The sequence below is a fragment of the Rhinichthys klamathensis genome, unplaced genomic scaffold (assembly GCF_029890125.1).
Source record: "Rhinichthys klamathensis goyatoka isolate OS25496 unplaced genomic scaffold, OSU_Roscu_1.1 h1tg000009l_1, whole genome shotgun sequence".
NCBI lineage: Eukaryota > Metazoa > Chordata > Actinopteri > Cypriniformes > Leuciscidae > Rhinichthys > Rhinichthys klamathensis.
The window spans coordinates 4,648,779-4,720,867 of NW_026606562.1; the positions used below are offsets into that span (position 1 = coordinate 4,648,779).

At 40.5% G+C, this 72,089-nt stretch overlaps 3 protein-coding genes across 6 annotated transcripts; 2 read left to right on the forward strand and 1 right to left on the reverse strand.

Annotated features, from left to right (window-relative positions):
• Positions 1-5,302: 5,302 nt before the first annotated feature.
• Positions 5,303-36,074, forward strand: LOC130094020 (CD276 antigen homolog). 3 transcript variants are annotated; one of them, XM_056260607.1, is made up of 4 exons: positions 5,303-5,374; positions 34,959-34,999; positions 35,106-35,438; positions 35,648-36,074. In XM_056260607.1, the coding sequence occupies exons 1-4, from the start codon at positions 5,319-5,321 to the stop codon at positions 35,779-35,781; spliced, it is 564 nt and encodes a 187-aa protein (XP_056116582.1). In that variant the 5' UTR covers positions 5,303-5,318; the 3' UTR covers positions 35,782-36,074. The 3 variants fall into 3 exon arrangements, with proteins under 3 accessions (XP_056116582.1, XP_056116583.1, XP_056116584.1); XM_056260608.1 differs by lacking the exon at positions 5,303-5,374 and adding an exon at positions 13,249-13,295; XM_056260609.1 differs by lacking the exon at positions 5,303-5,374 and adding an exon at positions 18,784-18,827.
• Positions 36,075-37,252: 1,178 nt separating this feature from the next.
• Positions 37,253-39,556, forward strand: LOC130093936 (uncharacterized). 2 transcript variants are annotated; one of them, XM_056260601.1, is made up of 5 exons: positions 37,253-37,389; positions 37,467-37,799; positions 37,933-38,067; positions 38,202-38,296; positions 38,822-39,556. In XM_056260601.1, exons 1-5 carry the CDS (start codon positions 37,326-37,328, stop codon positions 38,906-38,908), a joined length of 714 nt encoding a protein of 237 aa, XP_056116576.1. In that variant the 5' UTR covers positions 37,253-37,325; the 3' UTR covers positions 38,909-39,556. The 2 variants fall into 2 exon arrangements, with proteins under 2 accessions (XP_056116576.1, XP_056116577.1); XM_056260602.1 differs by having other exon boundaries at positions 37,957-38,067.
• A 3,102-nt stretch (positions 39,557-42,658) lies between these two features.
• LOC130094573 (tripartite motif-containing protein 16-like) lies at positions 42,659-56,035 on the reverse strand. The gene is made up of 6 exons (XM_056260911.1): positions 55,442-56,035; positions 52,120-52,215; positions 51,781-52,014; positions 44,735-44,885; positions 43,428-43,475; positions 42,659-43,200 (listed from the first exon to the last, which is right to left on the reverse strand). The coding sequence occupies exons 1-6, from the start codon at positions 56,012-56,014 to the stop codon at positions 42,659-42,661; spliced, it is 1,644 nt and encodes a 547-aa protein (XP_056116886.1). The 5' UTR covers positions 56,015-56,035.
• Positions 56,036-72,089: the final 16,054 nt, after the last annotated feature.

A 72,089-nucleotide genomic window follows, 5' to 3' on the forward strand; every position in this document is an offset into this window, starting at 1 on the left:
GAATTGTAAAGAAGATTGCCGTCCATTCTGGGGTAAAACTCTTGTCTAAATTCAACTGAGGGTCTAAATTTAAATAGACAACTAGGTGGGATCATAAGGATAAACGTAGGGAAAAAATATATATATATATAGACTTGACGGCAGAGAGACAAAGTGACACATTGGCTAAGTCACTATCCAAATTATCCAGAGTGAGCTCCCTCATTTTTATTGAAAGGCCGGAGGGCGAACAAAGAAGGAGTGAATATAACTTCTAAAAAGAAAAGGTTTTATTTCTCAATCCCTTGAATGTATGTATGACATTAGATGTCTAAGAAAACTACAATTTAATAAAGGTAAAAAGAGAAAGCAGCTATATGGCTGTGGGCTGGGATCTGAGTAACATAATATTTTGGTTTCTGTAAAACTGTAAAGATAAGTGGAACTGAGACAAATACTGTGAGAAGTAGTTATAATGAAAAATAAAGTTGAAGTTAATGATAAGAAAACAAGAGTATTGAAGAATTAATAAAATACCATGATTCCCCTAACGAGGGAACTTTAAGTGTCACTAGGCTGACAGTGGTGAGAGACTCGGATGCAGAAGGAACTGGCATGTAGGGCAAGATGGAAGAAATATAGTAGAAGAAAATGTATGTTATGAAAATACAATTTCTGATAGGATTTATGGAAGTCAAATTAAGTTTAAATGGTATGAAAAAGGTTAGGGTTAGACATTGTATGATTGACAGGGATTCAAGTGATATAAGGATAAGGAATGAACAAAAGCTTTATTAAGCAGAATGGGGAACGATCCTATATTTTAGTGGTAAAATAATGACTGAAATGATGATGTGAATTTGTTTTATTTTATTTCTATTTTTTGAAACAAACAAAAAAGGGTATAAGATGTTATACAATTAAAATGGTACATGCTATGTGACTGTAAACTGAAGGATGATTTCAGTAAAGACTTAAAGTGCTTACATCGATTATTATGGGTCTTAATTATTAATATTTTATTGTTTGTTGTTTATTTTTAGTTAGACAACCATTGTGTTTTAAACCTAAAGGGTCTATAAAAGGGGTAGTGAAAATAATGGATTAACCATCCAACTTTGTTTATAATAAAAGGATTTGGAAATCATAATATTTTTTTTTTTTTAAAAACTAGTGCATATATTCTGGTATTCATGATTATAGACAATGTCTTTATTTAGGATCTGAGTAGTGACTGTGGATCTAGCCCATGCTAGTAGGAATACAGCAATAGTGCTTGCTTATTTAGCCTGGCTTCCAAAGAAAAAATATGTACTTGTTTCGTAATCAGTTATGTGTTTTATAAAATTTTAACCTGACTGATAAACTGAGGAAGAATGACATTGATGTCCTGTTGTGAGTGGAAGGTGGGAGAGCCTCTTAATGGGGACTGGAATTTTTAGTATCCAGCATGTCCGTGACGAGGTGAAGAGACAAGTGTGACCCGTCAGGGGAGCATGCGTCACCACTCCTCCCTTCCGTAGTGACCTCACTGGTTAGACCAGACGTGGCGGTATTGGACCCCACATTGGTCTAAAACGGGGGACTGAAGGGTTGGTCAAAATCCCTTGCCTCTTCAAATACATATATAATCATATATCATTTTGAATGGTTATATACTTCCTTTATAAAAATCAATAATCAAATATATTCATTATCACATAATAATTTTTATATTCTTGTGCCTGTGAAATTATATTTTCTTAAATGCATGGATGCAAGTAACCAGTTTCTTTTAGGTGCCTCCCAATCTTACTTTGAGATTGCACGTAGTACACGCAGGACACGAAGGCCACGTAACCCACAAGGCCGTTTGTCTCTTTCTCTGGGATCAGTAGAAAGGTTAGAGGGTCCTAAAGGCAGCGTGGGCACATATGATTCTTCGCTGGACATATAGTCAAGCTATATTGAGCGTTACTATCAAACTTTAATTGTTGTATTAAAATGTATTCTTTCCAGTATATTTCCTTCCTTGGGAGTAAATGCCAGTGATCTGTTTTTCTCCCAAACGAGTGAATGTTTTAGCAGTATGTTTTGGTATACTTAACTGATAATAAGGAGCTCAGACTCTCTTCAGCCTTGATGGGAGCTGTTATTTGCTAGTGTCTGTTATTTGTGTGTGTGTGCGTATGACATTCTATGTAGGTTCTGGACGGTCGGACCAGACACCCCGGCGCCCTTCTCTAACCTGCGAGGCCACCACAGACCTAAATCCAATGAGTGGACGACAACTATCTTTACTAATGGCGATAGGCACCCCTATCTCCTCACATGTGTTAAATTGTTTAGGCTCTTAATGTTTCTTAGCCAATGAGAATCATTCAACCTGTAAGCAATGACGTAGCTTAGACCTTGGAAATGGTATAACTGCTGTGATCTTTGTAACTGTAAGCGGGGCGGCCTACGAACTCCTGTGTGAGTCTTGAAGCTGACTTCTGCTGATGAAAATGCAAACTATCTTCAGTAAAACTTTTCTTTAATTTTTTATAATTCTGACTCCGGGTCTTCATTCTTCATATCTGGTTCTGGGTCTTTGACTGTATACCCCTTACAATAACGTCACGCACGTGGTGGAGCAAATAACTTCTTTTAATTAAACTGTTTGAGATAGAATTAATGTTAGATGTTTTGAAATAAATTACAGACATAGCATGAGGACTATTTCTCATTTTTTTCAGTTATTTCGCTTTATTTCCAGATTCTTTCATAAGCTCCTTCTTACATAGTAGGGCACATTCGCACATGCGCACTCTTCAAAAACAGATGTAAATGACATTTGTATGTATTCTAAATAAAAGACACAGGTTGTACTGAATGTCAGCTTGCTTATTTTGCTCAAGATACGGATTTATTGAGTCCACATGTCACTTCACATGTCACTCGAGAGCTGTCGTTTCAACCACACAACTTTGCGATGCTGTTTGCGAATGTTCGTTGGAACGATGGTTTCGGGAAACACCAACTCGTTGAACTATGCTTATAATGACTGAAGTTGCGACCATAGTTGGCTAACGATGCTTTCGGGAAATGCACCCCTGGATATCCCTGCTTTCAATGTTGTTACGAAAAGGGTGAAGCTGAATGGTTAGTTCTTGTCACATGACCTGCAGTGTGCTTGTGGCGTTCTAAAAAGAAATTTTAAATTTGTAAAAGAAGTAACATTTTTTCATCATGCTGCTCCTGGAAAAAACAAGCTTGTCGTGACCGCGCCAGTTCTATTATGAGCGCGCTTGCCTATTTGAAATAAAGAACTTGAGCGAGCAAAAGATGCAGAATACTCTTACAGAATAACTGAAAGAAAAGCAATGGATTTTCCAGCAGTCCAAATCCTTCTCTCCGAACTAAGGGAACAATTCCTTGAGGACCACACATGTGAATTCCTGAATCTATCTCACATTTTACACTACCCAGATCGATCGCTGTGTATTCTACCATGCAGGACTCAGCATGCAGGTAAAGAATCATCTACAAGGTGATGGTCTTTAAGGGATCCTCTATAAATAAATCCAGTGGGTTCTTTCCACCTGTGGTTCTGCCTTCATGGTAGTAGAGAAGGAGGATCACGAGTCAGTGCCCATGACCGCCAAGGACCCAGAGCCAGTGCCTACGCTTTCCACGGACCCTCAACCAGAGGTCTAGTCTGTCCTAGAGCTATAACCTGCCCCCACGTCCTTCCAGAAGCTAGAGCCTGTTGCCAAGTCTGTCCTGTATACCCCAGACTGGGCTCCAACCCACTCTCCCACCTTGCCTAACTTATTGAACACCCTGGTTTTGATCTGTTCCCTGGCCCTTCCTCCTTCGTTTGTTCCGCCCAGTCATCTGGCTGCGTCCTCTACACTTGCTCCTTCTGGGTTCCTGGCTCTGGATCCACCGGCGCAACCACAGTCTCTGAACCAGCTTCATCAATTATGGTCGAAGGACCATCTCCCCCATCGCCCCCCTGGCTCTACTGCGGACTTCCAGGCCTGCCGCTGTCCCTCGACTCCACTGGATTCCTCGATCCCTCCAGCTCCACCAGCTCTGTAATTGTAATTAGGTTTGGGTATCTTCACCCATTTTAGAACCGGTTCCAAATTTAAAAAAAACGGGGATTCGATAAGATATATGCATTCCGCATGTGCATTGATATAGACAATCTTGCAAATTCATAAGCAATAAATAAGCATCTAATTTTGATGGTTTAATGCTGCCTGTAGCCAATAATTCTGTATTAATAATAATTACTAATTATTATAACCAATAATAATATTATTAATTAAATTATGTTATATCTGTCAGGTATGGGTGTGATGAAAGCAGCGAGGACTCAGGTGCAGAGTTGATGGGCTTTTATTTAATAAAAAACAAGAACAAAACACAAACAAAAACTACCTAGAGGGAAAAAACAAGAAGCTTGGCTTGGGTTGGCTTGGCTTTGACTTTGACATAAGAGGTAACATTCAACAAAGATCCAGCACATGACTTCTTCTTCTTCTTCTTCTTCTTCTTTTATTGGCGGTTGGCATACCAATTTAGTGCATTACCGCCACCAACTGTTTGGGGTGTGGAGCTTCAATGCGGATTTCTACTAAAAAAAAAACTATATATATATTCTTGGTTATTCTTAAATTCGATCAAATAAATCTGTTTCTTAAGGTATCTCATGATAGCTGGCCATGCTGATGGTTTTCAGCACATGACTGCCAACACAAGGAGAATAAATAGGGAGAGCAACAAAGCAGGTAATGAGGGAGGACAGGTGGGGCAAATTAACCAATAATCAGGTCACAACAAAATAAAAACAGGCGGAGTATATGCCTGAATCCAGACACCGAACGGAAGCCAAACTAGACCGAAGCTGAACTAGACCGAATTCAAACACCACGCCCGCACATGAAACAAGGCACATAGACAAGTGAGTGCACGGCTCGAGCCCATGCAGGTGATCAGTTATAATCAATGTCACTGTCATCAAGGGGGTGCTTCTCATTTCTTTAAAAGTCCATCCTCATCTGCCGTAACTCATCCCACTATAAGGGAAAGAATGAGACTGATGTCTCTAACCTAACGAACCAAAATGGGCATTTCCCAATCAGTTGGCATTTCAAACCATGATGGGCATTTTTAAACTGCTTTTACCCGAAATGCTAAATTCATGAATTATTTCCCATCCCTAACCGCTCACCTAAACCAATGTATGTAACGGAACTCTCTTCTCTAAAAAATTGGGGAACCTGTTAGCACCTGTTCCTCTGCATATATTTCTGTAGGATCTAAAGTCCATTATTTCAGATCCTTTTCATTTCGTCTGTTATTAAAGTATGTGGAGAGCTACATTGAGGGAACTACACTGGACACAAAAGAGAACCCACAGCTTGTAAGTAGACAAATATATTATTTCAAAGAGGGTGTTTTAATACAAATCTGAAAGACACTGTAGTAGACACAACTGTTTAATTCAATATGCTTTCTTGTCTGTACTTGTGTTCTTGTGAAAGAGAGCAGTAGACCAGAATATCAGTAATTTAATAGGCCTATATTTACAATTATATCAAACAGAAACAAAGCACAAACATTTGCAAGACCAGCAGCAACAGCAGGACATTTGCTAAATTATTTATTTACCCCCAACTCTCTTTGCAAAACACAGTCCTTGCTCCCCTCGTCTTCCCAACCATTTCCTGCATAAACTGTTTTTGTTTTTTTCCCATTTTCGCTACAAATCAGTGCACAGACAATTTGTAGGCTATCATTTTTAATAACAAATTCAGTGTCGCGCGAGAACTTCCGTTATTTCCTATCACTTCTCGCGTTTGCTTGGTTGTGAAACGTAGTTTGCGGACCAGGCAGAAGTTGTCGGCGATTCTTTCTTTTGTAAAGTCATACAGTGTGAAACCTCCTGTCGCCGATCCATCGTGCAGTGTGAACACAGCAGCAACTGAATGTTACCCCAAATAGTCATGCAGTGTGAAAACAACAGTGACCCGATTATTTTGAAAATCGTGCAGTCTGAACTCGGCATTATGTGAACTTGAGACAGACAAGTATCCTGAGCCAGAATAATAATTTTTCACAAATCTGGTCCCCTAACCATGAATCTATTATTTTTTCCTGCCAAATTGTTTAGGCTGTGGGCAAAGTTTCATAACTTTATTTCCCTTTCACAGTCAGTCATGTTCAACGTTACGTCGGAGCTGTCCGACGAATTGGTGATCTCTTTGATAGACCAATCTACTTTGAGTCTAAAATGCACCTGAGACCCGCAGTGACAGCTGCTGTCAGACTCTAAAATGGAGAGTGGCTGGAGTGACGCAAGTAGCTTTGCAACAGAGCGGTCATTTGAAGTCGAGGACTTTTCTCCCCCACCTTCACCTGAAGTGGAGGAGGGTGAATTGTCTGTGGACACAGGGCCATATCAATTCGAGCATGCGATCGGCATCTGATGAGTTTTGTCGAGTTGATGTCAATAGCGCGCTCTCTGTAGGCATAGCCTATATTCATATTCATATTTTGCCGCTATGTGAAAAAAAACAGCAAAATGCGCCGCGCGTTTGTCGACCCCAGAGGATTAACTTTAGCCTAACCATAAATTGTGATTAAAATATACATGATCACTCACATCAAGACGCCGCTGCGGTGGTGGAGTCCATGCAGGAGGAGCAGTGTTTGGCACTGTTTGGCACTGTGTCGCTTTTCAGCGCGAGCTGTGTGGAGAAGCCCATTTCCACCTCTATTCTGTTACCATCCTGACCACTGCACTAAATACAGATAAATCTATGCTAACTTGAAGCTATCCTAACTGTACTATGCTACTAACTAACTAACTAGGCTACACAAAATAATCTAAATAACTATATAAATGCTATGCTAAATAGTACTAAAATACTCTATCCTGATCGTTTTAAATACTCGTAATTCGAACTCTTGACTCGCAGTGGTTTTGACGAAACAAGGTGGTTTTTATACTGCCAAGGGCGTGGTAGCTCGTACCAAGGGCGTGGTGAGCTGGAACCTGCTTACGTCAGCTCTCACTGCTTACGTCACGAAGCACCGCAAACATCCAATAGGAAAATTCAACTGCAGTAGCCACCGTTCAAACTGAAGAGGGTAGCACTCAGACATTTTTACACCATGTATTGTAGAATTAAAACACTTTATACCCAAATGTCAAAAAAGTTACTTGAATCAATGATCAGCACTAATAAAGCCCCATTCTTACAGATCATTAACTAAAAAAAGTTGGTTTAGGGTTTAGTTACCCTTTAAACTGAGGTAGGTTTAAACTGTAGGTTCACACACACCAGAATGAGTTTACAGTAACGTTCATCAGGCAGTAATACAGTACGTTCAGTTCACGTTCAACCCAAAATATGGGTTGAACGCGTTCAGGCACAACACTGGGAAGCGGATTCATCGCATATTAGCCTTTCGCTTCGGAGCCGAGCAGTTCAGGAAAGAAACCTCTTTGTTGGTGTGACGGCGCTTTCAGCGATGGTCGCGATCTTCTAAAGAGCTTTCAAAACAGCTGTTTTCACAGCTCTTCAGAGCGTTGCCTTCAATGAGTCTGCTGTTCATTTAGCCCTTAAGAGGTTGCATCTTCAATTAATGTGTGAAAGCACACAGCAGGCTGCACTGAAATCCATTTCCCCTGTGCGCTTCAGCACCAGACAGAGATACATGTCCCTAAAACAGCTTGTACAAGTGTGCAAGTGTGTTTCTCGTTGCGGTCATTACCTGGTGCTGGCTGGCGGTCACGATCGTTGCCTTGCTTGTGTATGCGTCAAGCACGCTGAGGTTGCGTTCATGGATTCGTCATGGATTCGTCATGTTCTCACTGCGAGAACATGACCATCGCGGTGTTGTGGTCAAGACTCGAGTACCTCACACGAGGTGGAGTCCTTTTGCCTATTCCCTGATCCAGTTCCTTTTCTGGTGGCCACTAGAAAATGGCTACTTTGGCTAATAGCCTTGGTGACCTGAGGATTACAGTGAGAGCTTTCCTGCTGAGTCAATTTCCAATGGCCCCCCACTCCTTTAGTACAACGCAAGCCGTAGATCTTCTGAAGGAGCGCGCTGGTCCTTCTCATAGGGTACCCTATGAATGCATTCGACTAAGGTGTCGCCCAGCCCCCAACTGTAGAATATCTGTCAGCGAAGCACTCCGTGTCAACGCCTAGGCGGGAGCACACACTCACTTAAAAGGAGCTCACCACCTAAGTGGACATGTGCATCTCGAGATTTTCACCAAGATGAAGGCAGCCACCATTCAGTGGGCAAACCTCGCTTGGAAACAGCCTTCCCTCTTAGCTTATTTCCTTAACAGACAAGAGCTGGTCTGAGGTTATGCGTTATGTGCACGTATAACCGCAATGAAGCAGATGGACAGAGAAAGCCAGGGCTGGGTCTGCCTCCGCCGGGGCAGCGCTTGCAGGCTCATCACCTGGTCCCAGTTTAAGAGAGAGGAAGGAACCTTGGCCACATATCCAGGCCGGGGTCTCATCTCGTGAGAGATAGCCGGCCCGAATTCCAGGCTCAACTAGTTGACCGAAAGTGAGCAAGTCCTTACCCTCTAGTAGAGACCATGTGAGCAGGAGAACTGTTTCTTTAAAAACAGAATTTTTAACCCACTGCCTGCATTTGGCTCAGCGGCGGTCTCTGCAGTGCAGTCGCACCAGAGATAAGGCCCAAGAGGATAAAGAGGGGCGCAAGGCTTTTTAAGATTCCCTTGTTGCCTGACGATCAGAATGTGCTCCCCATGCTTCTGCATCATGATGTGTGTCAAGAAAAATAGAGGCAACATCCTTTTGAGGGTGGAGGAAAACATCCTACTCCATCCCATCTTGCAGGAAAGAGAGCACTGAAATGACAGAACGCTCTCAGGATCTCCTCACGGAGAGAAGACTCACTCAACGAATAGGTTCCACTTCTATTTGGTGTAAGCACAACTTCCTCTTTTTAGGGGGTGCTCGCAGAAGTGATGGTAACTACCACATATTCCTGCGGTAGCCACCTGAACCTCCGCGCCCACCTTTTAGGACCGGCCTGGAATCTCTCCAGGGGTCTGAACGCGGGTGCCATCATGCCCCGTCCCTGAAATGTATTCAGGGGAAGTCAGGAAGGCTGTCGAGGGGAGCTAGGTCTGGTTGAGCCAATAAGGGGTAACTATCAAGACCTGCTCCACTCCTGACTTAGCACAGTAGGTGCAAGCGACATGCGCACACAAGATAGGAGCACTGCTCAACACTACATGTGAAGATCACTGAGCTTCAGAAGCATCTCTGCTCAACACCTGAGTGTGATGAATTTCAATGAGGTTCAGGAGCATCTCTGCTCAACACGTGAGTGTGAAGAAAATCACTGAATTTGAGCAGGCGCACAGCGACAATGAATCGCATAGCTGCTTTTTAAGAAGGCTCACTGGGGAACGCATTTCTGCGGCGTCCCGGGGCCAGCTGGGACCCAGTGTCTGTCCAAGGGTTTGTCCGCTCAGACACATAACACAACTGGCAGAGGGACGAATCCAGAGAGGCAAACAGATGTAACTGTGCGGCCCCGAAGTGGTCCCTGCCCAGCTGGACCGCAAGGGGATGGAGTCTCTACTCTCCCTGGCCATTGCTGTTGTGAGGCTCGTTGGCAGCACAAATGAGCAGGCCAGAAGAAATAGTGGAATGAAGGGACCTCAGAAGCTTCTGACTTCAAGGAGGACGTGATTTGAGCGGAGCCGAACGATAGCCGAGTCTGATGGTCACAGTCTAGTCTGGACCGGTTGGAAGCTCTTTCTGCTTCTACGAACCAGGCCCAGAAGACCACAGACGTACCCGAGGTGGGGCACCAAGGTGGAGAACAGTGGTGTTAGTGTGCAGTGCAACACTTACCTTTCTCCACTGGCGACAGGGGATGCGTGAGAAGGCGGATGACCGGGTCCTCGAACCGTACCAAGCTGCCTGCTGGCGACCAAGAGGGGGCTGAGGGGTGTAAGGCTATACAGGGTCACACACCGCCAGACTGGCCCTCTTGGGACCCAGAAATAGAGAAGTTTGCTCTTTTTCTGAAAATGTGCGTACCACTGACCCCACTTTTACTGGAGTCAGCGGCAGAACAGACACACACATAATTTTTTTTTTTTTTTTTTAAATGGATCGGTGGCCACTCCAAGAGCAACTTCTCCGTCCCGGGGGTGCCCGTCCAGTATTTGAAAATCAAAAAGTTTAATTAAATGCTTTAATTAAGAAGTGGCCATGTATACAGATGAAGTAACTCCAGTGACCTCAGCTGATTTGGTCAGCTAGAAGATTAGATATCTGTTAACACACATTGGGTACTCTCTCAAAAACATGGAGAGAGCACATTCCATTAAACAGACATATAGTTCTATAACTACATAAACTACATATAACGCATAAGCTTAAACAAGTATTTAAAATATACTGTCTTTATGTTGTCTCTCATACATTAATTTAGAGATTAACTGTGAAATTATTACATTATAAAATGTATTAAAAACATAAGTTTTTTTATTGCGATTAATCGCAATGAATCACAGAAAAAATGGTGAGATTAGTTATTATTTTTAATCGATTGGCAGCACTAAAAACACATATTATGTATCTAATGAATAAAATCTAAAAAGGGGATGGTGTGTCATATTTCTGTTATTCTCCTGCGTGTCCCTTGGAACATTGACAATTAAAGACTGTTTTTGTTATACTCTCCTGCATTGTGCGGTCAATACTGGTACAGTTCATGACGAGCCATATGAAAATAAATGTTGATTTGGTTAACTATGTGTCAATGTGTTGCATGGTCATAGTTGAATTGTACCAGTCTCATGTGGTGCACTTTCTTTTCCACTGGCAGCCACAATTTTTTTTTTTTTTTTTTTTAAATAGGCTAATATCCAAAAATGATAAAAGCCTCAGCTGCTTCTAACCACTTTTAGTTTGACTTACATATTCATTCTATATAATATGCAAATTTCACAGATGCCCTTTTATGGTTGTGAGGGAGGGGCTATTTCTACAGTAAGGGACTATAGTGCCTAGCCTAGTGCAGACTGTGTGGAACTAGTTTAGCTGTACATTTTTTCCTGTGAATGAGATGAAGCTTTTACGGTTGCCGTAGGATTCCAGTAGTAGGTACGCGATTTTATTTTTGATATAGTTTGATTATTATAGAGAAATGGTTTTATCAGAGTTGTACTATTGTTTTAATATTTATACTATTGTAGAGTTTTAAACACGTTTCTCATGTTTAATCACAGTTTGTGCATGTCATGCAGTTTATGGTAGTTTGTGTTGTTTACAATTTTTGTAAGTGTTGGGTCACTAAACATTGTTCAATGTAAAATCCAGGTTCTGAAGCGAAATAAATAAATAAAGTTAATTGCTGTATTTAAACTTATCACATTCAACAAAACTGTACCAGTCCACGTGAATATGGGTGTTGCTTCATAGTTTAAAAAAAAAATGGTACAAGTTTGTACATGCTTCTTTTCAACCCCTTTGGCAGCCTATGAATCAAAAGACCAACATTGAAGTACAGCTTTAAGAATAGCAGAGATTCCAAAACTTTTTTTCTCAGCTGAACCCCTTAACCTTAAACATTTTAAGTAAATATTTCAATAATATAACAACACATTTGAATGTTCACTGCCAGTTATTGGTCACATGACATGATTAGGATAAACAAATAAAAAATGCAATCTTTTTTAATTGACCTTACAATCTTGGTTTTATCAGTGGTGTAAAGTTTTTAAGTAAATTTATTTAGAAACTGCACTTAATTATCTTTTTGGATACTTTATAGTTTTACTGAGTGTCAAAGATATTAGCAACTTTTACTCTCTACTTGACTACATTATTGAATAAGTATATCTTTACTCCCATACATTTGTAATGCCTACTCCTTACATTTTGCATGGCACATTACTTTTTCTGCAGCCGTTTATTTCTTCTACAAAATAAGCAATAGCGCCATCTAGGGCATTGATTGTACTATATCTTGTGTGTTTTAACCATAGACTGTAAAAAAAAATATGGACGTAGTGTCCGTTACGTCACCCGTAGGTTTCTGAAGTCAGAGCATTTTTGATGCCCAAAGTGGGCAGAGCCGGACGTCGCCATCTTGGTAGCGGGTCACCGCGCGTCACTCCCAGATAAACGAAAATGAGCAAAATTGCAGTTTAAGTCACTTCCGCTTGGTTTTAACCCTAACTTGTCAAGAAGTCCTTGCTGCAGCCTGTAGCGCGATGACGTACTTGAGATCAAATACGTCGTTGACGTTTTAACACGTTTAACACGTTTGTCTAATAAAACACAACCATTTTTGTCTATTTATTCTATCTTTAGCTCGGCATTAGTTTTAAATATAAGATTAATACATGCATGTTAAAAACATCCCATTCCGTGCATGCGTCGAACATCAAGTACGTCATCACGTTTGTCATGATTCTGGTCTTGTGTTCCCCTTGTCTTGTGTGGACATTTAGTTGTTTCTTGTCTTGTGCCATGTTTTGTAGTTCTTTGTAGTTTGATGTTGATTAGTTTCCCCAGGTGTATTTTGTTTCCCCATTACCTTAAGCTTGTTTGCCCCTGTGTATTTATAGCCCTTCTGTTTCACTTGTTATTTTGTCAGTTGTTGTACAAGTAATGGCTGCTTCTGATTGTGATCCTCGTCGTTTTGTTCCTTTGTTCCTTGAGTTCTGGTATCTGTTTAATGCGTTACTTTATTAAAAACCCTGCGTTTAGATCCATGCATCAGCCTGCTTTCTCAGCATGACTTAATTTTACTTACCATTATTTATCGGTTATATTGAGTCGTTTTAGGGTTTTCTTATGCCCTTTTAGAGCACTTGGGCTTAACTGAGACTTGAGTGTCCGAGTGTCTATGGGAGTTTAAGAGTCTGTTGTGGCGACTTTGATTTATTGCAATCTTGAGGTGTTCAGTTTTTTTGTCAAGTCAACCTTTATTTATAAAGCACATTTAAAAACAACAGAGGTTAAAATATATATATTTTTTTAATCTGAGTTTTAAAAATGACCCTGAATTTCACCGGGAGCCAGTATAGAGATTCTAAGACCGGGGAAATTGGATCCTTGTTTCTTGACCCTGTGAACAGGCAAACTTTACAACTTTACAATTCTGGGTTTTATTTTCCCTTTCAGCTGACGTTACATATCAGATGCATTATCATGTTTTATATCGCACATTATCACTGTGAAAAAACGTCCTGCCTCGATGGCATGCAGTGAGGCTCAGATGGGAAAGCGTTTCGAGGTTGTGTACCAGAGAGAAAAGAGGTGGGTTTAAAATAAAGCACATACGCACTACTGCTACTTGTGTATGCATTATGCTACAATAAAAGCACAATGGATTTACATAGGAAATGTCTTTTAGCCATATAACCCATGTAAAAAAAAAAGGCATTGACTCATTGACAAACAGCTGTTACATTTACAGTCACATTTATCAAAAAGCGAATTACAAATGAGGAGAACAATAGGAGCAATCAAACCAACAATAGGGCAATGATATGTAAGTGCTGTGACTAGTCCCAGTTAGTCTAGCACAGTACATGTTGCAAGTTTTTTATTTTTTATTGAAAATGTTAGTATTAGTGGGTCAAGTGTTGATGAAAAGGATGCGTATTCAGCAGTTTCTTGAAAATGGCCAAAGACTCAGCAGCTCGGGTTGAGTTAGGGAGGTCATTCCATCAGCAGGGAGCAGTCAAAATGTCTGTGTAAGTGATTTTGTGCCTCATTGGGATGGTACCACAAGCACCATTCACTTGCAGAACGCAAGCTCATGGAGGAAACGTAGATCTAAAGTAGTGAGTTTACTGTAGGTATAGATGTGCAGAGAGAGTTGTTGTTCTGTAGGCAAACATTAGTGTCTTGAATTTGATGTGATCAGCACTTGGCAACCAGTGCAAAGTGAAGAAAGGTGGGACGTGTGCTCTGTTTGACTCATAAAGGCCACTCTCGCTGCTGCAGTGGACACATGTTCTTACTATGGATGTGTCTCAATCAGCTCCCTAGTTCAGTAGTCATCAGGGCACTGATTAGGGAGTCGGACATTTTAAGGGCGGTCTCAATTTCAAAATCCTTCCAGTGTACTGAAACGTTCGCTTACTAACGTCCATCAATTCACTGTGGAAAACATGGAGCATTGATGTTCACTATGTTCCCTTAATGGAAATTATACAATTATTAAGTGCAAATTCTTTAACGGAAACAAAGCCATCATGACGCCAAACCCTCTCATGGAAGAAGAAAGCCGTCATGTTTACAACTCTGACAATGAATGCTTATTGGGATCCCTGAAACGTTTGGTTTCAGAAGTATGTGTAGTTCATGGCATATAGGCTCTTTAAAAAACATCCAAGAGTTTTACGCACTGGTCGGGACATCAACTTTACATTTTCACGCCACTTAACATGACGCTGAACAAAACAAACAGGGATTGGTTGCTTTACATGTCAGTCAGATGTCCTCTTGGGTGGTCCTGGGCCAAAGCTGCGATGGATCAGACCTTCTGCCGTCAGTCTAAAGGTCTGGTGACACGAGACTAGGGGGGCCAAACTAAGCCAGTCGATTTATTCAGTTACATTTTAAACGCATTTGAGCTTTTCTATAGTAAACCTACAAATGTGCACTCTATGAATCATATTCAAGAGAAAATTACCATGACTACATAGATCAGCAGCAAGTGGTTGTCATGGCAACCAGATACATCGCACACAAATTAATAGCTGGGTTTCAGTCACGTGATTATGATGACGCGCGAAATTCAGATGGAGGGCAGGGAGTGAAGAGCGCAATGGACGAGATGGAGGAAAGTCCGTACTGTACTACTTTACACGCTATAACAAGAGAAAGATATAAACAAAAAATCAAACATATGTTTTACGTGATCCTTACGTTATGAAGAGGAGCGATTTTTCAACTGAATTGAAAGATTTTCCTGCCATCGAGGCGGTAGATATCAGCAACTACATTGTCTTACAGACATGCTTTGACTTTACAAAGTTCGGAAACGTTACACGTTACACAAACATAGCCACTTAAGTTGTATTAACTCACCTTTGACGAAGTGATCACTGCACACATGGGCATTTTCCCATTCGGCTCCTCCCGACCGCAGACGTAAGTTTGCAAGCCGTTTTCACTGAGTTTTTCAGTCAATTTTTTTTAATTCCCCCCCCCCTTATGAACAACAACTTTTGGTACACGATAAAAACTCCTCGTGGTTTGATCGATTTAAGGAACCATAAACGATGCAAAACATAGGCATTTTGAGTTTGTTATAGTGCTTTCTAAATACAGCAAATCACTTCCTGCCCTCCATTTGCATTTCGCGCCATGGCAACGCAGTGGCGTGACGTCATATGAAAACAAGCTATTGTAACAACAACAGTGTGAAGCGACAAAACAATAGAACCAATAATAATTAATGCTGTCTACACTGGTAAATTCTAGGTAAAGTCTTGACTTGGCTACTCCACGAGCAGACCCGGGGGGGTCGGGAGGGGCGGGTAGGAAGCCTGGCCTGGCCACTTGAGTCACTGTGCCCCCTTACTTTTTACTAATTATTTATTTATTTAAATAATAGTAATATCTTTTAGGCCCACCTGGAAGCAATGCCCATGTATACAAGATTATGAACTTCAGTATTTAAAATGGTGCTTTTTCCATGCACTAATAACAACAACTAGCCATGTGGCAACTGTTTAGGATCATCACACAAACCAAAATATCTCCAGGCTAATTGTTTCCTTTAATTATGCAGTTCTAAGCAATTGCTTTTCGCTTAAAAAATACACCCATCTGCATCGTCTGTCCTTTAAAATACATGTTAATATCATTGTTTTTAAGCCATAGTGGTTTTACATCAAAAGCCATTCATATGCTCCGACTCACTGAGCTCATGTTTCTCTGGTGCACGTATGGTAGGCTTGCAGAGTGGAAAACTCAGTCCTGTTTACATTCTCGAACAAAAGGGTTCATCAATGTTTCATCTTCTCTCCATTATTCAATTCGTCCACCCTTTGTAATGTGGTGAATGAGTGCTAAGTGCTAATATCTGCCTTGTCAAATGCAAACATGTTTTCAGACCAATCATTTACCACCACAGGTGTGACATATATGCTTTTTAGTCATAACATGGCTGCCGACCTTTATAGGTGATATGTTTTCAGCAATGTATTTTTGTAGTACACTACCATTACTCTGATGAATAGCCTAGCATGGTAGTCACCAGCATATGTTTTGTTTTGGATGCTATAGTGTCCCTCCAAACCATTTAGCTAGCTTAGCAAGTTTTATTCTTATAACATACAGTAAATGATCTCAGTAACAAGTATTCTTTTTTTTTTTTAAAGAACGCTAAAGTGTACTACGTTTTCACAAGATTATGCTGGTATGATGCTAGTCTTGCTAGTAGATTAGTGTTAATTGTAAACAAGTAGCTTTAGAGACTATTCATATTCTCAACATTCAGGCCCGGTTTCACAGACAAGGCTTAGACTAAACCAGGTTTAGGCCTTAGTTCAATTAGGCCAATTAGCTTTTTTAATCATGGGGTTGGAACAACATGAGGGTGAGTAATTACTGACAGAATTTTCATTTTTGGGTGAACTAACCCTTTAAAACATTTCCATTGTGGTCTGTTCTGTTTGCAGCGAGTTTCTCCATTGTGGTATTTGCAGCATGTGTTGTCAAACTAATGAAAATGTTTTCTTAATTTGCTGGTGTTTTTTTCTAGCCTGGGAAAGCCCAGACAACTTCCGGCAAATTTAGATTTGCTCTGAAAGTTAGTCTGGCAAAGAGCTCATTCAAGCCCATTTCCAATCCGTCGAAATCGCGGCACCAATCAGAAGCGTTGGGGCGGGCTTTACACGATGACGACAGCGCTGGGATTTTGAAGCAGATTTTGTAGCCTACATTACAAAGATGGATGCCGCCGTCGAACATCACTCGTTCGAATCAGCTATCGCGTCTGTTTTAAGCGATTTGAACGTTTCCTTTTTGTTAAAAACCGAGCAAAGAACAACACTCGGAGATGTTTCTCCGCCGCTCTGCATATGTCATCTCCTTCATCGCTCTGATTGGGTTTAGGTCTATCCGCGACGTCCGTTGGTGACGCCCCTCTGGAAATGATTTGTCTATGACGCTTTGCCAGACCATAACTCAGTTACAACTGAGAATGGTCTGGTTTTAACCAGGCTAGTTTTTTTTCTATTTGTATGCATTTTCTTTAATTGCAGCGTGTTGAGCTTTTTGCTTTTTGCTGCACGTCCCTGTATTTGACTTTTGCAGCACGTGTTGTCAAACTGATGGTGTTTTCTTAATTTGCTGGTGTTTCTATTCGCATTGATCTCTGTGAACTTTTGCAACGCGTTTGTGTATTTGGTTGTTGTGAGTATTTGTAGCACATGTTTTGTTGAAGGGTTGAAGGGTTGATGAAGGGTTCGGTTGCAGCGCGTTGAGCTCTCTCGGCCACCGTACATCTGGCATGATGCAAGTTAAACACAATGGCAGACACACACACTTTGTGACTTTATATTTAATAAGTCTTACTGAAAATAGACTATTAAGTAGTTTCTTTCGCTATAGACATTGTTTAGTTTTGGTTAAGTGTAAATCAAACATTTGGATGAAAATCGACCTCCTTCTGAGTTCTGACATAAATGTAGAACACCGAAACAACACAACCACCTGCAAATTACGTTTATGAAACTATCCTTATTTTTATTTATTTATTTTTGGTTAGGTCCAGATTTGCAGCTGGTGGATGTACACCTACAGTATAGCCTACACCAAAGATTTGTGAAGTGACATCTTAAATTAGATTAGGGAGAAGTTTGTAAATTATTTTTGGTTTATTCATTTACTTGCAAAATAACCTTAAATTGTATCGAAACAATACCTATGCATATTTACTTTTGAGTTGAAAATAATATATATAGAGATTATATATATATATATATATATATATATATATATTTAAGATATAATTTCTGCTGTTCACAAAAACCAGTAGTGGCATTGCACAAAGCGAGCCGAGGACGTTGTATGTCATCAGAAACGGTCATCAGTGAGCAAGGGTTAGTGATGGGCTGGGTGCTTTCGAAACGCTTTCTGAAGCTTTGAAGCTTTCATTTGCGAATCATTTGTTTCGAACAAGTGATTCGGAGCGTATCAAACTGCCAAGTCACGTGATTTCAGGAAACCATACGTCATTACTGTTTCGAATTTTCAACATTTCGCCGATGCTATTGAACCCGTGAACCAATGATTCTTTAACGTTACTTGATCTCGGATGAATTTCGAAAAGTAAAGACATTCAATAACACATTTGTATATTAAAAAGAAAACGTTGCCTAATCTCTTAGGCTATTGGTCTGAATAAGCAAACTCCATAAAACAAAACAAGCCCTACAATTTAATAAAATAATATTATAAAGACTCTAAATATTTAATGGTATTAGATGATTTGTTAATTGCATTAAATCGAGTACACCTTTAATAAAACATATGCAGTTCGTTTGTAAAGTTGTTTTTATGCATGTTTGGGCTGAGTTTTCGTTGCATTTACACTGTTCTAACCAGCAGACGTCACCAGCGTGTGGGGTTTCAAGCGCTTCGAAACAGTGAATCATGATTCAAAGTTTCCAAAGGCTTCGTTTTACCCGGAAGCAGCGGGTAAAACGATTTGTTTCTGATTTCGGATATTTTATTTAGCCGACCGCGGACCGCGGTTCGTTTCCCCTATATATCCACCGGGCCTAACAGTAGGACACGGACAGATAATACGCGAGTCATGTTTGTAAGGTAACTATGTACAAATTTCTAGTGTAGCTAAATATAAACGACAGGTTAATTCAATTGTCCTATCATACGCTTGGTCGGTGTACATTTTCGATTTTTAAATTAGAGACATTAGATATGAATGAATGGAGGATGGAGCAGGCTTCACTCAATAATTACACTTAAATTTATTTTAAGAGTGCTGGCCTAATAATTTAAACACATGTATCCCCAATGGAATGAATGAGGACCTGTCTTTAAGCTGTTTCCTGTAAACATATTACGAGTATTATGCTGTATCAAATATGTGTCTTTGTCTTTCATTAATGGACTCATTGAAACATTGGTAACGTGCATCATTTTAAAATTATTGGTTGATGTGATTATGGGTGTCAACTGGTGTGGGTATATAAGATTGGGTAAAGTATGATTCTTTGCACACTGAAGAAGGCACACGCCGAAACGCGTTTGTGTAAAATAAACTGTCTATGCAAAGTGCGGCCTCTTTTTTCTATATATGAGACATTAGATATGAAAAATGAAGGTTCACCTGTTACAATACAGAAAACAAGCATTCTACGAACAGTTTTGTAATGTTACTTCCGCCTATGATAGGTCAGTGTAGTCTATTATAACCTAACTGTTTTTGTTAGAAGCAATAGTTCTGTGGAATAAAAACAACTTTTAAGCTGGACGTAAGAAAGTCTTAGATGGTTTGGTGGCTGGTTAGGTTTTAATGCGGTTGCAAATGAATTATGTTAAAATTAGCAGAAGTACAGATGAATAGCATCACGAGGAGTATCGAGGCTAAACTGGAAACATTGTCATGTCAACACTGTCTCTTAAAGGGACAGGTCACCCAAAAATGAAAATTCTGTCATCTACTCTCCCTCAAGTTGTTCCAACCCTGTATGAGTTTCTTCAAAAGAAGTCAAAAGAAGATATTTTGAAGAATGCTGGTAACCAAAAAGCTTCTTGTCCCCATTGTCTTCCATAAAACAAATTTATACTATGGAAGTCAGTGGGTGCCGTCAACAGTTTGGTTACCAGCATTCTTCAAAATACATCTGGAATTTAAAGAACAATGTGTTTTTTTATGATCAGTTATTAATTTTCTGAATATGGCTCAATTTCATCATGCAATTTTGAGATTAATACAGAGATGCTAGGCTTGTTTGAGATTAGCAATAGAGCCCTGCACGGGCCTCAAATCTAGGCCCTAGCCCGGCCCTGGCCCGAGACGCTCAGGCCCTAGCCCGGCCCGTGTCCGACAGCTCATTAGAATGATCAGCCCGAGTCCGACCCGAGCCCGTAAAAAAAAAAAAAAAAAATTCACAGCCTGCCCTATGTTGCAGTCAGTAAAACAGATTTTTTTTCTTCTCAATGGCAAAGTATTTACCAGTAAGTTTATTTTCATTTCTTTATAAAGTTAATTTAGAAAAATGTTTTTTTTTTTTTTATGACGACCAAGCAGCCGACAGTGAGTTAAACATGTTTGATCCATTTATAGCCTCTCAAATCAACACTTTACTTGGCTACAATACAATCCATATATATAAAACAACTTAAGCATATCACACAGACAGTTAACGTTAGTTTAAACGTTTATTGTCATTTTTGAAAAGCTGAGGCAAACTGCTCTGCTGCTCAGTCGCAACAGCGCTCGCAAACTAAATGAGTTTACAATACAATACAGAGAATGCAATCTAAACAAATCAAATAAATTACATTAAAAACAAACATGCAGGTTATCTTACCTCAAAAATCAAGTCTTCACTACAGAACATGGCCATTCTTATTTCCAATAGTTTTCAACAGACTCATGAAAATAAAGTCCAATCAAACAAAAAACAACCTCCTAACATGGCTAAGAACAGTCTCAGAGCATCGTGAAGAAAAAGCACAGCATCCACAGTGGAAGGTTTTAATCCAGTCGTACTTTTTCCAGCTGCGCTGAAGTCACGCTCGCCACCGGGACACTAAACACAGAACGAGCCGGTCGCACGAATCTCAGATCGCGCCGCCGGGAAACCTGTGCGTGTGCGTGAGCAGACTGTCATGTGTCAGTCATGTCAGTGTGATAGGTTATAAAACGTCTTTCTATGTTTGCTTTTCAATCGTCATCTTCTCATATTTTATTTTAATTAATGTCTAAAATAGGCTATAAAAAAAGATAAGCCTAAAACAGGCCCGAGGCCCGGCCCGCGTGTGAACTATGACGTGAAAATTGGCCCGAAGCCCGGCCCTAGAAGCGTAAATAAGTCGGGGCCCGTCGGGCTCGGGCTGAAATGCAGGCCTCTAATTAGCAAAATCTGCGCAGAACCGATCACCAGTGATCACTGCGAGATGCATGCCGGTTGCTCTGATGTCACGCTGACAGTTGCTCTCCACCGACTATGCTGATTTAAAGGTGAACTAAGTAACTTTTTTACCTTTTACCTTAACCCCCTGGTGCCTGTGAGCCGCAAAACCACCCTTGCAACTTTGGGCCAGCGGGCCGCTGGCCTCAGTGTTAGGAAGTATCGTGTGATTTCAGGGCTCGCGAGGTAACTAATTGCTTTACGGCAAAAAACAGATCTGATAAAATGAGCATCAAACAGAAATAACCCGGCGCCGTATACATGTGGTGTTGGGCGCGCACATACAATACAGACTGCCGACAGTTAAACAGGGCGCACGCAGCTCTTAAAGGGGCCACACCTTATTTCCACTCGTTACAGCGTCCATCCTACTGAACAGGTACCGGTGTACAGGGGGAGGGGATCCGGCCGTGAGTGCGAGCCATCTCTGCGTGAGTGCTATTCACGACAGTACAAGTACTCCACAGCGACTCTAGGGGTCGCTGTTTGACAAAAACGGAATTCCTACTTAGTGCTGCTTTAAAGCACGATGCGAAACGACTTGCTGATAATTTACTCACCCCCATGTCATCCAAGATAGTTGTTTGTTTCTTCATTCAAAAATAAATTAAGGTTTTTGAGGAAAACATTCCTCCTTATAGTGGATTTCAACGAGGACCAACGGGATGAAGGTCCATATTGCAGTTTCAGTGCAGCTTCAAAGGCTCTACATGATCCTAGCCGAGGAATAAGGGTCTTATCTATCCAAACCATCGGTCATTTTCTAAAAGAAAAAAAATATATATACTTTTTAACCACAAATGCTCGACTTCACGCATTATGTAATCATGTTGAAAGGTCACGCATGGCGGACGTAGGCGGAAGGTGGGGTAGGCCAAACAACTCCATCTTATTTTCTCCTCCAACTTCAAAATCCTTCCGAAATCTTTTTTTTCCCTTTTTTGTAAAGGCTGTTTGACTTCGTCTTTGCACGTTCGCTTTGTAAACACTGCTTCCGTCTACGTCACGTGTGAAATTTCAACGTGATTACGTAATGTGTGGCAAAACACAGCTAGTGCAAGACAAGCATTTGTGGTTAAAAAGTATATGTGTGTGTGTATATATATATATATATATATATATATATATATATCTAATATATGTTTATTTTTTTTTAGAAAATGACTGATGGTTTCTCTAAATAAGACTCTTGTTCCTCGGCTGGCATCGGTCATGTAGCGCAATTTGAAGTTGCACTGAAACTGCAATTTGAACCTTTTTTTATGGAATGGACTATTGCAGCATTTATTCTAAATTATTCATCCATGCACATATTTATTTTTTGTGCACTCGTAATCTTTAATCACAATAACTTCCCCTCCCTCTTTCAGTGACATCTCTTCTCTGATGATGTGTACTGTAAGGACTGGGCCAGGGTGAATCTGAATAACTAAATGCATCCTGTCAAAGACCCAAAAAGACTGAATGTAACACACACACACACACACACGAGCCCTTCCCTCCCCCAACACACGAGTGAAGCTCCTGTTACAAGTTATAACCCATCGGAATGTCTCTGAACAAAGAGACGGACATTTCTGTTGGGTAAAGACATAAAAACCATTGAATATATTTTGTTAAATGTATGTGTTTTTCCCCATGTCACAGTGGAATATCTTTGTTTGGCCACGCCATAAATAGACATTAGAAATACCTTCTTTATGCATATTAAATACCTCTGTATTTTTCCTTTGACTTTCATATGATGTGTTTGACACCTCTAAAATGCTCATGGAACGGGCGATCTGAATATGCAAAGAGATATAAAGTAAAGTGTATTTTTAATAGGTTTTACCGCCATTGAAGATTCAAACTGTTAAACTATACACCCTCCTTGAACACACCCCTCTACCACCAGGGGCACGTTCTTCCGAACAAAGGACAATAAAACCCAAAGTCCCGCCTGTAAACTTCCAACCCTCTAATTGGCCAAGCCAACAGGAAGAGGCTGGATTCCTCCGAGGTGATAAATGTAGGAGCGCGGCTCCGCCCACTCGCTCTCTTGCAGTCTGACCGTCTCAGAGAAACATGTGATGCAAGCGATCTCCTCATGGAGATCTGATCCCACCATGGATCTTTTCTTTTGTTCGTCTAAAGTTCGTCTCTTCTTTAACTTACTCCCGAGTTCGTCTCCCAGGAAAGGAAATGGACTTTGCCGAACTATTTCCTCGGGTAACGTCACCTCAAAGACTTTAAGCCTTTCAAACACTCGCGCCGAATGCCAACGAACGCCACGTGATCCCCCATGGAGCAAAGGCGCCACGCGCAAGCGGCCAACCATGCACGCGCCGGGACGGGCCGTGCAAAAACGCTGCAGCCGCGCTCCACACGACGCGCGCAAGCAGGACAGGACCTTCGTTCAACATGCGGGCCGACCGGACCGCGCAAGGAGCCCGCGACATACACAGAACTCATATTCCTTGCAAGTATCATTCCCGTTACAGCTTCTAAGAAGCCTTACAATGGTGTTTTCGTGTTGTTTCAGAAGGGTTGATGTCGAGATGCTAAAGCTCTGTCTCTCTCTCTCACCAACTTTCCCCCTTTCTCTCTCTCTCTCCAACTCATGTTCACATGGGTATCCATTGTCTAAACGCCCTGCGTCGTCTTAGTTTGTGTTTAATGTTTGTAAATACATGTATCATTGTAGTAAATGCTTAAGTAGTTCAGCTTCATTAAATACATTATATCCTTTTGATTGACTCATTGCCTGTTGCTCATAACCCAAGTCACTGATATGCTTTCGATAACGTTACGTGCTCTTTACAGAAATACCTCAGACGGGTATGTGTAAACTTTATAGAGTAAGAAAGCTAATTCTTGTGGCCACAGAATTTGTTTTCACAACTCTATAAATTAATTGAGCTAATTAATTTTACCTGTCTTGTAAAACGTGGTCTGTATAATCAGTTACAATTCATTTGTGATTAATTGTGGGGATACACCTGTGCAGGTAAAATGACAAAGCCTCCCTTAATGGGAGATTTATTAACATGTAAGACTGGGCTGATCCAAATCTGTATGAATAATTATTAGTTATTAATTATTAATTATGACATGCAAATTCCCCATTGATCAGACCCAAGCAGAGTCTTTACAGTTTGGTGGAGAATGCTGGGGCATTTCAAACTTGTTTATGAGCAATTCAGATTCAATCTAATGTGTATATTGTTATTTAATATTGTTTATGTAATATTTAATATTACACGTGCGCATCGGAGTGAACGCTTGCGAACTCCCGATCTGATTTAACAAGCTGCTAAATGTTCAAACATCTTAGTCACTTTTAATCACTAAAAGTAAACTGCAGTTCATAGTATTAAATTTGTCCCACAAAAGACGAAGAAACCTCTCTTGAACGACGACATTTTTAATGTTAAACTCCCCTGTCCGAACGATGTTCTTCTGTCAGGGTGAAGACAAGATTTAGTGAAACGATGCTCTTTCACTATTCTTAAAAAGGCCTTATTTTATAATCGTTAGATTAACGATAAAAACTCCTGGTTAAAACATTGACTTAGCTACTCAATTGTAAAAAACCGAAAAGCATATTATCACAAGTGCTATTTGATATATGCTTGGAGTCGAAAACAGATGAATAATTCCTGTTTCCTTTTGCACGACGCGGCGAAGAAAACCTGCTAACGTGTTAAATAAATATAGCACCGATAAAAATCCAAAACTGAAAACATTTTTAATCAATGCCATTTGATAAATGTTATTTGGAGTTGAAAACAGATGAATAATTCCTGTTTCCTTTTGCACGACGCAGGGAAGAAAACCTGCTAACGTGTTCAATAAATATAGCACCGATAAAAATCCAAAACCTAAAAAACATTGTAAATCATAAAATGCTATTTGATAAATGTATTTGTATCCGAACGACAGACGTGTAATTCCTGTTGTCCCTATGTGTGTGTGTAGGAAAAATCCTGCCACGCCGTTTTGTGAAATATAGAACCGGAAAGAAATCCGTCGATATTTAAATTCCGCACTATTTCGGATTGATGCAGCAATTGAGGCGTGTAATTCTTTGCACGTCCTCTGAGACAGTCACTTGTGAAAGCAGGCGGGTTGCAATGCTACTGCCAAACGCTAGGGCGCGCCCTTGAGTTTCCCAGTATCAGACGGCCTCCACGTCCTGACTTTACCCTCCATGAGCGAGATGTCGCCATCGTGTGGACACTAGCGGTAAAGTGTCCTTTCTTCAATTTTCTCTTCCCACAACTTCAAAGTTTACCAGTGAGATTTTGAACTCGTGTTTCTAACTTTCAATGCATGGCAATTTACAGCCTCGTTTACTAACATGATTTTCCCTGCCTTGACTGTGTGCACTTGTTTTGGATTTTGGTTCAAACCACATTTGAACTTAAAAATTCAAAATTATGTCTTAGCAGTTTCTGATGACCGCTCTGTTTTGAAATGGCTTTCTCCCAGTTGATCTTATGTTGGCTACTACCACTGACACCTCACTGTGGTCGTGATCATCAAATATAAGGCCAACCCTTAATTTCCTACACTTATTCAAATTTGGTTTGAAACAAACAGATTTCAAGGTTAATTTGAATTAAGTCTCATTGCTCGTTGGGAATTGTTTTATGGCTTTTTCTATATTTCCCTTTTCAAATTATTTTTAATAAGTTTGATTTTATTACAACTGTCTCCTTGCTGTTCTAGAAGTTACTTAACATCTATGAATACGCTTGATTTGAATCGTATTTAAACCAGTTTGAATGCAATTTAAATCAAGTTCTCTGTCAGCCAGCTTGACCACTAAGAGGAAGTGGCCCAAACCCCTTTGTGGCCCAAACGCGCCACTACAGCCTGCTTCCTCCTGTGCTCTTCCTGCGGCTCTAAAACTCTCCTCCGAAGGGAGACTAGGTTATTCTGATAATTAACATTGTCATAATTCCCTTTGTTTTTACCATAATTTTAGTAAAGCCGTTGCCTTTGATTTTTAAAAAAAAAAAAAAAGAGACACTCAATTTGATTTAGATAAAAGAGCTTTAATTCACGCTGAGGTTCAATTGTTCTTCATCCTGTTTTGTGTTTGTAGGTAGAAATCTCTCTCGGGCTGTGGCGATTTGACAGTCAGCTCTGCTCGAGGTCCGGCGGGTGGTTCGTCTGATCTGCGTCACCAGCACTGACTGAGCACGGGTCTCGGACTTTCCTGTATCTTTCCCTTCGTGCGGCCCGCAACACGACATTACCAATTCGGCACCGCCGGTTGTGTTCCAGGTCAAGTTGCTTGAAAGGGCGCACCTAGGTACAGATGCACCGAATGGCCCGGGACACTGCTGCCAAGTGTTTGGGCCGACGGAAGGACCAACCACGATGCTGACTTCGAGCGGAATGACCTCATTTCACCCCAGGCAAACTAGAAAAAGGTATTAAACCCATCCACTTAGTATTGGCCACAGAATCTAGAGATTCCCCGGTCATGGGAGTGTTTGGCTCCCTCTCAAAGCCACAAACTGCAGGCTTAGGCCTCCTTTTTCCCCTTTTTAACACTTCTCGTGTACTATTAATGCCATTTCATTACAGACCTTTCCATCTCTGATGGTTGCATGTTACTTCGAACTTTGCTATCTTGCCACTGCTCTTTTCTGTTGTGCTCTGTTCCTTTCAGTTCACCTAGAAGACAGAACCTATCTGAGACCACAAGGAACGCTGAATTTACGCCCTGTTAAATTTTATTCAGGCCCATACCGACCCACCTAAATTGTCCCACTGAATGATTTAACTGTCTGCATCAGTTAACCAAAATTTTCATACACGGCATAGCCGGTATTATAGCTCGTTAGACATAGACGAACTTGCATTGGTCTCTCTGTGTGTGTTGTGTTCCTCTCGCCCACAGTGAAGCCAGTATGTTCCGGTCCTACAGTCCCACAACCCGCTGGGACAACATGGAGACATGGCTGCGATTCATGACACTTCCATTCCTGCCCAAGGTCGCCAGTGACAGAGCCCGAGCCAAGAGCAGCTGGACGCAGACGTGGACACGCTAATGTCGCACCAACCCAGCCAAAGCTCCCACGACAAAGACTGGGCCAAACACGTCAAAACCTCGCTTTCCAGCTCACCGCGCAAGCACGCCTCCACAAAGGAGCCGCATCGCCCTGGAGCACAAGGTTGCAACGCCGAGGATGACAACGACCCCGAGCTACAAAAGGAAGTGGAAAGACTTCAAACTGCCCTGGCTAACCTTCATCGACACAGACCGAAGTGAATAGTCAGAGAAAACAACCAGAGAGGAACTCGACGAGAAACTCCGACAAAGTGAAGCCTCTTGCAAAGAGCAGAGACCGAACTGAAAGAGACTCGAAAGCAACGGCCTGCGAAAAACTCAAAAGAGGCCCGTGCGACCATCCACGAGCCCATTCAACAGAGACAAGATCTCGAACACGAACTTGGCACCGATCACACAGAGTTGCCACACTCTTATAGACTGCAGCATGACCTGAAAAGGGGAAACACACACCACAAGTTTCCCCTGACCGGTCCGCACATTTCAGCCAACGCACAAGAGCTGAAAAGGGGGGGGTGAAAAAGCCCGCCTTCCACACATCTCTGACAATCTACAGGACATTGATTTTTCACCTGCAGTCTCCAACCGGTGAACACGCGTCACAGACACCCAGCAGCACAGACCTAGAAGAACCTGTGCTACCACCACCGGCTCCGAACGAGTTTGCTGTGGAACTTACAACGAACCTGTGACTGAGGACACAAGTTTCAAGAAACTTTCCCTCCAAAACCCGTCAGCCACCATAGTTCTTCTGCCCCCACGCAATGCCCACTCAACGATGCGTGAAGGTCCCCTCAGTAAGAATTCCTAAAACCCCAAATTCCTGAACTGCAAAACCAGAAGACACACTGCACGAACACCGTGCAAGACTCAGCTAAAAGGTCCTTGATCAACATCGGACATAAAACTTTTAAAAGTAGATGAAAGTGTGCTCAAAGAGTTGCAAGACTCTGCGTCTGTAAAATTAGAATTTTACTGATTTAAAGGAATCTTAGACGGACATGTAAGCCTCAACGGCCGACAGACTATGCACGACTCTTTTGAAACAAACGGTTTCTAGATGTTGAGTAAATCGGCACCGCTAAACATTAGGTTCCGTGACAGTGAAGAGTTACATAGAACACCAGCTCCAAATTGGGTATACGTTACCTTGACGCCAGAGTGTAGTAAAATCACCTGAGTTCTAAACTACCGTTAAGCCACGGGCGTGCACTTGATCATCGCGATCCAACTAAAACAAAACGTGCAATACGTGTTTCGATCGCTGGCTTGTCTAAATGCCGATAAAACAATAGCTGGAATTGACATCTCTACTTCAAGTAAAAGAGCCTTAGATTCTCAACTGGTATCAGTAACTTCAGCATTAAAGCGTAAGTCTGTGTGAAAAAGGTATCATCTCAGCAGCTTGTAATCTGTACCGATATCCATTCCGCTTTGGTTAAAAAGAAATCCAAATCGCGGTATGACTAAAACCTGTTTCTGACAAAGAAAACTCAGAACAGTGTTATCTATGTAGACCCGGGTGATGCTCCCCTTTCTACGATGTAAAGGCCCTCAGAAAAAAAAAAGAAAAATAAATTTGTTGCTAGATTGATGTAATTCACCTAAATTTTGGCTGCATCTACAAGCAGAAAGCTACTAAGCGATCAAACCAAGTCACGTGCTGAAAAATCAGCATTTATGCACGAGAAGAAACGTAACTACATACGCTTAGACAAGCGTTGACTTGCAGCAATTCTATTTCCTTACTTTGTAAACAAATAGAATAAGTCATGTAAAGTAAAGAGCAAAGTTCCATTAGTACAATTAGCAAATGCCAAAACACATCTGCAGTTTACTAAATGGAACATCAAGTTCTTGAAAAACAAAGTATAGTTAGTTAACTCCTGTTAACCCGTTAAAACGTGTGTGATTCATGTAAAATGTACAGACATTCTTCAAGTACTGTTGAATTGTTCTGACATGCTCTGGTTCCCATGACAACCACTTGCCACAGGAAGTGTTAACTCGTAATGTCACTTTTGTAAACAAACCAGCCTGGGTGGCTAAGCTAAATCTAACCTAGCATCCAGCTAACTTAGGCTAAGCTAAATCTAACCTAGCTCCCGTACAGCATAGGCTAAGCTAAATAACTTCCACAGTTAGCAGCTAGCATCATTTACTTGAACCCTTGATCACCGCCTGTGTTCCACAGGGCAAAGTATTCTAGAATACTTTCCTCAACACCAGTTAGGGTTTCTAATTATCCACTTTCCGTGTTTGCAATTCTTATTAGCTAAAGTTCACCTTCACTGGTTTAGGAATACTCCTTGCTAACCGTTGAAGACTAACTTCGCAGATCCCCTGTCAATTAAACTTAAGTTTAACTACATGTAAACTGCGTAACTAACTACAGAAGAATTTGTATAACCATAGGAATTTTCATCTGCATGTTGACTAAACCTTTGGAGGGACACACACGATGTGGTTTTGAACATGCAACCGCTACAACCCACTATAAAGTGTTGATCAAAGCAAATCCAAAGTTTAGTCACTAATGCCACTGATTATTCTCGACTTAAGATCATTCCTGTGTTTGATCATTTTATTCCATTTTGCTTTAATTTTTATTTTCCTCATTAATTATTTCATTCCTTTGACCTTGATAATAATAGCAAGCAGCTATTCCCTGGTCTATTAGGTCATCTATATGATTTAAATTTTTTTTGTTTGCCTCTCTTGTCCGAGTGTGGTTCCATCTCCTATAGGGCCTAGAAAGGAAACAGACCCCCTTATTTGTTATTTTGGCTTAATTTCAACCAGTGCACTCGTTTTGTGACCCTTCAACACCACTACTAGAGTCCTGAGGATTGACAATAAGCAGAATTTAAATAAGAAAGCTGTCCTTTTCCCTATTATCGTTCACTTCGTCGAACCATCTCTAAGTCCAGAGAAATAATTTAGTCATAAGATCCACCTTACGTCATTTATTTCATCTCGGCTATGTCCTTTCCAGGAAAGACCATCGGAACCACACAAAACTTAGCCTAACAGTCACAGCTAAGATAAGGACACAAGAGACACTTAGCTTTATGCTAAATGCTTAACTTACCTATTAAGCAGTAGTTCTGAACTTTTAGGGCCACGCATTAATCACTCACAACAAGTGTGCCAGAATGCCACAGAGCCCCTGCCTAACCGCTCATCAGTCACGACACCAGCCCAGACGCCAAGACTTCTGTAAAGCCTAATCAAGGGGGTGGCACGAAAACTCTACCTAACCACCACCAGAGACATTGATTTGAGCCTTGAAGGCCTGCTAGACACTAGCTCGAACACCACGCTAATGTCAGCCCAACTCTCTGAAAGACTCAGTGCTACAGCTGAGCATCAAAACGAACTCTCAAGTCCCAAACATGTGAGCTGAACGTGCAATCCTACAGCCAAAACAACATTTGGCTCAAAACAGGTAGCTTCCGTTCACCCAGTGTACCGATCACGTACCCACTTCTGATTGGCCAAGTTCTGTTAAATCGCTTTGAGCCTTTAATAGACCCTAAACAACTGAATGTCTGAGCTCAAGTTCAAAAACCCCTCCCCCTCCAGTCACACAGGTCAAGAGAACCTAACTGGCAGGTCACAGAGGTCACAAGAACTCCCTCAGCCAGCCATAAAGGCACAGCCTCAGCACCAAATGGAGATGTGAACTTGCTACCCTGCACCTTTCAGCTCACCAAAGACTGTGACTAACCAAATGAACTTTGAGACAACCACCTCTCTACCCCTCCAACCACCCACGACCGCCGTCTGCACCCACCGACAACCGGTGCCTTCAGCCAACCTGCGTCGACAAGCACATGCTGCGTGCACTAAACAACATTCAGCGTTCTGCACCTGATGCCATCACCGCGCCACAGCTTGTGATGCCACAGTGCAAAAGGGGGGTAATGCCAATGTATGCCGCTGCACGCCGCAGCACCAGAGACACTTGCAAGACACTTTTTCCTCCCTTTCTCTCTTTCTCTCTCCCTTTCACTTTTACCAGGATGCTGCTGTGCCTCCAGCCAACCAGAGGGCAACCGCACTCGGACATCTCACCAGGTCTGGCACCAGGACTCCTTTTCTGCCGGACCCGCACTCAGAAAGTGAATGTGCCACCTGATCCTTACAACGCCTACAGAACACACTACCCCAGCGTAACAACACAATACAGCTGGGTAGGTGCCGATGGACAAAGGACTCCCGCACTCACGCTGAGACCGTGGTTGAACACATGCTCAAGCAACTTGAGAAAATGACTGTCACGAGCACTCACAACAGAGTGCATCCCTGCAGACCATCGACAAGACACTAAAGGGAACTGTGAATGACTGTGCTCAAACTCCGCTGGTAACAGCCCTGATGACAAACCTGCTGCAGGGGGTGAACTCCTCCATCGACAGCCTCGCCAGGGGTAGAATTCCACCGCACCTGATACCCTTAAGCCTCGTGAAAACCGTACTGGCGTCCGCCATCACCACGCCACGAGTACAAATACACCTTTCCTACTCTCTGGGTAGTGCCATCCCTCTCTGCGCCGACTACAAGCAGAGAAGTTGGGGGGTTTTCTCTTGAACTTGCCCATTATAGAGTCAAGCCGAATCTACCGGCTCAAGAACATTGTCAAGGTCAGATTTTGAAAAGTAACATTCACATCAAGATCCACACGCCGGACGGGGTTGACTGCAACGACGGCAACACAAAGCCGTCCTAAGCTCCGAACCCGTACGTGTGCACATTGACCAAAGAAATTCACTATCTCTGCCCTAACAAGCCTCTCCTCAGAGACAACACTGACGGAATCTGCGGGCTGCAGATCAGCGACAACCGCTGCCCTGCCGAAGCCAAGCTACGCACTCAAGGCATCAAGACCCAAGCAGAGAGTGTAAGTGACAGGCGGCTCGCTAACACTCCTGTGCGCACAGCTGCACTCACTTACGACCAGAATGACACCGACACCTGTGTCACCTTGCTCCACTAGAGCCTGTGAATCCAAGCACCGGAAAGGGCCATCCCTCACCTTGGCGACCTGGCATGGTACCATCTTCCATGCAAAGAGTACAAATTAAAACTGGAAATCCCATCCTTCTCCAGGTACCACACTTTCACCCTAACTCCAGAACGGGAGTTGTGGTTTGCGAAAGGGGGGTGATCCCAGCTAATTGACATTGCTCCTATCGACACAGCTCTCCAAGCTTTGTCTCTACTACCCATTCTGACGACCTCACCTGTTATCCAAGCCTGGACCGCAGCCGACACTGCACGGTGTACCTCTATGGTAGTCAGACACACCCTGACACTGGGCTTGACCTTCATCCTATACAGGAGACTCAACGAGATACAAACATCTTCAGCCAAGCTCACGAAAGGTTTCGGACGAAACCCGCAAAAAGGGGGTGCCAAGTCAGAGACCAGGCCAGAGGCAGCTTCGAACCTCATAGAGCTGAATCCTCAGCCCTAATAACCACCTGCTGCATGAGTCATGATTCACCTGCCATCCGTCCATTGTGATGATTGTTGTCCGATTAAGTCCACACAGGGACTTCATCAGACAAAAAGGGGGACTGTAAGGACTGGGCCAGGGTGAATCTGAATAACTAAATGCATCCTGTCAAAGACCCAAAAAGACTGAATGTAACACACACACACACACACACGAGCCCTTCCCTCCCCCAACACACGAGTGAAGCTCCTGTTACAAGTTATAACCCATCGGAATGTCTCTGAACAAAGAGACGGACATTTCTGTTGGGTAAAGACATAAAAACCATTGAATATATTTTGTTAAATGTATGTGTTTTTCCCCATGTCACAGTGGAATATCTTTGTTTGGCCACGCCATAAATAGACATTAGAAATACCTTCTTTATGCATATTAAATACCTCTGTATTTTTCCTTTGACTTTCATATGATGTGTTTGACACCTCTAAAATGCTCATGGAACGGGCGATCTGAATATGCAAAGAGATATAAAGTAAAGTGTATTTTTAATAGGTTTTACCGCCATTGAAGATTCAAACTGTTAAACTATACACCCTCCTTGAACACACCCCTCTACCACCAGGGGCACGTTCTTCCGAACAAAGGACAATAAAACCCAAAGTCCCGCCTGTAAACTTCCAACCCTCTAATTGGCCAAGCCAACAGGAAGAGGCTGGATTCCTCCGAGGTGATAAATGTAGGAGCGCGGCTCCGCCCACTCGCTCTCTTGCAGTCTGACCGTCTCAGAGAAACATGTGATGCAAGCGATCTCCTCATGGAGATCTGATCCCACCATGGATCTTTTCTTTTGTTCGTCTAAAGTTCGTCTCTTCTTTAACTTACTCCCGAGTTCGTCTCCCAGGAAAGGAAATGGACTTTGCCGAACTATTTCCTCGGGTAACGTCACCTCAAAGACTTTAAGCCTTTCAAACACTCGCGCCGAATGCCAACGAACGCCACGTGATCCCCCATGGAGCAAAGGCGCCACGCGCAAGCGGCCAACCATGCACGCGCCGGGACGGGCCGTGCAAAAACGCTGCAGCCGCGCTCCACACGACGCGCGCAAGCAGGACAGGACCTTCGTTCAACATGCGGGCCGACCGGACCGCGCAAGGAGCCCGCGACATACACAGAACTCATATTCCTTGCAAGTATCATTCCCGTTACAGCTTCTAAGAAGCCTTACAATGGTGTTTTCGTGTTGTTTCAGAAGGGTTGATGTCGAGATGCTAAAGCTCTGTCTCTCTCTCTCACCAACTTTCCCCCTTTCTCTCTCTCTCTCCAACTCATGTTCACATGGGTATCCATTGTCTAAACGCCCTGCGTCGTCTTAGTTTGTGTTTAATGTTTGTAAATACATGTATCATTGTAGTAAATGCTTAAGTAGTTCAGCTTCATTAAATACATTATATCCTTTTGATTGACTCATTGCCTGTTGCTCATAACCCAAGTCACTGATATGCTTTCGATAACGTTACGTGCTCTTTACAGAAATACCTCAGACGGGTATGTGTAAACTTTATAGAGTAAGAAAGCTAATTCTTGTGGCCACAGAATTTGTTTTCACAACTCTATAAATTAATTGAGCTAATTAATTTTACCTGTCTTGTAAAACGTGGTCTGTATAATCAGTTACAATTCATTTGTGATTAATTGTGGGGATACACCTGTGCAGGTAAAATGACAAAGCCTCCCTTAATGGGAGATTTATTAACATGTAAGACTGGGCTGATCCAAATCTGTATGAATAATTATTAGTTATTAATTATTAATTATGACATGCAAATTCCCCATTGATCAGACCCAAGCAGAGTCTTTACAGTACTGACCTGAGGGCGGAGCAACCTGTCACTCACATGAGATCCACCAATAGCAAACCACAACCATCCAATCAATTCCACATAGACAAAATCCCACCCTAAAAAAAATGTTTCTTCTTTTTTTTCGCGAAGCCATTTAACTTGGATATATGTAAAATATCACCGCAACTTTAATTTCGTGCTGATTTAATCCATTGTTATTCAATTAAAATATATCTCTTACTAACCGTCCACACATATGACATGTCTCTGATGTCATGCTCTCCTCTTGGCATGATGTCCAGTGCTAAAGTGAATAAAACTAGTTTATCTGAAACAAAAATGTTGCTTTGAGTAGACAAGAACCATTACCTAATAAGCATGTCATAGACGAATAATAACATTTCTTTTGTTTCTTTTTTTCCGCAGATACTGGTTCATGTATTTATTTCTACATCTGATAGACAAAGGTTAGTGTTCACAGACCTCAGTTTACATTGTGTTTTTTCATGTAACTTCACATTCTGTGCCGTTTGTTTATGGTTTGCTTATTAAAGTTGTTACTCTTGTCTCCAGTGTCTCTGCAGGACCCTGTTCCAGTCAGTGGTGTTGTTGGAGGCTCTGTCATCTTGCCATGTTCATACAAAGAAAGAAAGCTAAAGACAGAGGAGATTAATGTGTTTTGGAGATACAAACAAAAAACTATAGTTTATGATATTGAAAATGGCAGTCCCTTAACAGAAAATCAGGATGCAATGTTTAAAGGTCGAATAGAAGGTTTTCCCTCAGAGCATGCGGATGGAAACTTCTCTCTCAGACTCTCCGATCTGAGACTCACTGATGAAGGACAGTTCTCCTGCTTTATCCTAAATGTGAAAAAGGAACACAAACTAACGCTGCTAGTCAGAGGTATGTGGAAACAGTTATTACTCACATAGGCAGTTTGAGTCATTTGATAAAAGGATGTGCAATGCCTCATCAAATATATTTTTAGCTTTAGCAATTATTTTGTCATTAATTATCGTCCATTATGTGCATTGTATACCTTTGTTGCATTTTTAGACAATTACTGTCTAAATAGTAATGTTTTCATATTTGTGACTTTTTTTGTCTAACAGCAATGCCAACTACAGTGTCTACTCCAAAATCAACAGTGAATGCAAGAAGCTCTTCCATGAGAGCACAGCCAGAAGGGGTTGCAACTTTCCTGTTGCTGATTTGGAGATTTGTATTTTGCACTATATCGGAGTAATTTGCTAGACTGCTGTATTGCTGTAGTGCCTTTCTTTAATGTATAGTTACAATCGTTTGAACCTGGACCCCAAATGTTCTGACTGCTGTATGAAACTGGCGCCAAAATGATTATTGCATATAGATGTTTGATATTACTTTATTTTTATTTATTTGAAGTTCAAACCCATTATGGATACTGTTAGCAGAACAGGTCATTCTTGCCTTTATTGGTAAGGGTCTGTAACATGGGGAAATGAAGCACACTGCACTGAGAGTGCACACATGGGCAGTTAACGTAGTTAGAAGGAACTTAACATACAGTATTTGCTAGCTATACACTTTTTGAATTTCTGTTAATGTTTTCAGATCATCAGTATAATATTATTTTCACACTTAAGTCAGATATAGCTGTAAGAATCTGACAGATAAGTTAAGGTGCGCATAGCACAACTCATGATGTGTTGTTACTATGTTGATAGCCGTCCAGGTTTAATTTTTTCTACATTATTTTCTGGTATGTTTGTTTTTGTTACAGCCTGATTAACTATAAAAAGAACAGCGGCATAAATATACACAGTAGTATAAGTATTGCTATTTTAACTTGCTGGCTATGTCCTTCATTTGCAAGCTTGATTGAATAAAAATGTCTGTTAAATGAATAAATGTATATTTACAGTTTTCAAAAGTATGCAGATTTTTTTTTCTGGTTTGCAATAATAGAGGTTAGATAAATTAAGCCTGATAAATAATGTGATTGTGCACCCTTCTGAGGTAATTAATCAGAAGTGTTGGTTCTTTTTATCATAATTTTCCATAGTCAGAGTTGGGTGTAGTGGATTGTACAGTGGATTGCTCAGGACACGCATGAGCGGTTCAATCCAACTCCCGTCTCTCACTGCTATTTTCTGTTTTATATATAAAAAAAATATATATATTTAGTGGTTGATTTTCATACTAATTAGCTTAGTGTTGTTGTGAGAAATAACTCACCCTTTTCTGGATTACAACCCACATGCATGAATGGGCTTCACAGCATCACATGCAAGTGAAAATATGTCAAAATATGAGTGTGTAGCCTTCTGATGCATGCCATTAAATCCCAAATTTGATTTAAGGGGGGGGGGGGGGGGGGGGGGTTCACCATATAAACTACTCACATACTGTGTATCCTTATTTCGTATTCACAAAGTAAGAATGGCATGTACAGTAATTCTTAGAATTGTGAAAAGTATTGTTTAATTAATATATCCTGGTGAAAGTTGCATCTCTAGTTTATTTTAAAATAAATTAAAGTTACCAAATGAAAAATGTGTATTTTCAGTTATGTAAATTACAACACACACATGAATAATACCTGAAAAATATTGTGCACTCAGTTTACCATCTAATATTAATCTGAAATAAGATTTGTTGCTCTGACAGACATACATACACGTAACTATTACTTCAACATATGCTGTTGTTTTAACAAAAATGTATGAATTATCATGAGTTCAGCTCTGACTTCCCCTCTCGTCTGTGTGGTCGAGGTTTGTGTTTCTGCTCACAGTACGAGATGTGTGAATGATCACTATAGCAGATATTATTCATCTGGATCAGATCATGAAGATCATACAGCTGCAGATCTGTGAGTTTCTCATGTCACATTTGATTGAGTCAGTTTTCTTTTATATCTTAATAAATGTGTATTTCTTTCTGTCATAGATCTGTTCATGTTGTATCAAGCCACAGAGAGTCTAACAAACACACCAGTATCTTTAGGATCTGATGTGAATATAACCTGTGATCTTGATATAAAGGAGATTTACTGGTACAAACAGAAATTTCCGGATCCTCCAGTGTTTTTCTTACGCACTTTCAGCAGCAGATATGAAGGAGGTAAATATGAAAACAGCATCTCTGAACACAAATACTCAGTGAAAACTAACAGTCGTCTGTTCATCAAGAATATCACCATTGATGAATTAGGAGTTTATTATTGTGTGAAAACTAGTGAACCTCTAAAATTCAACAACGGCACCAAAATCTACATCAGCGGTGAGTTATTTTATCATTTCATGTCTTTATAAACCACATGGATTCCTTGAATATACTGTATGAAGATCTTATAATAGTTTTATTGTTCTGTTAAAGACTGAAATTGAAAGATTGAACTACAAACCTTTTACAGATTTTGTCCATAATAATTTTACAGACTCGGTCCACAGGAATCAGACAGATGACGCTCCACAACACCAGATATCATGGAGAAATATGACCATCATATTCATCCTGATAAATGTTCTTCTGACCATTGCCGTGATAGGTTTGTAAAATTTAATTTAATTAACTACATGGAGACAAACTCTTAATCAATACACAAATTCATCCATATCATATCTGCTCTTAGTCTAAACTGTCAAGAAGTGTCTCAGAGATGTTTATTCACTGTTGTTTCAGGTTTGGTGAAGAGCTGCATTGACGCAACTAGAAGATCTAAAAACACTTCAAAGAAACCTCAAAATACTGCAGCTCAAAACACAAATGATCCACAGGTAAGATACCTCTGAAATAAATTATCTTAATTATTTTTAATACATTAGTATAAATATAACCTGCCCACATTATTTTTGCACTATGCTCTAAGGTTAGTATACAGTATTGATATGATAGTTATATTTTAAGTAGTGGTTAATCTTCTTAAATCCTTTCAACTTCAGATAGTGTACATTCAATTAATTATATGAAATGTGTTTTATAGTACAAAAAAACAGTACAAATGCTGTCTAGGATACTCAATTCTGATTGGTTAGTTGCAGCATTCTGGTCAAATATCTTACTTATAATTAGTGCTAAACCTTAGATTTGATCATTGTGCTAGATTTATGTCTCTCACATCATCCTTCATCATTTTCCTCGTGTCCTTCCTCGTGTCCATGATACAAGCAAGACCCTTATGCTTCATTTCGGGGTCCTGTTAGGGGTTGGTACACCTTGTTAGGGGTTATTTTCCTATCGCTGACTGCATGTACATTATGTCTTACACACTGTAATGGCAAATAATGATCTTCCTCTTCTAGTATGCTGAAATTGATTTCGCCAAGTGCTCGAGACGAAACCGGCCTTGCCAGGATCAGACCACCTACTCTTTTCTTCAGCCCGTATAAAAGCTGTATGAAGTATTATCCATTATAAATCTAAATTGCATCTGAATTTCTTTACAAAACTAAAATTTGTTGTTTCTGTTATACTTGTAATGCTTCTCAAATCAATGTCAATGAAAAGCAAGATCCCATTAGTGAACAAAATTTGGGTTTTTTTTTTCTGGTGTTTAGTGTAAATATATACCGTGTTGTATATATTAATACAGTGCTATTCGCTGATATAATTGTCTCTATAGACCTTTTTATCATTTTTTCTTCTTGCCAGTGCTCTGAGATGTTCACGCTTGCAGTAAACCAGAGGGCAATGTGGTTTCTGTGTGTTAGAGCAACTTTTCACAAATGAAAATTTGAGCTACTTTATGTATGTGTATTTGTATGTTAAAGAAATTTGGCATAGAGCTAGAGTGGAAATCACATGAACAACGCTTAATAAATATGTATTTTTTATCTTATTTATATATTTTTTGCATGCATATTAATTGTTCTGAATAATTTGGTTCTTACATATTAAAACGGGTGACTTCTGCTCTGTTTCTGTGTGGTTAACATAGTGTGGTTTCGTGCAAATGAAGTGTTCCACTAGTTTGGTGAGTTGATGAACGAAACACACATAAACTTTGCATACATATAGACAGGTGGTTTAAACATTTATCAAGTGAAGATGTGTGGAGCACTTTCTGCCTGAAACAAAACACTATAAACTGATTTTACTTGAACCCCTTTAATTACTCAGTTTCGCGTGATTTCGAAAAGCTCAAACCATCAAACCCTTGTGTTTTCGAATCAGGAAATACAGACATGACAGCTTTGCTAAAAAAAATTACATTCAATTTATGATATTTTTCTTCCAGCAACTTCTGAGCTAAAAAATAGTGGGTTGTGATGGAAAAATAGACCATATTTCAGGCAAAGTGAAAATGGCAGTATTTTCTTTGCACTAAGGGTAGGCCTAAATAGTAGTTAGATGCTTTTCATACTCATAAAACAATAATAATAGCAACGTATTCAGTGTTTATGAATATGTTTATTAAAATCATAAATAGATGCTGCTTGATTGGGATATTAGTTGACATTACTCTCTACACCAGGGGTTCCCAACCATGTTCTTGGATCCGCCAAACATGCAGACATTTTTACACGCAATAATTTGTAATTTGTCTGACTCAATGACACAATGGAGGGCAGAGTTAGTACGCCTCTGTCAACAAGAGGGACTATTTGCACTTAGTGGAGAAGTAAACCAGTGGAGAAACACTGCACTAACTTTTTACATACAGCAGTAAAAAAAGTCAACAACTGTATAAAACATTAGCAGAATGCTCCCTAAAAACTGAGGTAGCCTATGAAAGATTATATATAACTAGTTCAGGATATGATCAAATGGAATATAAGACTGGTCAGAGCAAATTAAACTTCAACTCCCCCTTGATTGTGGTTATGTCTGCTCGTGGGCTGTGGGTGTCAACATTAAGATCGTGTGTTGCTTTTATCATTGAGCCATTGTGTAGCTATGCAGGCATCAGTGCAGAGACAAGTAACTTCTTGTTCATAATATTCACATTCTCTAGAAAGTTACATTTAGACTGAACATGTGTCATGTTTGCTATTAGTTGCAACAATAAGTAAGATTAGTTGATAACAGTGCTGCTCCTCTCCATATGTAGATTATGCTTTCTGTGTACAGCCATATCAGACTATCACTATCATCACTACCCACAACCTAAGCGCAAGCTTCACTCCTCACCTGTCACAGTTATATTCCTTTCATTGTCTTGTTTAGTTTCAGGGGCAGATTTACTAAACAGGGCAAATTAGCGTGAGAGCACAATTCCAAAACAGCGCCGGTGGGAGTGGAAAGTTCTGCACGTGATACTTACGACACACATTAAATAAATTATTTAACAATATACTTCCCTATAACATAAATTGTAAAAAAAAAAAAAATAAATACAGAACACCCAAAATATTTTTTCAACTACTCACATCAATTAGGCCTACTAATTATTATCACATACTTGTATATTTTATATTATTGATCAATATGTGAATTTGTTGACCACATGGCACGAGTTGAGGTCTCATTGGCACAAATTAATTTAGATGAGATTAGATCAGAAGATAGAGCTGTTTTTTTATTGTTTGGTCACATGCTTCTTCTGCTCTGCATATGATGTTAAAACACGTCTGACCACCAGCTGTCGCTAATGCGCACTGTGTTAAAAGGTTCGAGTAATAAACCGTTTTTTTTGTTTTGTTTTTTTGGCACAATTTGATGAAAGCCTCAAAGCTTTAGAAAGCCTCGGTTTCCCTTCAGTAGCCGGCAATCACGATGAAGATAAGGTGTCCAATGTAACAAGTCTCTGGAGAAGGACGATGAAGGTTGGGAGATTCAGGTTAGTATAGGCTACTCTCATGTAGAGATTGACTGGATCCTAGTCGTAAACAAGACTAGACTGTGTGTGTGTGTGTGTGTGTGTGTGTCTGTAAACTACATTTAAAGTTAATATATTTTGAATGTACAAGTCAAGTCAAGTCACCTTTATTTATATAGCACTTTTTACAATACAGATTGTTTCAAAGCAGCTTTACGGTGATAACAGGAAAATAATGCAACAAAGTTTGTTTCGGCTGTACAGCAGATGTAGAAGAAAATAGCGTCATAGTCCAGCTTAAGTAAGTTCAGTGATGGTTCATTTTTGTTGTAAAAAAGTTATTAATTTAGTTAATTTATATAGCCGCTCAGGAGAAACAGTGATGTCATTTTCCAGCTCAGTTCAGTTCTCATATAATGGTGTCAATGCAGGCAGATCGATAAAAATGTTGAACATTAAATGTCCCCAACTAAGCAAGCCAAAATCCAAAGGGTGACGGTGGCAAGAAACCAAAACTCACTCAGGTGGCAGAATGGAGAAAAAAACCTTGGGAGAACCCAGGCTCAGTCGGGGGCCAGTTCTCCTCTGACCAATGGACGAAAAGTGTATGATTATGATTATGACTCAGGCAGCATTAAGGATGTTACTAAATTTAAACATCATTACAAATGTGTAATTATAAAAATACATGAAATATATGATGAAAAATACATGACATAGAAGTATAAAAAGCTTTAGTTTACTATATAAATGTACCATAAATGTCTACCTACAAGCTACAATTACAAATACAACCTACCCCAAAATTAGAATTTTTTAAATCAATTATTGCATTCATGGGAAGCCAGTGCAACTGAAAGCACTCGTGTAATGTGTTCCCGAGGAGAAGTACGAGTAAGCACATGAGAAATTTTGAATGTACTGTTAATAGCCCGCTTAGAGATTTTGCTGAAAGTCCAGAGAACAAGGCATTCAAATCTAGCCTATTTGAAGGCTTGTATAATGAAGGCTTGTATAAGCCAGCCCGATCTCATGAAAGTGCATCTATACCACAATTTAAAAAAAACAAAATTGTGTGCATATGATACGAGTGTAATACACACACACTCCACACCTCTCCAAACCATTTTTGGCGTATAAATGGCACGAGAAATAAAATGTGTGGTATAGATACGCACTTTTATGAGATCGTGTTGTATAAGCCTTTCTGTGTCGGCAAAAGAGAGAAAAGATTTCAGTCGTGCAATGTTTCTCAGATAGTAAAATGCAATTTTAGAGATGTGTTTTAGATGTGTGTGCCTTAAATGTTACCTGTAATAATAATGTAAGAGAAAATAAGAGACTCTACAACATCTTATTTATCAAGCAGCTCAAAGTGTAATTAAATCTCTCTACTATTCAGATGCAACAGTTTTACTGATGATCCAGAATAAACATTAAACCCAGGATAGAGCGGCTGAGTGAATGTGGTCTGGACTGTGTGGATGAGGCTCATTGTGTCAGAGACGCTGTAGAAGGACAGAGTTCCTGCACTGTGATCCACATACACTCCTATTCTACGGCTGATGGGCACTGCAGGGAGAACAGTCTGTATCTTATTGTGCCAGAATGAGTAAAAGGAGCAAGAGCAGTGCAAACTCCAGGACTGATCACTATGTCCAAACCAACACTTGATACCTGCCTTAATGCTGATGCCCTTATATGACACGGATATAGACACACCAACATTCCCACTCCACTCAATCTCCCAGTAACAGCGCCCACACAAACTCTCTCTACACAACACTTGATAAAACTGATCAAATCTGTCTGGGTGATCAGGATACGGCTGCAGTATTTCAGTGTTTTTAATCACTCTGTTCTTCTTAGACAGACTGAGTTTTCTATTCACTGTGTTCAGATCCAGAGTGATCTGATGGAAATCTGATGGAGAGAAAACACATCAGAATCAGGAATTATGAATCTGTCTGATCTTTGAATGTATCTGTAACTCATCGATGTTCAGTGTGTCGGTAGTGTCTCAGTACAGCTGACCAGATATCCTTGTACAAATCATAATTTTCAAATATAAAACTCGTAAATCATGCTTTCTTTCAGCTTACGGGAAGAACATGGACACGCTCAGTGTCTGCTTGTTTTCTGTGACTTACATTGCTGGAAGTCTTTCCTGGTTTTGGGATTCATGATGGTGAATGTGACTGGAAACAAACATAAACAAGCAAAGAGACAAGATAAATTTCTAATATGGTGTTCTACATAATATTAGATGATGTTGGACTCATTCCTGAGAGCAGATGAATCTCCAGGGGCCGAATTTATAAAATACATACAGTATATTGGATTTGATCCTAAGTTCCAAGGATTTCACCCTAAATCAATTAATATGCTTGTGTGCAAGATGTAATATGCTAAGATGTAGAATATGTGTTATACATTTCCCCAACTACAGGTCTTCCAAACAAATTAAATTAACAAGCAGAGATGTGCACAATCTTCTTTATTTGACACTTCTAGATCTTTAAAGATATATTGATTGACACAATTGACTGGCCCCCAGTAAGAACTGTGAACAACCCACCAATTCTGCCTGGATCACTCTAAATAAACGAGCCACCATTGATAAACGCCACTAATAAAGAATTAATAATGCGGCAACATAAATCAATGCAGTAACCTACCCTGAAATGTGTTGATACAGTTGAACCCCCTCAGGCCCATATTAGAGTTAGAAGGGAATTTCAGCCTTATACAGATCCACATAAATTCATATGAGCTTTCAAACATATGCCAGATGACTCTTGCAACACTATAAAATGCAGCTTGCATTGCATGCCGGAGGAAAACGGAAGTGAAGGGAAATCCCCAACGCATTCTCATCCCAAGGCGTCATAAACTGACACTTTTGACATTTCGTCTAAATCCAACGCACATGGCACCCTTTAGCGTCAATATAGTTATGGGTAGGTTTAGGTCTGGGGTAGGGTTAGGGTTAGGGTTAGACCACTAGGAGGCGCCTTCTGGCCCATATATATCTGCGTCTCATATTGACGCTAAAGGGTGCCATGTGCGTTGGATTTAGACGAAATGTCATTTTATGACGCCTTGGGATGAGAACGGGCTCAAATCCCTGCATTTGTAAAGTGTCCGTGAGTTTAACTTCCACCCAGCTCCATCCACCCACAAAAAATGGAAAACCCACCCAAGGGGGTCACCCCATTACACGTGCCCATGACGATGAGTGCCGAACCGCTGAACCGTCAAGGGATTTTTGTGGCCATTCTGTAGGTGAAGTTGAGGTTTTTCTTCACATTGTTCTTGAATTTAAGGTGAACTGTGATTTATGAAGTGGGATGCATTTATGAAATGCATGTTCATCTGGATGTTTTATAAATTGTTTAACGTTCACATTTAGGATCATTCTAGGCACGTCTGTATAAATGAGGCCCCTGGACTTTACCTCTGTCAGAGAACTTCTTGAGCTCCTCTTTGCAGAAATCCTCCAGTTTGACTTTCAGCTGCCGGACAATGCCATCAAAAGAGCAGAGAGAACCGAAGGGATTCTCATTTACGTCTGTAGATTCAGGAGGAGCTGAGAGAGACTGGAAATTCTACAGAAAACAGAAATCAAAACTCATCAGCTCCACACAATATCCTGCCCTACTATCAGATCTGTGAGACTCTTGTTGACTTGATTAAACTTCAGTAACTCTGGGTTTTACCTGATCTCTGATCCGTTTTATATGTTTGTAGATGCTATAATTAGACATTAGTAAAATTAATAATGGTAGCTAATAGTCTCTTATTGGCCTATTTAGAGCCGATCATACAACAAACAAAACAAATTGATAAAATAACATATAGACTGGCACTTGATCATCTTATTAGATGATTAGAAAATTGCATTTGAAAGATTTCACTGTAAATAAAATGAAATTGCAATAGATTTGTAAAAGGTGTTTTTATGCATAAACTGTTTAAATGTAACTGTTTGGCCTCAGTTTTTTTTTTTACACTGAATTTACACTGTTCTGACCACTAGGGGTCACTGTGTTCCGGAGCCCTGTCTGTTATTCCTGTGTTCTTGGTTTTGATCTCCGCCTGTCCTTGGATTTTCCCTTTTGCCCCTGTCCCTGTTATTGTTTGAACTGATTACCCGGTTTATGACCTCTTGCCTATTTTCTGAATTATGACTTTGGATTACTCTCTGTTCAATAAAACTACATTTGGATCCTCAACCTTGTCTCGGAGCAGGTCTGTAAAAAAGGCCCCCTTGTGGCCGCTAAGCGTCAGATACTTTACTGTGACTTTCTCTCTCCTACTGGAAGATGCCTCGCTTCACCTGGACTCTTAGCAAGTTGAATCAACCACAAGTTGATTCAGGATCGCTGTGCGGGTAGTATTCTGTCAGAGGCGTTGCCAGTAGTGTACGCTACAGGCACGGCGCCAGGATTTCAGGTTTGGATGGGCCAGACCAATTGTGGGTGGGCCTTAAATTAAAAACGTTAAAACGTTATCCAATCACTGTTTAACCTATAAAAGTTACTGACTAATATACTGCTATATTATCTGTACGCAGGGCCGGCTATACATAATATAGATTTTAATAGCTTGATGCTCTTTAAATATTTTGTTGCATTGTTAAAAAGTTTCGGTGCATATGGACGGAACTATCCGCGATCGCTCTCCTTGGTTCTGACCAAAGAAGAACGCTTTGGAATCTCCATTACGAATTTACCTGGGCTGCGTTTCCCGATAAAAGAAAAAACGATGCTCTTTATAAAATAAGCACTTCAGAAATAGTTGAAATTGCATTTATTAGGACTCATGGGATATTATAAAAAATAATCTAAACTATAATAGCCTATATTTAGACTGTAAAAGAGGTCAGGAATGTAATATTTCCCCAAAACATAGTTTAGTTCTGCTCCTATAACATGAGGCCGAATATTTCACAATTCTTAATTGTTTTAAGTTTTCAACATGCTACATTACAGATCAACAACACTGCCCGACAGTTTCAATCAATAGCCTACTCGGGAACAGAACTTGTTCATTAACAACGTCATCTGTCCATTTATTTATTTTCGATTTCATTAACAACATACTTACTTATTATACAGAGAAGATGTATTAAAATGTAACCTATACAATATCACAATATCAAAAAAGTGATCTGCATTGCAGAAAAACAACAACAGCAAAAAACATTTCAGAAGCCAAAAAATAATCAGGCTAAAAAATAACAACTGAGTAACAACTAAGTAAAAGACACTCATATTTATGCGCTAACAGACAGGCTTAAAAGATTGCCAAACGTGAAGGAAAGGGAAGAAGAGAGAGTATGAGAATGATATTCATTCATTGCAAATCAAATTATTTATCAGAGCAGTAGGAAAGGGCATAGGCCTACTACTGTAACGGTCACTTTGTGCTTTTATGTTAATCTGAGGTAAAATGAGAACTGCACATGTGCGTACTGGGTAGACTGTCAGTAATAGATTTGAAAGTTGAGGAGATAACCGCTCCACCGACCGTTGTAGGCCTACTCTTTCTTTTATTTCATTTTTTATTTGTGGACGAGTGTGACGTTTGAGTAATTTTACTAAACACGGGGAAAATAGGCTACGCTCTCGTCTTTCGTGCATCTTTCCCTCTGACACCTCTGAGCCTCAACTTTGCGTTACACTAGGCCTACCTATCTTTCCGAAATTACAGGAGTAGTCGGCGGGGTTTGCTCTTGAAAATGTCAATGATTTCATCGAAGTCGAGAGTTACTGTAAGCTCTCTCTCAAAGGTCAACAGACAGAGGGACATAAGGCGAGAGGTAAGCATGGTGCTCCTATTTGGTGTTTTAATCCGGTTGACACTGGAAAAGACGCGTTCAACTGTACAAGATGTCATTGGCAGTGTTATCAGAGCTTTTAAGAAAGCATGGATATTCGGGAAAACGTCCCCATTGCATATGTCCATCACTTCTACAAGACTTTTGAGATGTTCTCCTCTTTTTTTCTTCCTCTCTAGGAGTTGCACAAACACGTCGAGCTCTGACTCTGATATGGTTACGTGGAAGCGCTTCCCTGTATCATTGAGAGACTTCGCTATAGTGGCCAAGCTGGTGTCATTTGTATCAAGGCTAGGGGACATCAGGATTGCAGCAGATGCCATGAGGCCATAGGTGTCACTGTGGAATCGAGTGTTCAGTTCATTAAGCTGGCAGTCTATTAGCGTGTTGGAAATGTTGCGCAGGTCACTATCACTCCTCACCCTTGTCGATTTCCCCAACGTGCATGTGACAATACTTCCCTCAAATCGGCCTGGGAGCTTTCTTGAGCGAGGCAAACTCATGACATCCCAGTTCCCGACATCATGATCCTCCATCATCTTATTTGTTGTTGCTAAGATATTTGAGAACGCAGAGTCACCGGAGCGAATGTCTGTCAGTTCTTGTTTGAGGTTCTCGATCAAATCAACCGTGTCTGTCACTGATGTGTCGATGGACTGGAGGCTTTTAGACGTGAAGTCTGATTTACTGAACAATTGTATGAAAAGTACAAGGAGGAATATGAACTTTTTTGTTCTGATCTGCTAAAGTAGTGACTGTGCCTCAATCTCACTCTGTCCCCCGTCTTCCGCATACTGTGCCAGCACCTCCACGATAACATCATACAGAATGAAAACTTTTGTCACTGCGGCTGATCTTGAATCCCACCTGGTGTCACACCCTCGCTCCAATTCCAATGACCTCTGATCGGGCCGCATCTCTCTTTGCGCGTTAAGGAAACGGGCATGACGTTCGCTGCCGCACATGAAGGTGTGCAAGGTGTTGAGAGTGTCGAAAAAAGTAGAAACATCCAGCGATGTCCGGGCCACAGTTGACAGGACGAGGTTTAACCTATGAGAGTGACAGTGCACGTAGATGGCGTTTTGAAAGGTGCCCTTAAGGATGGCTTGGACACCACCCTTATGCCCAGCCATTACCGATGCACCATCAAACCCAAAACCAACGCAAAGGCTAGGGTCTAGTTCAAAAGGTGCGACAACTTCTAATATTTTTTGTGCTATCGCATAAGCAGTCATGTTGTCTGTGGATACGATGCCAACAGCGCGTTCTCGCACAGTCCCCATGTGCACATACCGAAAGCAAACAGCCACCAGCTGCTTTTTAGATACATCCTTACACTCGTCTGCTAAAATAGCTTAGAAAGATCCCTCATGCAGTTCACGTTTAATCCGTCGCAACAGGAGAGTGCACGCAGCATCCAACAGGTCATTCTGAATTTCGTGACTGAGCATCTTTGCATTGCTAGGGATCGCATCTAGTCGCTCTTGAGTTGCTTTGTCATGCCTGCAGACAAGTCTATAAAATTCTAGGAAATTACCTGCGTTTTTGACCTCCTCATTCTCCCGGTTGCCACGCAGGGGTACTTCTTGTTTGGCACAAGTAATCAGAACGTCCAGAATTACTTTGATGTGCTCCCGATTCCTCTCTATGATTTCACACTGTCTACCATCTGTGTTGTTGAGTTGATGGATGACAGAGCCCCGCTCAGACATTGACAGCCTGTAATTGTTAAATTTATCCAGAGCAAATGTGTGCGATTTGCTATTCTGGTGCTTTAAACAAGCGTGATTGAGGTGCTTCCAGTCCCGGTATCCAGTCTGGCTAAACTTCTCCTCCCTGCCCCGATCACCAAAGTGCCTACACATCTTACAGAAGACTGCATCCTTCCTAATGCTGTACTCAAGGAAATTGTATCTGCTATACCAGTTTGTGGAGAAACTCCTTGCTTTATCACCTATCACTGTGACCGGATACTTCAGCACTGGTTGAGTTGCGGGCTCATCCACGGAAGACAGATCCACAGCAGGACTATCATCCACTCGCGAGTCAAAGGCGCTGAGAGGCAGAGGCGCTGGCGCCCTCCTAGCAACGGTGCTGGTCGCGCTAGCTGCGCTAGTCGCACTAGCATTCTGGGGTGGCAGAGACGGAGATGTGCTAGGTGATGTGGATCTCAGCTCTCCTTCATCTCCTGGTTGCAGCGATGACTCAGAGACTGTACGTGCGCATTTAACGTACCTAAACAACGACTGTTGTAACATTGTCCTTTACTGGAAATTATTTTTATACAAGCTAATGATAAGCGCTGAAGCTGTTTCATGCGGCGGGGGCTGCTGCGTTGGGGTTGGAAAATATGTGACGTCATTATGTTTTTTAATTTAATCATTGTTGATTATTAAAGTGAGCATGCAGCATGAGAGAGAGGATAGGCTATCATGAGATGCGCACTATTTCTGGATACATGGAGTGGGTATTAAAACATTATTTTGACCACTTAATTGAGTTTTTTCGTTTTGTATTAAATTGTATCTTAATTTTGATCAATGGTTTATCAACCAATTGCCTTTATTGAATAAATAAGAAGCAAATATATAGCAGACAATGTAATAAGGCGCCGGCAAAATGTAATTGCGATTTTTTTAATCTCACAATTCTGACTTTTTATCTCAGAATTACATGATATAAAGTGGCAATTGCAGGTTAGCTATAAAGTCAGAATTGCGTGATATAAAGTCGCAATTGTAGCCTATGTTATTAAGTCAAAATTGCGTGATATAGGCTAAAAGTGCGAGAAATATAGCTTGAAATTCTGGCTTTTTTCACATAATTGCATGTTTATCTCGCAATTCTGACTTTATAATAGGCCTACGTAATTGGGAGATATAAAGGCAGAATTGCAAGATATAAAGTGCGTGTTACAAAGTCAGAATTGTGAGATATAAAGTAAACTATGGGTAAAAAAGAGAAGCAATTGCGACTTTATTTCACGCAATTCTGACTTTATTTCACGCAATTCTGACTTTATAACATGCAATTGCGGCTTTATTTCACGCAATTGCGACTTTAGTTCACGAAATTCTGATTTTATATCTCGCAATTCTGACTTTTTTTCTCAGAATTGCGAGATATAAAATCAGAATTTCGTGAACTAAAGTCGCAATTGTGTGAAATAAAGTCGCAATTAGCCTATCTTTTAAAATGTTTTATTCTATGGCGGAAACAAGCTTCCATACTAGGCTATAGCCTGCCCTATTTAAGTAGCCTAAGGCCTTATTCCACATATCTTCGAAGTTCGAACCAGCAGGCCATTCTGGGTTGAGCGCGCGAGCCTGCAGAATGAGCGAACAGAGCGGAATATTCAGAAATGCGCTCTCCGCTCACATCCTCTGATCGGAAGAAAACCCGAACACCGTCTGCTGAACTTGCGCAGAAACATCAAGAAATAACCAGCTTAAAATTGTTTTTAAAACTAAACATTTAGACTATTTTAGCACAAATTATGAGCTTAATTGGCGATTTTTTATAATTCTTGACAAAAAAAATTGAAGAAAAGTTTTGGGTGGGCCTGTTGAAAAGTGGGTGGGCCTAGGCCCGTCAGGCCCACCCATAACGCCGTGCCTGGTACGCTAACCGCACAGACTCATAACCCGCCTTGATACAACTGCTTTATTCTGTGTGCGTCTTTACAAGTAAGAATCTGTATTTTGTTGTTCTTTTACTGTCATTGCAAAGGGTAGATTGGTAGTGTTTCGTCTGTTTAGTGTTAGCTCAGGCTTTCCTGCTCGGCTAGGCCTCTTGTCGTGATGCTTCTTTCTATTGATGTATAAGTTGCCACTTGGGCAATACCAGTTAAGCACTTTCTGTGCATAGTTTGTAAGCTATCGTGGTGATATTTGCCTTCAATCCAGTTAATCGGTTATAGGATGCGAGCCTCCCGCATATACACTGGTCATCACGTGACACCTCTCGGAGCGGCCTGGTGTAGTTATTTATGTGACCAGCAGAGGGAGCCATTGTATTGCTAATGGTTTATCCTTTCTCATTGTAAGCATTCATTTGCATTCAACTATTTATGTTTGTTGTATTTCTTCTATTTGTTTCAGAACCACACACACGTCAATGTACATATTCAATCATGCAGTTTTAAATTCAATAAATACTTTCAATGAAGAAATCTTGTGTGATTCTGACCGATCACCCGCTGTGAGCTCTACTTAACGATCCACAAACTATCTAAATCACAGAAGCCAGTCATCTTCTGCACAAGTTCGTTACACTTCACAAGGAAATGAAAATGAAGAAATAAAAGATTTAACTAAAAGATCAAAAATCTAGTTAGGTGACAATTAATACCATCAAGTTTACTGATTTTATCATTAATCAGAAGGAGAAGGACAAATTAGTTAGTGGTTTTTGCCACCTAAATATTTATTCTAGAAAAGAGCTCAGAAAAATGTTTGCTAATGGATTTTATGCCTCTTTAAAAAGATGATCAAATGAGAGTCTGACTGGATGATTATATGATAACACTAGACTAAATCTGACTGAATTCCTGACTACTTTCAAGTCATCTGCTTATTCTGCTCTCATGAAATGTTTCTTTGTAATACAGTAGCAGGATCTTGCTAAAGTCCACTATGATCTTGTTCTTATATCTCTGTTACCTGCAGGAAATGGATGTGATCTTGTGTGTGTGAAAGCTGCTCCAGCTCAGCGTCTCTCCTCTTCAGATCATTGATCTCCTGCTCCAGTCGCTTTAGTCGTTCTTCAGCTCGACTCACTGCAGTCTTTTCCTGATCTCTGATCCGCTGTGTTGCCTCAGAGCGGCTTGTCTCAATGGAGCGGATGAGCTCAGTAAAGATCCTCTCACTGTCCTCCACTGCTGTCTGTGCAGAGCGCTGTGAGGACACACATCACAATCACACAGTGGCTTCAGCAGGACTGAAGGAGGAGAGTCCTACCTGAGACTTCTCAATCCACCTTCTCTTCTTCTCCAGACTCACCTTATGAGACGCCACAGTCTCTCTCAGCTGCTGAAGATCTTTCTCTCTCTGCTGGATTCTCTGACGGAACACTATCTGTGTCTCCTTCAGCTGAGTCTAGAGGACAAACCAATAACAGGAAATGTCACATAAAACTAATATCACAAAACCATAATTTACAAGTTACATAAATCCAGAAATTGTGGAGTGGTTAAATATCTAGCATGGTGAGATTATACTGCAGCTTCAAATCACAGATTTAAAAGTTTCCTGAAAAGAGAATATGAATGATTATGAAGCCAAGGTGTCAGAATTTTATAAATTTTATAGGAATATGTCTCCCCAAAATTATAGTTCTATCATAATTTACTAGCCCTCATGTTGTTTCAAACCTGTATGACTTTCTGTCTATTGCGCAACACAACAGAATATATTTTAAAGGTGCAGTGTGTGATTTTAGCGGCATCTAGTGGTGAGGTTATGAATTGCAACCAACAGAAGTTACGGTGGCCGACGGGAAAATCTGTCGTCGTCTGAGACAGCAGAGAGTAGCCAGTTAAGCAATGATGTCTCTTTACAAAGATACATTAAGAAATTATGTTTACTTAATTATTCAGGAAAACGATATGTTATAGTGGTGGGCCGTCAGGGCCAGCAAGGCCTTCTCTGCTGGCCTAAACACTATCAGAATCACTGACTTGCAATTTAATATATTTTTTCCATGAATGAGTATTAAATTATTCCCAATAGTCCATTCTCTTAATTTCATAGCTTTTCTCTTGGCTGCGCTGTTTCCAGTAGTGTATGTTTATGTTAGAGCTTATGTCCAGTTATATTTCAGCCATCATGTGTTGCCATGGCCAAATAAATCTGGCTTGAGGCCTTCAGAATCAATAGTGCGGGCGCCTGTAGCTTAAAATGAATGCCAATGAAACTGTTGCTTTAACCAATCAGATAATCAGTCAGATTTAATCAGCCAATCAGATTTTGATTTGACTGCATCCCTAGCAGACGTACAATAACGTCGGCATTTTCACGTCCTTTGATTGGATGGTTAGAGCGCGTACTATTACTGGTAGTCAAAGGCTGAGCTTGCTAACCGCATCTTTAGCAAACGTACAACGTACCGGAAAGAATCCCTTATTCAGCCATCCAGCTTAACGCAGAGTCACGGAAATCTATCCAATCTGTCCGGGTAATAACAGAACTGACTGACTGTAATGTATGACATGACTGATTTTGAAAAGTCCCGCGATCTCATTGATTTCCTTCAAAAATCTGTGTGAGAGCATGGGGCAGCTGTAGCCTACACATCGTTATGTTTTGCGGTGACTGTCCCTGTGTCCACTGCTTCTGTCGCAGTAAAGACACTCTCAGCACTAAAGCGGATTCAAACTTATGCCAGAAATACGACAAGACAGACTCGACTTTCGGCATTAGCCTTGATGGCGATAGAAAAGGTTACTGGGACTGAAACGCACAGATAACCTGTACAACAGAGTAATGTAAGTCTTTTTGAGGAAAGAAATTGATGGATTTTGTGTAAAAAAAAAATCAGTAGTTTTGGTGAGTATGCTTTTTTGCCCCTGGTTTTCCCATGGTGAATATGATTTTCTTCTTAATTTTTCTCGGAAATGTATGATCGAAACCACTGTTTTTTGGGGTTGTTTTTACATTCATACTATTGTAATGTCTGACAAGGGACTATTGTAACCCTTGAAGGACAAGACAAGGGAGGCTCCGTTTCTGAACTTTTAATCGGAACGCAAGAACCACTGTAGGCCTACACTAACGCGCACAAGCCGAACTCACTGGCTCGTTTCTCTCTACCCGGCCTTTTCCGAACTCACCGCATTAACCCTATAACTGCCGGTGCAAAATAAAAACAGCAATTTCACCACAATTATAGAGAGTCTGTGCGCTGCTACACTATTAAAAGTTATTAATTCAGGTAGGACACCACTGAAGGCCTAGGTGTGAAATGCACGGCCCGCCACTGGTTATTGCGAATATTATTGTAACTTGTTCATCATCGTGTCAGTGTTTTATTCGCTAGCTTCTTTGCAAGAAAAACAACATAGTGTCGAAACGCGCTCTGTAAAGCAGTTTGTCCGTTTAGGGCCACTGTAGAAACATGGTGGCGCAAAATGGCTATTTCATTGTAAGGGTACCCGTGGTGTATATAGATAGAAATGACTCTGTAAATATGTAAAGGGCTTGGAACTTATTGTAAACAACTTGCAAAAAACACATTTTATATTATTTCACATTAGATTATTTAATTTTTTTCTAAATAGCTCTTCAGTATATGTTGGTGTGTCTTAATTATAATATTAATTATAATCTATTAATTAATCTGTCTAATAACGTCTACAAATATAATAGTTACCAGTCTACTAAGCTTTGACAATGTATGGAATATTACACTGAACAAAATTATAAACGCAACACTTTTGTTTTTGCCCCTATTTTTCATGAGCTGAACTCAAAGATCTAAGACTTTTTCTATGTACACAAAAGGCCTATTTCTCTCAAATTTTGTTCACAAATCTGTCTAAATATGTGTTAGTGAGCACTTCTCCTTTGCCGAGATCATCCATCCACCTCACAGGTGTGGCATATCAAGATGCTGATTAGACAGCATGATTATTGCACAGGTGTGCCTTAGGCTGAAGACAACATTTTTGTGTGAACAATCACTTAATAGTTCACACCATCATTTACTCACCTTCAATTTGTTTCAAACATGTATGAATTTCTTTCATCTACTGAACACAAAATCAGGTATTTTTAAGAATGTCAGTAACCAAACAGTTGATGTACCCTATTGACTTCCATAGTATTTTTTTTTTTCATAGTATCATAGTATTTTTCTATCTGTGGAAGTCAATGCGGTCCATCTGGTTACCGGCATTCTTCAAAATATCTTCCTTTGTGTTCAGCAGAAGAAAGACATTCATACAGGTTTGAAACAGCTTGAGGGTGAGTAAATGACAGAATTTTAAAGGGATGGTTAATTATGATTTCACTTTTTTAACTTCAGTTAGTGTGTAATGTTGCTGTTTGAGCATAGGCAACATCTGCAAAGTTACGACGCCCAAAGTTCAAAGCAAAGGGAGATATTTGCTTTTAAACAAATTGCTTTTTAAGGACTACAACAAACAGCTGATAGGGACTACATGACATTCCTCCGGGGTTAGTGAAATCACAAACCCTAACATTTACATAAACAATTTTGAGTTAAAACTTCAAATACACACTCTGGGGACATCAGAGACTTAACATCTTGTGAAAAGGGCATTATACCACCCCTTTAAAGTAAACTGTTCCTTTAAGTTCATACCTGTTTCTCAGTCCTCTGTGCTGCAACTGATACAGTTATGTGGTTTTGATGTTCATATTCCTGACACCGCACACAAATGCATTCTTGATCAGTGATACAGTACATGTCTAGCTCTTTATCATGTTTACGGCAGATCATGTCCTGCAGTCGTCCAGTGGCATCAATCACTTTGTGTGGCTTACGTGAGTGATATTCCTCATGAGGGTCAAAATGAGTTTGACAGTAAGACTCCTGACACACCAGACAGGACTTGACGGCTTTGTGTTTTCTTCCAGTACAGACGTCACACTCCACATCTCCAGCTCCAGCGTAACAGTCAGCAGGAAGTTTAGTCTTCTTCAGTTTCTCCACCACTTCAGCCAGAATGGTGTTTTTCCCTAAAGCAGGTCTTGGACTGAAGGTCTGTCTGCACTGAGGGCAGCTGTAGACGCTCTTCTCATCCTCCTGATCCCAGCAGTCTGTAATGCAAATCTTACAGTAACTGTGTCCACAGTGGATGGTCACTGGATCCTTCAGGAGATCCAGACACACTGGACACATGAACTCATCCTGAGAAAATCTGGCTTCTGCCATTTTACAGCATGAATACAAGGAGACACAACAGCTCAAGAAAAGTTTTGGTTTCCCTGAACTGAGGAGTTGAAATAGTTTCCTGCTTGTGTGTTTGAGTGACGTGTGTAAAACAGGTGTGTCTGTAAAGCAGCTTCCTCATTCCTGGTCAAGGAGAGTCACTTAAAAACTGTGGAGAAATATAAAACTATTCATTTACAAATGTTTATTATATATAAAAACAATATTTTTCAAGTTAACTCTAATTTATGATAATATAAGCTTTATATTTTAATCACTGATTAGAATATATGCAGATCAAAAAATGCTGAACACTTTTGGCAGGGGTTACATTATTCAGCCTGAGGGTGGTGCTCTAATCTTCATTGACAGGCTTTAAGTACACATACAACATGCAGAGAACCCTAGTTTAGAATTGACTTAATGTAGTATTGGCTCTGAATGTTGAACAAGTTGTGGAGGAAGCTACCCTCAATACTGTTTCATAAACTTTAAAGGGTTAGTTCACCCAAAAAGGAAAATTCTGTCAGTAATTACTCACCCTCATGTTGTTCCAACCCCGTAAGACTTTCGTTCATCTTCGGAACACAAAATTAAGATATTTTTTATGAAATCTGAGAGCTGTCTCTCTCCTTCATAGGCTGCAAGGTAATTTCATCTGCCGGCCCAGAAAAGTTAGTAAAGTTTTAACATCGTTAAAATAGTCCAAGTGACTACAGTGGCGCAACCTTAAGTTTATCAAGCGACGTGAATACTTTTTGTGCGTAAAAACAAAACCAAAATTAGACTTTATTCAACTATTCATTTTCTTCTGTGTGGGCCTCTGATGTGAGTTCACGAGAGCGCCACGACGCATGCGCGAGAACTGAGAAGATGACGCAGATGGGTCTCGATGTAGTGTTTAAAATGGTTCTAAAGTGTTTATTTCCTGGATGTCCGAATCATGAGAAACCAACAAGAAAGCGTAAAAGTGCCTTACCAATGCAACAAAATGAATGGGTTGGTTCTCCGTTCTCTCCCTGTTTGTCACTATAGTTACTAATTGATTTGAGTACTCTGTTCAAATGTGTCTTGTCTATTATCTCATTTGCCCATTCATTAAGCCCTCTGTTTCAGTCAGCATTATTTGCTTGTCTGGCATTATTTCAGTTCTCAGTGATTTTTGGTTGTATGTTTTCTTGTTTAAGTATTGAATTAAAGTGTCCTATAGTATCTCCTTCGTCGTGCGCTTGATTACAGCCACCTAATCAGTGACATATACTTCGGTTGTATGTGTATTTGTTATTTATTTTAACTTTAGTCTAACTCTTTGTAGAGTCTTTCTGGTCGATTTGGGAAATGTGTATTCAATAATTAATAATTATTCATTCGGGTTTGAACCAGATAAACTTTACATTATTAAATCTCCCAAAAAGGGTTAATGTCTTCCCTGCATCTGCATTCATATATGTACCTAGACAATTAACCACAAAGGATTATAATTAATTGCATATGTAGACTATATTTTACAGACAGGTTAAAATTAATGTCTACTAAAATTCTTGCCGGAAAGGGGTAAGGCTTTGTTTTAACTCACGTTCGCTATGAACGTGTCAATGAACACCATTAGGAACAGACTTACTGGCGCTCGCTGGTGAATTACGAGCCGCGAGTCAAAGGTTAAAAGCTTTTCAACTGTAGATTTAAATGAGTCCCAACTGACAGAGTCCAGATACCCTACACCTTATTTTAGTTATTTACACTGCAAATGTCTCATGTACAGCAGGCCAAAAGGTGACCCTTTGGACACAGCTGCCAAAAAAACGACCAAACGTCGATGTAATAAAAATACGGGGTGGCAAGACTAGGCTGAAAGGAAGAACTCAATACTGGTATGTTTTGCCCCCGTAAGCAAACCTGATGAACTTCCTGATTTGAGGTTTTGCAAATCTGATGTTTTATTAACAAAGTTCAGGGGGAGCATGTTTAGATAATTAACCCAATTAACACGAGAGGAGTGCATTCAGGTAATCAACTCAATTAACGATAAGAGGTATATACACTGAACAAAATTCACTTTTTTGTTTGTCATTTTTTATGAGCTGAACTCTAAGATCTAAGACTTTTTCTATGTACACAAAAGGCCTATTTTTCTCAAATATTGTTAACAAATCTGTCTAAATCTGTGTTAGTGAGCACTTCTTGTTGTGAATCATCTGAGTCAGAGAGATCCATTTGCAGCTTTCTTTATTTAACGAGTTTGTTTGCTTATAAAATCTTTAAGATATTAGGTTAAACTTATTTGGCTTGCTGTCCGCTGGAGAGGGGCTCGATGAAGCAGCTTCAACTCGAGCTCTGATATACCCCCCAGTGGCTAAATGTAGGACCTGTTAATTAAAGGGCAAGGTACCTAAGATGAAGGTGGAGTTTGGGGAGGTGGAGGGATACTGGAACAGCTGATACTAGGGAGAGGTAAGCGGCTGCTTATATACTCTGTTTGTTGATTGAAAGATTGGATGGGCTCGCTCCTCCCTAACTTACGTTTAGGAACTTCATTTAACGAGTTTGTTTGCCCATAAAATCTTTAAGATATTAGGTTAAACTTATTTGGCTTGCTGTCCGCTGGAGAGGGGCTCGATGAAGCAGCTTCAACTCGAGCTCTGATATACCCCCCAAAAGTGTTGAATAAATATTTGGGACAGCAAGTTAGAATAACGTGATCAAATACAGGATGCCTAAGAGCTTAAAGTATGTTACCCCCCAAAAAGAGAGGAAATTTGAGAGAGCTGTCTGGAGCATGGATGGACGCTGCTGCGGCAGTGATATGTTTAATGGGGCTCCTGGCTGATCTGCGTCTCCCTACTATGCCCACCATGTGGGGCTATGAGTGGAGCTCCGGCGGGAGCTGTGTTTTAAAGAGTGTGCCTGCGTTCGTTGTGGAGTGAAACGACATGGGCTTGTGGAAATTTGACTGGGGTGCATCTCACCGCTGCACTGCTGCGGCAGTGACTTTCAGAAAATACTCCTGCGGGAGTATCTTGGGACTGGAGGTTTGAGTACGAGGTTGGAGAACGCCCTGCCACATCCATGACATGGAGCTCCATGGAGACAAAACATGGGGCTTCCAGATGTCACAAATGGGGAAGACGGTCCTCGTCCCTAAAGGCGAACGGGCCACCGGTGTCTGAAGCGAAACTCCCTACGCAGCAAGAGGGAGCCTACGGTATACATAGGAAATGCAGAACTAGCATCCTTCTGACGCAGGGGGCGGAGATCACATAAAGACATAATGGCCCGTCGCGTTCGAGGGACGTACGATCCTTGATACCTCCAGTCCTGATTTATTCGGATAGGAGGGCCCACACTGCGATCCGAACGGGAGAGCCTCCATGGTTAAAAACATGAAGGATCACACAGCGATTCGGAAAGGGAGAGCCCCCACGGCGCCCGAACGGAAAGCTCACATTGCAATTCGACCGGGAGAGCTCCCGCTGCGTTTCGAAGGAGAGAGCCCCCCCATATGTATAAATAGGGAGTTCACTCGGCGATCAAAACGGGAGAGCCCACACAGCAAGTCGAACGGGAGAGCCTATGATGCATTTGAACGGAAGAGCCCACACGGCGATTCAGATGGGAGACCCCACTCCAGGAGTGGTAGGTCACGCACATCTGAAAAGGGAGAGCTCTCACTGCATCCAGATGAATACACGCCCTGCGGGGCTAGGTAAGCGGGGAGATGCAAAATAGTAGGGAGAAGCGGTCCAGACTTAGAGGGATGCTAGTGTTTGCTGTGCTTGTCTAATGTTATGCAGATCTGAACGATCGTATGTTTCGAAGGCTAGGGACGACCATCGACCTAGCATTTTGATTTGGTGATCGGAAGAAAGCCAAATTGAACATGGCGTCTGGGGCTCTTGTTTTGTTAGGAGAACAAGACCTGAGCAGAGAGTGGTTAGGCAGATGCTAAGAATGTCGACGGTTAAAGTTAGCTAAAGGAGCGGCGCACAGGGCAAATAGAACGGGCCACAGATATTACAGACATGGAGGAAGTGGCATTGTTGTCTGTTGCAACGTGATGAATTAAAGCTGTTGCACACTTGTCTGCCTGGAACTGAGGTAGAAATCTGGTTACGGTCATTCCTTGATTGAGGGACATATGAAGTGGATTTTTCTTTGAAAGGAACTGGATGGTTCAGAAGATCTGAGTTGGTTTGGGGACATTCTGAAGTAGAATGAGTGATAGACCTGCAGATGGCGCAAGAAGGGCTTCGAACGCCTAAGAAGACTCTGTTATATAGTTCGAGGTCCAAGGCTCCCCAGTAAGGACACTGGTTCCAGGGTGTGACGCGGGCGGCGCATTTAGCTGGAAAAAGCTTTTGGTATATATAAAAATTACTACCTCCGAAAGAGAGACTGAGCTCTGCTATGGTAGAGAGGTAGTCATTTAATTCCTTGCGTCTGGCTGGAAATGAAGAGCAAATCACTTCTGTGTATCTGGCAAAAGCAACGCAGAATTCTGAAAGTGTGAGAACTCGTTTTGAAGGTTGTACAGAATTTGTAAGATCAACGATTTAAGTCAAACTAGCGGTGGGATTCATTGAGAGGGACGAAAGTCAGTAGAGAAGGAAGATCGATAGTTGCACCTGATAGAATTAGGGAACGGAGATGGGCTGGGACTGGTAGTGGTTCCATGGCGATTGCATTGTTAGGAGCTGGAAGATGGACTGCTGTTGAGAGTGAATGGGCTGGCAAGCGGATTGTACTTTAAGATGCTTCTTCAGGTTGGAGGTGGAGTCTTTGGACCATAGACAGTAAAAGAAATGGACACAGCGACCCCATTGATTTCAACGGAGAGAGTTGAAGCCCAACATGGGCACTCACTTCCTGATAGCCAAGCGCACTGCGCAGGCTCAAACTGAGCTTGACGACGAGCTGACCTTCTAGTAGCTGTGCCGGGACAAATCTGACCTTCTAGTAGCTGTGCCGGGACAAATCTGAATTTAAATCTGAAACAAATCTGTTGTTGAAATATTTTGTCCCGTTGCTTTTATGAACTCTCTATCTATGGGCTTCTCCCTTGACTTTATGCCTCCATGTCCACCCGATTGCCTCATAGACAGTAAACGATTGCCTACGAGCTTCTACTTCTGTCTACACGGTAATTTCTCTACTGTACGACAGAGCGTCCCGTGGTTATGACGCAATCATTAGCCTATTTTTACAAGAATGGCTTCTACGGGGCCATAACGTGTAAGATACAAAGTAATGGAGTCTTTTATACATTGTCGTGTTTCTTTAGAAATAAATAATGGACAAATTGAGTCTTTGGACGCCTCAGATGTAAAGTTATTCACTGTCAAAGTGACGCAAAAATGAATGGGAGTCAATGGGATGCTAACAGCAGGTGATAGCCAGCTACAATGGCGGCCCCCGGAGGCAGCTTCAACTTCCGGCTGATGGATTACCCCCTTGCTTTGGACGCTGAAAGGAGGTTGGTTGCTGGCAAGCAGAGGTTGCACTGCACAGTTAGGCTATATTTCGTTCTCCCTTCTCTTTCTTTAAAGTGAAATGCTGTTTGAATTTCCGAGATCGAAACGCATTCTTGCCCTGTCTCTGTTGTAGTTCCGGCTACATCTCTATTCTAGCTCCCGCTGCTCCTCTTCCGACTCATTGTGACTGATCACGCAAACCGCGCATTTCGTTTTCACATTGGGGCTTCTGGGAAATGCTGAGTTGCCTTAATTTATTTAGAGAGTCACTAAACTCGTGAAACAGAAGTATCGTAATGTAATCCAATGATTTCAACAATGTAACTGTATTCTAAATACCAACTATTTAAATTGTAACTGTAACGGAATACAGATGGGCCTACACATAATTTGTATTCTGAATACGTAACGCCGGTACCTATATTCCGTTACTCCCCAACACTGCTGGTGAAAACTGTGGAACATGTGCTGTTTGAGTGTATTAAATACTCAAATCAAAGAATGGATTTAAGGAATGGACTCAAGGAATCAAACAAATGAACATTACAAATATCTTCTCAAATAAATCCAGAAAGATGGTGCTTAAAATCATATCATCTTATCTACAACAAACTGGACTAAACCTAAGGATTTAAGCAAAAGTAAATAAGATACAGTAGGTGGCAATAATGCTCCAATTGGTTGATAAAAGACGAAGAAGAAGAACACTGCTGGTGTCCAAGATGGCTGGCATGGTCTGAAGTGAGAGGAAGGGGAGGTTTTGTGTGGAAAAGTGTAGAAATCCTTTGCTGAGGCAACCTCACGCTCTGATGTGAACTGGAAAGAATATTAGGAGACAATTGGAAGATAGAAGGGGAAAAAGGGGTGAGGCGAATTGGAATGGAAGGAAAGAGGGAAGATGGCTAGCGAAGGCAACCTCGCGCTAGGATCCGCTCTTTCAGTAGGTTGGTTTGAGGGTGAGAGAAAATGTAACTGTGTGCGAGGGTGACCTGGCACAAGGGTTATTATAAAGAAGTTTAGAGAGAACTGGAGAAGCAGAGGGAAGTCGGAGGAATGTGTTTGTGAGTTTGGTTCTTGCCTGGGGAGTGGGGCTGACTACATGAAGTTTGTGAGAGCTGGAGAAGAAGCGGAACTGTTTTTTTTTTTTTTTGCGGCCGCTGTTGCTGGCCGGGTGGAAATACCGGCGGACAAGGAAGTGTGAGCCGCGGCGGCGCCGGCGGCCTTTGGATCGGCGCGTTGGGATTGTGTGGGTTCAGAACGCCGAACCGGGAGAGAAACGGAGGTAGAAGAGGTGCGAGTCTTGCTTTTATAAGATGTTGAAGTGTTTGATGGAATGCTGGAACTGTAAGAACTGGTGAAAAGATCGTAGAGTTGAGCTTTTTCTGATCTGCAGGAGAAATGGATTCCGGAGCTGGAGAGGACTTGACGTATCTGTTGACTGAACATTTTGAAATGGGTGGAATCGGTGTATTAGCAGCGGAAGAATGGAGAGAAGATGGACGAGGCTCAGTTAAAACTGGTGATCTTGAAGATGGAGGAGAGCGTTGCCTTTTGGAAAGTGGTTTATATGAGCGCTGGATTTCTCGATCAGAACGCTCATGAAGATGATCCGTAAGATTCGATCTCACTTCAAAATCTCACAATTTTCGGGCGAGGGCGCCCTCTGATGGCCGGAAAGGGAGGTTACTGAGGGATTGTGACACTTCTCCTTTGCCGAGATAATCCATCCACCTCACAGGTGTGGCATATCAAGATGCTGATTAGACAGCATGATTATTGCACAGGTGTGCCTTAGGCTTGCTCCCTGTCAATGATGCGCCCAAGGACCTACATGAAGCTGAGGCCTGGGGCTTAGACGTCGAGCTTGAGGAGTTTGGCTGCATTTACACTGCAGGTCTTGATGCCCAAATCCGATTTTCTGACTATATCCGATTTTTTTGACGACCCGCTTACATCATCTTTTAAAAGTGACCCGTATCCGATCTTTGCATTTACACTATACACTGCTGAAACTACCAAATGTAGACTTTCTGACCCGGAAAAGGAAGTAAAATAGCACGAAATACAATGGATACAGATGCGAATAAATTTATCCAGTGTTTTGCTTTCCACAATATTTTTAAAAGTAATTAAGCTTTTTATCTTACGCTGGCACTGTAGCCACGAGCGCTTAAAACCGTGCCTCCCCATATCTCGTGAAATGTCTTCAAACACGGGTTTATTTCTGTAACAACCCTGCATTTTTGCCTGCACTGTCTCTTCGCCCCAAACACTCAAAAGACATGAAACCTCCGCATTGCTCCACTGTGTGTATCCTTCGTCCTCCATCGCGCCTATAATAAGTCATGTGATCTCAGTTGGTGGTGTCCACCTGAGTTGACGTCACTTTTTTAATGACGTACGACTCGCATTTACTGGGGAATATCCGATTTGTCTGCTTACATGGCACACGCAAATGCACGCATCCAATTCATATCCGATTTATTACCACATATGAGTGAGGCCTGAATCCGATCTGAGAAAATCGGAATCCACGCGTTTTTTTCCTGCTTACACGTTCATGGATCATATCCGATCTGTGCCACATGAGAAAAAATCGGATTTGGGTCACTTGAACCATGAGTGTAAATGGGGCCTTAGAGAGCGAGCACACCTGCTATTCTCTCTCTCTCTCTCTCTCTCTCTCTCTCTCTCTGGCCCCGTCCACACTACTGCGTTTTAAACGGCGACCTTTTGCTACGTTTGCACCTCCCGTCCACACTAAAACGGCAAAAACGGAGACCCAAAACGGAGGGGTTTAGAAACGCTGCCGACCCGTTTTTCGGAGGAGGGCGTTTTAGTGTAGACGGGTCCAAACGGAGGACTTTAGAAACGATGACGTAGTAGAGGCTCACGCTCGGCTCTATGATTGGGTGTCATCAGTCATGGCGTATATCTTTGCTAGCAGCTGTTGTACAAGTAAATTCTTCATTTTACAACGCTATAACTGCCTACATGCGCCGGAGTCAAGCTATTATTCGAGCGATCTGTGACAATTCCCGTGTGCAGCGGCGGCGTTGACCGTACATGGAGCGTCGGTTTGGGGTTAACCCAGAGCATGGTGGGATAATTTTATCAGTGAAGTTGTGTTTACACCGGCACGCGCATGCCCAGTGTTGGTGAATGGTCACGTGATCCGCGTTTTCAGTCGTTTTAATGTGGACGGAGATCAATTCTAATACACAGCTAAAACGCAGGTGTGGACGGAGATCGTATTCGTCTTAATTATCCGTTTCTAAACTAAAACGCAGTAGTGTGGATGGGGCCTCTCTCTCTCGCCTGAGTGCGAGCACCAGGCTGATTCTCCGGTGGAGTTTCTCCATGATTATTTATGCCCTATAGGCATGCAATGCAGTTTCCTTTGGATTGGAGGATAATTTATTCACCGTGGCGTCGAATTCTGAGGATTTCGGGGCCACTGCCGACGATACCTTCCCATTCAGTGAGGCGTGTGTTTCCATCTACCATCCTGCTTCCGTCATCTACAATATCCTGCACCTGTAGACAGAGACTTCCATCATCATCCATATCTCTTCCAGTCATCGATATCTCTCATTGCTCTATTCACCTGTTTCTCATCATTCTCTGTGCTGCAAAATAAACAACCTGTCATTATATCTCAATGTTTCCGAGTCTGTGTTCCATAACATAATGGTGTTGTGGGTATAAAAGACAAAAGCCTTTGTCTCCGTCTGTTTATATTTATGTTTAACCAAAGGCTGTTCATGACATTGAAACTGTTGATTTTGCATACATTATTTATAGTGGATCTTGGCACAATTATGTGTGGATTGTTTTGTGAATGTCACAGTGCAAAGCAGGCTTTGCAAACAGGCTGTCATTTAAGTATGAGGAGTGCAACACTGAGAGAAAACCTACATGGGATCCAACAGAAAACTAGACCGTAAGAAAGCAATTTTATTCATTTTTGCAGAAAAAGAGGGGTCATAGAAAGAGTGGAAAATGGTCATAAAAACTTTTATTGAATTAATTTAATAACTCTGAGTAAAACTTGACATTATAGTGTCAATTTAGTGTCGCTTAAGTTTAAAAAATGTATGATGTTTTTTAAAACAGAGATGTAATGTAAAAGGTAAAGTGCCTGTCCTAGATTATTTTAATTTATTTATTATTTTAATAAAATAAGCCTACATTTGTCCTATAATATCTTTGTTTTACAGCAATATAAATTATGAATACCCTCTTTTAGAACCAAAAGTATATTTGGAATTAATTAGAAATAACATTAGAAATAAAATGTTCATGATAGTGTATGTGTTTATTATCAATTCTAAAATTGATATGGCATAATAAAATGAAAGTGTGTGTGTGTGTGTGTGTGTGTGTGTCGGGGTCAGTCACATTTTTAAAAACATTTTAGCTTTTCAATAGTAAACTTACAAATTTACACACTGTACTATTCAAGTTGTTTTACTGATTACAAAAGCAGCAAGCGCAATTACTTGTGCTATGTCTATTTGCAAGGCTAATACCACATTGAAAATGAAGCATATGAACATGTGTATCAACAGAATCTCAAAGTAGGCTTTAATTAAGCAAATCAAGGAGTTACCCTCTCCTTTAATTTAAAACTGATATCTGTTAACACAAACACCTCATATTTAGTAAAGCTTACCGAAAATGGCAGATTAAGCAGTTTATATTCTAAAAATCTAGGTTTAAGTTGTGTTCTGTGTAAATTAAATAAGTTTATAGTTTAGCTTAATAAAGTTTTATTTGGTTTAATTTATTTACAACATACAATTTAAAATGTATTAGCAATGTAATCTTTCAGTCGCTATACCTACCCAGCAAAAACTCTTTGAAAAGACGTGGAAAAGACTTTGAAAAGACGACATTCCCAGATGTAACAACAAATTTGGTTGAAAAGTGAAAGAAGAAAAGCTGTCTTTTTTAGGTTGTTGAAATGACGTCTATAAAAGGTCGGCACTTGTGTCTAAATTTGGCTGTAAAGTGAAAGTTGAAAAGACTTTTTAGGCTTAATTCATGATTATATTTAGATTTCATATTCAAAATTACTGTCAAAATAAGACAATTCACAAAAGAGTACCAAAACATTTATTGACACATCAATTACATCTTTCACGTAAAAAAAAACACTTTCCTGATCATATCTTAAGCATGCATTTGATACAAACATACCCTACAAACAGTACTATTTTGAAATATAACTACAACAAAATTACTTTTTCTATAAATTATAGTTAAGTGTAATTTATTCATGTGATCAAAGCTGAATTTTCAGCATCATTACTCCACACTTCAGTGTCACATGATCCTTCAGAAATCATTCTAATATGATGATTTGCTACGGAGCCCCTAAAGGGACGTGGTGGTGAAAAAAATTTTAGGATGGGAGTTTTTTTTTTTTTTAATCTTTTGCGTTCCCTCGCAAAACTTTTGCGTTCCCCCGAGAAACTTTGCGTTCCCTCGCAAAGCTTTTGCGTTCCCTCGCAAAGTTATTTGCGTTCCCACGCAAAAGTTTGGCGTTCCCTCGCAAAGATATTTGCGTTCCCACGCAAAACCTGTTGGCAGGTGGACAGACACTTCCTGTTTAATGTCCCGCTGGCAGTGTTTCAGAGCTCCGTACGTTAATGGAGCGTTTCATAGTGTTTGAACTTGGACTCTAATATAAAGAAATGCGGTCAGTGCTTAACTCAAGGTGTTCAGTGAAGTTGGCAATATATTCACATGCTATTCGAACTTCCCGGATCAATATTCTTGAGCTAAACGTTGTTAAAACACAAACGACACCTATTTACAATCACAGTAACCTAGACAACGAGATACAACCCAATTCTCCTCAAAACGAGCTTTATAATATATAAATGGATCTCTATGAGCACGCAGGCGGCTGAGTCCGAAGGGACCATCTGCAAAGTGCAATATAACCCCAAAAACGACTACAGCATCAACTCATAGACAAAAATATAAAAATAGTCATTAACTTCAATGTTACAAACCACCCAATTCAGTTTACACATCAATGGTAAACTCACTGGTCATCATACCTGTCAACACTCCCGTTTTTCCCGGGTTTCTCCCGTTTTTTAGCCCTATCTCCCGGACCCCTCCCGGTTTGTTATTTCTCCCGGGAAACTCCCGTAATTTGCATGGCCCAAACTCCTTTATGAATAATCGGACCAATATGTTTGTCTAATGTTGACCACTTGCCAGATCTTGTATTAAATGCATTATATTCACACAATTAGGGGTGGAACGGTACATGTAATCGTATTGAACCGTTTTGGTGCGAGTTTGGTACGCATTCAAACCGAACGATTCCTTGGACCATTTTTCTGCCGACAAAATCCGCGCTGGCGAGACGGCGCGACCACCACAACGTTGCACAACATCAAATGGCAAACGTAATGAAAGCGGAACGAAACTGCGCTACTCATTATATTGTGCTTCACGGACACGGACCGTTTATCAGTTCGGACCAGCAACATCTGTGCAGCGCGAGCCGATCTCGATCAAACACAGCGTTAAGAGATCCAGTGAAGAAAACATTTGAGTTCGCCACTGAAGTAATAACATCGCTGCGAGATCTAGTGAGAAGCATTCACATTTCTCCATTATTAACCGTGGATCTCTATTAGATCAAACAGGGCTGACGTGGAAACCAGGAGAAACATTGTGCCGTGAATGATCTAGTTATAGGTTTTAAGTCCACAGATCAGCAACATTCACCATGGATTTACTGTAGTAACACTGTCTGTAACCAAGTTTGGCTGGAATAGTGAAATGCTTTCAAGTACTTCACACATCTTTTTCCAGCACTTCAAAACTCAAATATTATCTAAATATTATATATATAAATATAGGCCTATATTTAAATGTTATTTTTAATGTGATGACCAAACATTATTTGTTCATCCTTCAAAGATTACCCCCATTTATAAACTTGAACGTTTCAAGATGTAGGAAAACTCAAACTTATTTAAAAATAAAAGTCCCCTATTTTTTCTTTTAATAAATAGTAAATTTTACTAATAGTAATAGTAAAAAAAAGTACATTTTGTAACCCAAACCCCCCCAAAAAAAAAAAAAATTTAGTAAATTTTATCACCCCCCCCAAATCTCCCGGATTTTGAAAACCAAATGTTGACAGCTATGCTGGTCATACTGCACTGCTTCTGCACATTTTATATTATACAAAAAAAATATTTAATAACTTCACTGTAACACAACAAATTTAGTTCACACATCAGTGCTCTAATGTTGGTTATACAACACTTAGTTTGGGAAGTAATTGCACATAAAAAAATAAGTAGGCCTATTCTTTACACAAATTATATTGGTAGGCTACTGTACGCAGCTAACATAATAGTTACAACCATAGCTTTTGCATTATATTTGCTTACTGAATTTGATGGCATGTTGTGAAGTTACTGAATATTTTGTCTAAAAAGGGTAAAGTTATTGGAACTGAATTTGGTGACAGTAGCCTACATTGTATCACAGTGAAGCTATTGAATATGTTAAATCATATAAAATGTGCAGAAGGGTTTTGGGATTTGCACTTTGCAGACGGTCCCTTATTTGGACTTGTCTCGCCGGTTAAAGACATTTATATTATAAAGCTCGTTTTGAGGAGAATTGGGTTGTATCTCGTTGTCTAGGTTACTGTGATTGTAAATAGGTGTCGTTTGTGTTTTAACAACGTTTAGCTCAAGAATATTGATCCGGGAAGTTCGAATAGCATGTGAATATATTGCCAACATCACTGAACACCTTGAGTTAAGCACTGACCGCATTTCTTTATATTAGGTGCAAGTTCAAACACTATGAAACGCTCCATTAACGTACGGAGCTCTGAAACACTGCCAGCGTGACATTAAACAGGAAGTGTCTGTCCACCTGCCAACAGGTTTTGCGTGGGAACGCAAATAACTTTGCGAGGGAACGCAAGCATTTTGCGTGGGAACGCAAATATCTTTGCGAGGGAACGCAAAAGTTTTGCGAGGGAACGTAAAGTTTCTCGGGGGAACGCAAAAGTTTTGCGAGGGAACGCAAAAGATAAAAAAAAAAAAAAACTGCCATCCTAAAAAATATTTCACCACCACGTCCCTTTAGGGGCTCCGTACCTTAGCAAATCATCATATTAGAATGATTTCTGAAGGATCATGTGACACTGAAGTGTGGAGTAATGATGCTGAAAATTCAGCTTTGATCACATGAATAAATTACACTTAACTATAATTTATAGAAAAAGTAATTTTGTTCGTCCCTTTAGGGGCTCCGTAGTTTCTCAAGAAACATTTCTGATTAGTTTAAAACAGTTGTGCTGCTTAATATTTTTGTGAAAACCATGATACAGTTTTTCAGTAATCTTTGAATAGAACTTTCCAAAGAGCAGAATTTATTTTAAACAGATTTTTTTTTAACAATTTAAAAGTCTTTATGCCGTGACTTTTGATCAAATTAATCCATCTTTTCTGTATACACATAATTTTTTAAAACAATAAATCTTTAAAATATTGAAAATGTTTATAAAACAGAACAATGACCAATTATACATTAGAACACTTTAAAGGAATAGTTCACCCAAAAATGTAAATTCTGTCATTAATTACTTATCCTCATGTTGCTCCAAACCCATAAGCCTTTTGTACAGAGCATAAATGAAGATACTTTTAACAGATGCATTGTGTGCGCAAAAAAATAACAATAACAAAAAAAACAATTACGTCTTTATTCACAAATTATGTATCTCCAACATATGTTGCACAATGAGACGGACAGCTCTCACGCTAACACAACACAGATGCATCGTGGTGCTCTCGTGAACGTCTCAGAGATATATATTTTGTGAATAAAGATGCAATGTTTTTTTAGCACACAAAGCATTCACAATGCTTCATAAAATTTAGGTTAAACCACTGGGGTCATATGGATGACTTTAATGATGTCTTTACTACATTTTTAGGCTTGAAAGTGGTCGTTGCATAAACTGTGAAATGGAGAGACAGAAAGCTCTCAGATTTCATTAAAAAGATTTACATTTGTGTTTTAAAGATGAACGAAAGTCTTACAGGTTTGAAACGACATGAAAAATGATGACATTTTTTGGTTACATTTTACACATTAAGTAAATCAGTTCCCTCAGGGACACCATTAGATCTCTGCCAGATCTCTGATCTTCTGGTTCTTCTGCTCCTTCCACCGTCCCAATCCCGCATTATTGAGCGAAAACAGAAATGTCCACTTTAAATGCTTTAGCCTGGCTGTTTCTTCTCCAGCATCTAAAGTGAGAAAGAAAACAATAACCACAATGTAAAGGTAAAAAAAAAACAAATCAATGGTTGTCCAAAATGTTAAGCATACACTTGAGTTGACCCTATACATTATACATGCAAGATTTCAGTCATAAATAAATTGTAAATGTTCGCTAGATTAGACATTACCTGTCTTGCAATGTATGTTTATGCTGAAATATAGTATTGGTTTGTGTTTTAAAATCATCTATCGTGTGTCATTTTGTAGCGAACTCTCTCGTGTGATTTAAGTTTTGAGCTTCAGAACTTACATTGTAACAGTGGCGGCCCGATAAATAAATTCAAAATCAACTCATGATTTAGAGTACAGAGTAGCTAAGGTTAAAAAATGTGGGTGCAAGACAGGGTAACCCTGTCAATATTTTAATAAAACTAACCCAGATAGCATAAATACCACCAGTTACATACATCAACTCAAATCCAAATAACAAGGACATAGGATTCAGTTGAGAAATGATTTTGTATTTCATACAAAAAAACAACAATATAAAAAATCTTTGAAGTACGGTCAATGCTGCATTCATTTTTACTTAAGACACAGATTCGGGAGTTCCATTCTCCCATGAACAAGAGCAGAATTTAAGAAATTTAAAAAAAAGAAATGTACATTTTTGGGGCAAGAAATAAAATGACAAAGCCAACTGAATAAATAAAAAATATTTACTCACGGCTCATTTTGAGAGGAACCATACTAAGGGATACAAAGGGTGTGTTGAAAGTGCAAAGGGGAATTATGTGAGTGTTTTGGGGAAAGACCAGTCATATATACAACAAAGCCACAACCTTCAGCAGTGGAGAGCCTCTGTTTGTTGGTGAATGGAAACAGCAACAGTTCCGATAGGGAAGATCCAGACGGTTGTCAACCTAGCTTGTGTTTACAACGCCCCGCGCTGAAGACGCCACTAATGTGGAGTGTCGTACAGTGACACAGCGTTCTACCAGCTGATAAATATCGTCTGTCCAGAAAGCAACATCAGGTTGCACTCTCTTGTACGTTTTGTAAATCCCTAAATGACCACTGAAGGGGTGTGTATGGTAATGCTGTAGAATATTTGGGACAAGGGTGGCAGGGACATATATTCTGTAATGCACTTGTCCATTGGTCAAATGAGTTTGTCCCAAACAGAGGATGAGTAAATGATAATATCATCAATATACACGAAACACATTCTTCCTCGCAGTTTACCAAGGACAGAAATCGCTGAAATGTCACTGGAGCATTCTTCAGCCCAAACGGCATGACATTAAATTGATATAAACCAGATGGAG

Coding starts and splice junctions, on each gene's coding strand:
- LOC130093936 (XM_056260601.1), top strand. CDS start 37,326: ATGATCACTATAGCAGATATTATTCATCTGGATCAGATCATGAAGATC. Junction 37,390..37,466: donor GATCATACAGCTGCAGATCT/GTGAGTTTCTCA, acceptor TTTCTGTCATAG/ATCTGTTCATGTTGTATCAA. Junction 38,297..38,821: donor AAAACACAAATGATCCACAG/GTAAGATACCTC, acceptor TTCCTCTTCTAG/TATGCTGAAATTGATTTCGC.
- LOC130094573 (XM_056260911.1), bottom strand. CDS start 56,014: ATGGCAGAAGCCAGATTTTCTCAGGATGAGTTCATGTGTCCAGTGTGT. Junction 43,476..44,734: donor CAAGAAGTTCTCTGACAGAG/GTAAAGTCCAGG, acceptor GTTTGTTTCCAG/TCACATTCACCATCATGAAT. Junction 43,201..43,427: donor CAGGAAAGACTTCCAGCAAT/GTAAGTCACAGA, acceptor TCTCTCCATCAG/ATTTCCATCAGATCACTCTG.
- LOC130094020 (XM_056260607.1), top strand. CDS start 5,319: ATGTGGAGAGCTACATTGAGGGAACTACACTGGACACAAAAGAGAACC. Junction 5,375..34,958: donor CAAAAGAGAACCCACAGCTT/GTAAGTAGACAA, acceptor TTTTTTCCGCAG/ATACTGGTTCATGTATTTAT. Junction 35,000..35,105: donor TCTACATCTGATAGACAAAG/GTTAGTGTTCAC, acceptor TCTTGTCTCCAG/TGTCTCTGCAGGACCCTGTT.